Here is a 70,403-nt window from a genome sequence, read left to right as displayed (position 1 = left end):
TCTATTCCCCTGCTTCCTGGCTGTGGATGCAGTGTGATCAGCTGCCTCATGCTCCACTTTCCATGATCTCTCTGCTCATTAAGTTATGTTGAGTGTTAACCTGACAGGCTCTACACTACAATCACCAAAGAGACAAACATCTGGAGATACCTATGAGAGGTTATCTTGATCAGGTTAACTGAGATGGAAGGGAAGACCATTTTAAATATATGGGTGTGTAATGGTTTGTATATTCTTGGGTCAGGGAGTGGCACCATTTGGAGGTGTGACCTGGTTGGAGTAGGTGTTCCTCTGTGGGTGTAGGCTCAAGATCCTCACCCTAGTTGCCTAGGAGTCAGTCTTCCACTAGCAGCCTTTGGATGAAGACATAGAACTCTCAGTTCCTCCTGTGCCATGCCTGCCTGGATACTGCCATGCTCCCACCTTGATGATAATGGACTGAACCTCTGAACATGTAAGCCAGCCCCAATTAAATGTTGTTTTTTATAAGACTTGCCTTGGTCATGGTGTCTGTTCACAGCAGTAAAACCCTAAGACAGGGTGTCAGCATTCCTTGGCCTATAGTCCTGGGCTGCATAAACAAGAGAAAGCTAGCTGAATAAGTATTCAGCACTCTTTGCTAAGATTTATTTTCTTGTTTGTTTAATGTATGTGAGTTCTGTATGTACACCTGCACACCAGAAGAGGGCATCAGATCCCATTACAGATGGTTGTGAGCTACCATGTGGTTGCTGGGAATTGAACTCAGGACCTCTGGAAGAGCAGCCAGTTCTTTTAACTGCAGAAACATTTCTCCAGGCCCCATTCTCTGCTTCTTCATTGCTGATACAATGTAATCAGTTATCTTAAACTCTTGCTACCAGAACTGCTATGATGGTCTATACCCTCAAACTGTGAACCCAAATAAACCTTTTCTCCCTTAAGTTGCTTTTGTCAAGATATTTTGCACACCAATAGGAAATATAACTGAGATGTACAATTGGTACCAGGAGTGGGGTTGCTACTGTGATGAACCTGACTATGTAGTTCTCAGGTCTTTGGAACTGGTTTACAGCAAGAATGTAGAAGAGTTTGGGATTTGAAGCTAAAAAACCCTTTGAATGCTGAAAAGATAGCTTAGTGTGTCGTTCTGGCAGGGGTTTGGAACACCAGGTTGAGACAAATGCAGAGATTTATGAGGTTTCAAAGAGGAATAAAGACTTTTTTGGAGAACAAAACTAGACATGATTCTTGGTATATTCTGTCCAAAAATTTAGCTTTGTTCTTACCATGCCCTGAAATTTTGTGTCAGGCTAAATTTAAATATATCCAGGCCCATAGTAGAAAGAATCAAAAAGTTAGGCAAAAATAAATAAATAAATAAATAAATAAAAATAATAATTTAAAAATATGCATTTTGGTGGAGAAAGTTTAAATTTGCAACCAATATGAATGCTAAATAAGAGTCTGTAATTGTTAAAGATAAACCCTATGCCTCGCAGTGGGGCAAGTTGGCCTCAACAGAAGACACCACTCAGCTAAGGCTGCAACTTATAAAGATACATATTCATTTTAAAAGAGAAAGCTCAGATTAGAAGGTGGAGGGGGTTCCTTACTCCTGGAAAGCAACCCCCTAGGAAAATGTCTCCTCCAGAGACAACACACACAGTGTGCTTCGGCAGGTCAAAGTGGATCAGGCTCCATCACAAGATGGCAACAATGTTGACATCACTGTCCCCTTGTTATTGTTTTTTTTTTTTTTTCCAAGCATGAAAGACTCAAGGTTGAGAGGCTCACAAGAGCTGGTTCATAGTTTCAGAGAGCCGCAAAGGCTAGTCCATGTGTGGCGGAGTTGTAATCCCTGCATGGAAGCCATTCTGTGAGGTCAAGATGATGCCTAAGTAGCATGGATATCACGGAATACTGGAGATGCCAAAACCACGGCACATACCTTAGGAGAGAGGCATGTAGGAAGTGGAGCTATCTCAAGAGAGGGGCTTCGCATGCTGATGGTAGCCAAACTGGAATGAAAGGGCCCACATATATCCTTTGGAGCCCAGATGATTCCATCTTAGGCACTTTGTTTAGTCTTGTGAAGCTGACTGGTCATATGTATGTAACACTTGATACTGTGAGCCTCATGATGCTGTGTCATCTTCCTGCCTCGGCTGCTTCTTTTTTTTTTTTTTTTTTTTTTTTTTTTCCGAGACAGGGTTTCTCTGGGTAGCCCTGGCTGCCCTGGAACTCACTCTGTAGACCAGGCTGGCCTCCAACTCAGAAATCTGCCTGCTTCTGCCTCCCAAGTGCTGGGATTAAAGGCATGCGCCACCACTGTCCGGCACCTCGGCTGCTTCTTAAGCACTCCCCAGTATACCATAAAATGTGTTATGAAAACACTGGGGAGCCTGAGTCTTGAAACCTGATCCTTTTTTTTTTTTGTTAATATTACTAGTTTGTGAGGATTATTTTTCTGCAGAAGGCATATAAACTGCCTCTCAGTGATGCTGGCCCACTGTGCTCTTGTGGTGATATCCACATGTAAGAAGCAGTTTGGCTGATTTGAGAGGCATGGTGTGGTAGCGTATTAATCTGTTCTTGTTTATAAATAGCTGCTAATAAATAGACCACAGTATCTAGCCATTTCCATATATGTCACACAAGGCGCACAAAACAAATTCAGAAGACCTGGTGACATACGCACTCAGGAGATGGTGGCCAAGGGACCTGAGCAGCAAAGGAACAAAGCTTAGGTCCTCTTGTGATCCAGAAATAATGGTTCTTACAATTGTTGTATAACCCATAATACAGGACTAAAGAAAAAACTGAAGCCAGGCATGGTGGTGCATAACCCTAATCCTAACACTTAGAGGCAGAGGTAAGTGGATCTTTGTGAGTCTGAGGCTAGCCTGGTCTACAGAGCAAGTTCTGAGACAGCCATGGCTACATAGAGAAACCCTGTCTCAAAAAATCAAGACAGAGAGAGAGAGAGAGAGAGAGAGACGCGCACACACACACACACACACACACACACACACACACAGAGAGAGAGAGAGAGAGAGAGAGAGAGAGAGATTCCCACGCCTGTGTGCCTCAGAACCCTGCTTCCTGTCCTCAGAGTTCCTGTCATACTGTTGTCTATCTCTCTGCTCGTGATGCTTTAATAAACTCTTTACTCCCAGCAGTTCATCTCAGTGTCCCTCTTGAACCTGCATTTCTTAAACATTTCTTAAAACGAAACAAAATACTATAAAGACCTTCTCTTAGCTTTCCAATTCAGTGAGACAGGAAAGGCAGGTAACCGCCTCAAATGTGATCCAGGTGATTGGTGTGGGCCCAAGCGATAACGCTCAGATAGATAGCCCTACTGTCAGGACTGGAGAGATGGCTTAGCAGGTAGGAGTACTATCTGCTTTCCAGAGGACCTGGCTTCAATTCCCAGAATCTACATCGTGGCTCACAGCTCCAGTCTCAGAGGACAGAACATCCTTTTCTGGCCTCTGTGGGCACTGCATGCTTGTGGCTCGCAGATATACACGCAGGAAAAACACCCATACACAGAAAATTAAAATGTATAAGCTGAACATGGTGACACACACCTTTAATCCCAGCACTCTGTGAGTTTGAGGCTAACCTGGTCTATGAAGCAAGTTCCAGGACAGCAGGGCTGTTATACAGAGAAACCCTGTCTTGAAAACAAAACAAAAACAAAAGCCCCAAAAGACAAAACAACAAACAAACAAAAAAACAAAAGATAGTCCTACTATCCAGTAGGAGATGGTGAGGCCAGACACATTGGATCTGAAATCCATCTGTCAGAACTGCAACTACATACAACTTTTCCAAGACAGAAAAAGTCTGTCAGAAAAGCCTGGCTAGCCATTCTCACTTCAGCAGTTGGGAAAGCACAGCCTCTACTGGTCGTGTTATGAATTGTTTGAGGAGAGAAGTGTATTGACACAAAGAAAGGGCAAGCCACCTCTAAAATCTTGGAGTCCCTGCTAGAGGAATGAGCCTGCCTCTGTCTCTGCCTTGAATCACCCAGAAGGTTGGACAAGACAGTGCTCCTGGCCTTGATCTGGAGACCGACTGTGGTGCAGTGTGGGTTCCTTTATGACCCTGGCCTCAGATGCACTCCAGGCTGGAGCTGGTAGCAGCGTAAGGAACAAAATCTCCACGGGTTCCTCTTTGGTATTGCCTGCCTCTCAGTCCCCAGCCTAACAGCCAACTAAACTCTGGGCATATGCACCTGGACTGTTTTCTGGTACCACCACTTCCATCTTTTGGCACATGTAACCCCTAGTGCCTCTTATTAAAAAAAGAAAAACTTTGGAAGGCTGGGGTGTAGCTCAGTTGGTGGAGGGCTTTCCTAGCATGCAGGAAAGCCTGGGTTTGTTCCTCAGCATCTCATAAACTGGGCATGGTAGTGCACAATTATAACCTACCTAGCATTTAGTAGGTGGAGGCAGAAAGACCACAAGTTCAAGGTCATCCTCAACTGAGCTGGAGGCTGGGATATATGAGACCCTATCTCAGTTTTCTTCTTCTTTTGGATTCTCACTGATTGAGAACCACTGGGCAAAAAAGTGGGTGCCCACTTTGCTACATGTTGTATAGTCATAAAGGCAGGAAGTCAGACAAGGGTCCCAGTCTTGGGAGCTCCTGAGAGAGGGACTGTCGGGTCAGCCTTGTGTAATAGTGGCCAATAGTAGCCCCAGCTTCGGGCCAGCAGCATCAGGCACTGATCTATCCTATTATCCCACAGAGGCAGCTTCAAGTAGGAGCTGGATTGATGCCAGGTTTGGACAGCTGCCCAAGTTGCCCTGGAGGTTGTCCCTCTTCTACACTCACCCCATCCTCCAGGCTAGCAGCAGGGATCGGAGTCAGTGATTAGCCAAGTGGAGAGAGCTCTGTGACCTTCCAGTTATGACGACAGCCAGTCACGATAATGAGTCTCTAATTTGCCCTCTGGAAGGAAAAGCCCAGTGAACCGTGGCTAGCTACTCCCAAGTCAGAGTCCCAAGCTAATGTTCCTTCCACCCTTTGAGGACAGAACATTGCTGAAACTTTGCTTATGTTTGTGTTCATGCCTGCTTGTGAAGAGATATGTTTAGAACTCTCTTAAATCTTCAGTAATTTGTCCATGTGGTGGACTCTGGACACAGTGGGGTATCTGTAGCCTAGTCCATCAGGCTCAGACAGCTGGGCATCATAGTCAGGATTCCTGATGGCTGAGCTGTTCCTTGCCCCTTTGGGGACACCATCTATCCTATAATTGTCCTGACAAGAAAGAAATAGTCTAAAGAAACTCTGTGTCCCTCCCTTCAGCTGTCAGACTATTGAAACAATGAACCTCCTCATAATGTTAAAGACTAATGCTGGAGAAAGGCAAGGTTGAGGCTCTGGTACCAGCCAGGGTGTTTCCAAGACAGGGATTTCATAAAGGTCTGGCCACTTGCTTGAAGAGTCACTGGAACTGAGACAATGGTGGGTCAGCAATGGGGTGGGGGGGGACACATCTTGACCCTGGCTATTTAGTTATGCATACATCTTCTCCCGGGAGACTGGCTAAGGGCATCACCTGACCTTTCTTGTTCTTCTTCCCAATGTGGCCACACAGAATACATCTCCTTTCTTCTGCCTCTGCCTCTCTCTGCCTCTCTCTGCCTCTCTGTCTCTCTGCCTCTGCCTCTCTCTCTGCCTCTCTGCCTCTCTGCCTCTCTGCCTCTCTGCCCCTCTGCCCCTCTGCCCCTCTGCCTCTGCCACCTCTGCCTCTGCCTCCCCTCCTGCATTCTGTCCTTTGCACATACATAACATGTTCATCTGCACATGCATGTGTGTATGTATATGTGGAAGTCAGGGATCAGCATCAGGGTTTTTCGATGAAGCAGGAGCAAGCTCCAAGTGTTATCAGGGAGCCCAGGGGTTTCTTTGTGGTTTGGGTTCCTAGTGTCACGAATGAACGAGTTTTAAAAACGAACCAGAAAAATTGAGAGTTTAGGAGACAAACAACAGGGTTGGGAATCTGTAAGGCCTGGCAGCTGCTGGGACAGGAATAGATTAGAAAAGGTAGAGGAGGCGGAGGGAGGGCTTCAAAGAAAGAGCAATAAAGTCCAGACTGTCGGGGAAAGCACACTCAGGCTTTGGGCCAGGACCCAAGACAGAGATGTAAAAAGATAGACAATGAAGAGTCACATTTCCTGAATTAAGACTAGAGAAAGTACATTCATAAAAGGAATAGTTATTCTGCCCATCCTCCTAGCATGGCTTCAGGTCAATCAGCTTTCCTGGTGTGGGGAGGGAGGAGCAGGTGGGCTCCTGGCCAGGTGATTGACAGGCCCAACTGGATGCTGTCTTCAGAGGAAGAGAGAACAGCATGTGACATGTTGAGTAGATTCCAAGCTTTGGTTTTAGATCCTAGGATAAATATCTGTCTCTTACGAGGGTATGACTTTGAGCTGAGTCTCGCCATCTGCCTGCTGGGAGTCGGGTAGGAGTGCTTTAAAGGTGGTCACGTGGAGTTGTCTTCAGAGCAGCATGCCTCAAAGACACTGCTTTCCAGGTCCCTCTGGACAGGACAGGGCAGGTATCCACCTTGGAGCGTCCAGACTCTCCAGTGAAAATCCGACAGTGACAGCATGTGGTCCTCCTGTTGTACCTGAGCACCCCTCTGTCTCCGGACCCTCTCCACTCCTTGAGCCCAGGGTTCCACCCCACTGTGTGGTACACAACTAGGAGGGAGGAAGAACACTGTGCCCGGAAGAACCATCTCACTTTCACTCCTTCTGCACCTACCCTGCCTATTCCTTTCCCCAGGGGCCACATGTCCCTGACAGAGGCCAAGCAAGTCCCACTGAGGATAGAGGCAGCATTTTGGAGTCTGACCCTAGGTGGTCATCACAGCCCGCTGCACCTGTCTCCTGAGACAGAGCACAGTTGTTTTGCAATCCCGGAAACAGGCTTTGGGTATATGGGTTTAGATCTGACTCCAGTTCAGATCTTTAAAACTTACCCTCTAGGCAGACCTGTGTGCCCGACTCTGGGCTGTGGCTCTCCTACTCCCTTACAGAGCTCATTGCCTAGTCTTGCCTCTGCACCCCCAACTCAGATCTCAGAACCAGGAATGGGACTGTCCTTCCTCCTAGGGCACTAGGTGGCAGTGAGAAATACTTTTTCTATCCCCGGTGGGGATCTGTCTCTGAGATGGAAGCTCAGCGAAACGGGCACTTCTGCTCTGTCTTCCGGCAGGCTACTCACCTTTCTGGACTGAGTGAGCGTCTGTCTCTGTGACCTGGACCACGACTGAATGCTTGCATTTCTAACCGGTTCTTGGGTAAAGTGGCCACTGCTGCTCAGGTAGGAGCTGACGGCCCTGCAGTCTCTCCTACCCTAGATTCTCATAGGAAGAGGTACATTCTTTCATCTGCCCACAACTCCCTTTATTGACAGCCCTCATCTCTGGATCCCAAGAGGACGCTCCACCTAAGGCCTCAGAGGCTAAACAATCAAGCAGTTCTTTCACACAGGAGGCCTCAGTAGTGGGCAGACACCATGGAGAGAGAGAGCAGAAAGAGGAGAGAAGTAACAGGAGAAGGTCACAGAGGAGGAGGGTGTCATCCCAGACAGGACAGCTACCTCTAGTACCGAGTTCCTGAAATAGGGAGACGGAAGCCAGAAGGTCGAGAGGCCTCTCCACACTTCTGGGCACCTACCTACCTTTCCCAGGCTCTGCAGTGCAAACTGGCCTCAAGAGCCACGCGCCTGACTCTGCTCATCTTGTGCCATCTTGAAGAGGATGGTACCCCTGGCGCTAGAATGAATGCACGAAGCAAAACACTTCTCTTGACGCCCACAAGGGGGAAAAAAGCCATTATGATTCAGGACCTACCTGAATCTGCCCCACCTTCAACACATCCACAGCATCTCTGACCGGATGTGGCCCCTCTCTGACCGGAAGGGAGAAAGATTCTGAGTACTCGTTCCACTCTTGACGGTCTCTATGTCACCCTTAGCTGAGCAAGCTTGCTTCATGCCCACCACGGACTGTTCTGTCCTCATTAAGTCCTTACTTCTTCACTCCATGTTAAAGATAGCTGAAGGAAGAACTGTTAGACCCTATGAGGCAGGTGCGGACTGCAGGAAGATGGGCCTGTGCTGTGCTCAAGGTCCCGTGCTGAAGGTTTCTAGGGGAGGAAGATGTCTGATCTTTACTGTCACTTTCCCAAACAGGCCAGTCGCCAGGTGACAGCTGCACTCCAGCTGGGAAGACACGCTGGATTTGTTTGGGATCAATAATCCTAGGATTATTTGCTCAATCCAAATGTTAGAGGAACAGAGTGTGGAGATCTCGCTCGCGGTCGGTAGGTCCTCACCATAGGTCCTTACTCTCTCTCGACTGCAGCCTCTTGGTTCCAGGGCTGTCCCAGGAATCAAAAGCTGATACCTGATCCGTGTACTGTTGGATCCTTAGTACCTGGTCCAGCATCAGGCACATAGTAGGTGCGCAGAAAACAACGATATAATGACTAAAACAGAAAAACAACTTGCCAGAATAGGCAGTAAGCTGCTGCCCACTTGAAAATCCCAATTAATTTACTGTTGTGACTCTAGGGATAGTGTCTGGTCCCTGTCTTGCCTCTCATGATGACTGGCCCCAGAGACCCCTCTCATTTCCCTAAGGCTCTATGGACCACAGGGCTGGTTGAGACCTTTAGAGACCGCACAGGTCTCTGGGCTCCAAACTTAATTGGCTTCAATGCTGAGTGTGAATCCCATCCCTGACAATTTTGATTTCATGGCCACAGGCTATAGCCTGGACATTGAGACTTTTTTTTTTCTCTTTCAGATGGTTCTGTTGTAAAACACAAGTGTAGCATTAGGGACCTGATTCACCCTCATTTTGTAGCCCAAATCCCTGAGAGGGGTGAGGGCATGGCCAGGATTCAGCAGCAACTCAGTGATAGAGCTGAGCACCCTATCCACCCAGGAAGCCCTAATATGCATGGCAGCTTCATGACCTGTTCAGAAAATGCGGTTTAAGACCCTGGTTCTGAGTCTCATCCTATCAACATCTCCTCATTCTGCCCGGTGGTTTTGCTTTTAGTTTTAATTCAGCAGAGAATGCAGCCTCCCCGGGACTTTCTCCTTCGGTTTCAGACAGTCCTGACTTTACAGACACAGCTCTGATTTGCTGCGTTTTTTTAGGGACACTGCTCCTGTCATAATGCCTTCTACTGCCGACCCTCCTCAGCCTTGCGGGATTGTTCCTGGCCCACCTTCCTCCACTTTAGCTGACCCTCGACCCACTCATTCTCAGCCCTTGGCACTTGGTCTCTACTGCCTTAAGCTGCTCCCTAGCAAGATGTGGACATCCTTGACTGTCATTCTGCCTTCTCTCTTAGCTGGTAACTCCTGGCCAGCTCTGAGGGAGGGCCAGCCCTAGAGGGTGGTTCCCTGACAGATGGTAAACAGCACACTTGAGCCATGGCTTCTGGAATACAAATATGCTGCTTTCTTTTATTTAAAAACAAACAAAACCCCCAAACAGACAAACCCTGTAATGATAACTTTTATTTGCCTGATGTAATTGTCGTCTCAGAGGCTTACTGACTCAGTCTGCAAACCTAGGCCTGGTCCTGGAAGCTTCTAGCCTTCGTACAGTCTAATCTAGGCCTAGAATGTTTTCACCCCCTGAGACTTACTGCTGAATAAGATCACCCTTTTAGTTCTTTATGAACTCTGGCTGGTTCTACTCAGCTGTTCTGGCTCAAACTCCTGTCCAGGCTGATTCTCTCTGGCTTCTCTCTCTCTCTCTCTTGGCCTCTCCTGAAGTGCTCTGCTTGACCTCATCCTAACTCTGGCAATCTGTTCTAATCTTCTGGCTTCTTCTCATTCTCTGGCTTGCTCTGTCTTCACCCATGTCTAGCTTGTTCTTTACTTTCAACCTGTCTCTGTACAATTCTCCAGGTAAAAACTGCCTCCTCCTTCCCCTCCTCCTCCTCTCTGCACTGACCCTTGGGTAGCTTCCCTCTCTGTTCTCCTGAGAGTTGGGCATAGCCTATTCTGTCAAATCTTTCTCTGATTCATCACTTTGTCTGCCACTCAATTAGACATCACTTTCAAACACCAGTGCTTCCATCTACAAACTAACTTTACCTTCATTGTTTGGGCTTAAACGTGTGTACTAAATGTGTCTGTATTCCAGCCAGAGGGATTAAAGGTGAGTAAGCCACACCACAGCTAGAAGTTTTTTGTTTTTTGTTTTTTTTCAGTAAATAACACAATCTCAGGGCTTAGAGTGTAATCAAATATCCTGCAACAAACACACAAATAAGCTGTCACAACAACAACAACAACAACAAAACACTCCAATAAAGATCCTGGGAGAGAAGATAAGATTCACCTTCATCATTGGTTCAACAATCCCCCCCACCACACACACACACACACACACACACACACACACACACACACACTCCAGGACCCTTGAGCATGCTGAGGGCTGTTGGAGAGTCTGGACTCTCATTAGCATCAGCTGGAATGGGACCATTCTAGTCTTATATATGACATGAAAGTGGAAATGGAGTTGCTTGGGGGGGAGGAAGGGAACCACTGGGCAGGCTGTAAGGAGAGGGGATGGATGGGCAGGGTCAATAGTGCCAGTACACTTCATGAGGAATTCTTTATATAACCCATAACTATGTACAATAACTAGACACCAAAACCTTTTAAAGATCAAGTTTTATTATTTAACTTTTTTCTTTTAATCTGTGTGGGTATTTTGCTTACCTGTAAGCCCATGCTCCACTTTTGTGCCTGGTACCCACAGAGGCCAGAAGAGGGCAGCAGAGCCCTTAGAACTGGAGTTACAGACCATTGTAGGCTATGCTGTGGGTACTGGGAATGGAACGTGGGATCTCTGGATGAGCAGATAGTGCTCTTAATGACTGAGGAGTCATTTCTCTAGTCCATTAGCAGCTTTTAAAAAAATTCTTTCTCTTTTAAGCATGTGACAGTGAAATTGATGGTCAAGTGCACAGGCGGACTGCAGCTGGCGAGGAGGGCTCATGACCACAGCATCTCCAAGATCTGGCTAAGGATGAGGCGCCAGCTGCTTCCTGGTGTACCATCTAACTGAGTTCTCTGTGAACGTGTGTGACTTGGGTGCTATTGGACTAGTTTTCAAAAGAGGAAACATTCACAGTTGGCTAAGTTGACTACAAACAGGCTTTGTGTGGGGTGCTTCTGCCCTGCTGCAGGCTCGGAAAGTGTTCTGAGCTTGTTTGAGGTAAGCTGGGTGGATATTTGATAGGTTAGGGGTATTTAGTACATTTCTTTTTCTTCTATGATGCTGGGTCTTTCTACATATCCTAGATTTGCTCAAATCCCCTAAGTGCTGAAATTACAGATGTGAGTCATCACATCCGATCAAATACACTTTAAAAGTCGTATGTATGTACGTATGTATGTATGTATTGTGTTTAGGTCAGAGGACAACTTTTGGGAGTCAGCTCTCTCTCAAATTGTGTGGGTCCTCAGGATCAAAGCCAGGTTGTCATGCTTGGCAGCAAGCTCTTTTACCTACTGAGCCATCTTGCCTGCCCTAAATGAAACTTCAACTCACAGGGTTTTCCATTTCTGAGGGTTTGGTGAGACGCAATGCCGCTTTAAGTCCAGGTGACCTGTGATTGCAAGAGGGCTGCTTCCCAAGAGAGAGATGGGCACAGAGCCATTAGTACAGAGTGGGGACAGGTCAGCAGGCTCCTCACAGGTGGCCATTGTAACAGAAGGCAGTCCTTTTACAGTAGGTGACCCTCTTCCCTGGGCATCCAAGAAAGTCTGTGTCTGTTCTTTCTAGCCAAATGTCCTCAAAGCACCTTACAATGCTGGACCCTACAAAGAATGGTGTCAGGGCCCCGGGTGCTGCCTGCAGGTTTTGGGGACCCACCTCTGTCCTTGTCCTAGTCTCCTGTTTTAGTTTCTGACTCTCCTTCATGCCCCCCTTCTCCAGCAGCCCCCAACACAAGGGACAAGTCGCAGAAGTAAACAGTGGGTTTTGCTTTGAGTGTTGCCATGTAATGCTGAGCTCAGGTGTGAGGAGCAACATAACCCTTTGATGAGGACAGCCAGGAAAAAAATGTCTGTGATTAGTAAGTCCGTTCTCTCTCTCTCTCTCTCTCTCTCTCTCTCTCTCTCTCTCTCTCTAAGATAAAGCAAAAGGAGTGGGGTGTTGTGGAGACGTCCTGCTGGGAAATCGGATGAAGTACTTGCTGAACAAGAGGAGGACCAGAGCCAGATGCCCAGGAGCAATGTGAGACACCAGGTGAGCCAGCTATGGGACATATGCCTTTAACCCTGGGGAGGCAAAGGCTGCAGATTTCTAGGCGTTTGAGGCCAGACTAGTCTACGAGTAGCCCCTGTGCTGGTGAGTGGGGATCGGTGCTCAGTCTAGCTGAAACGAGGAGTTCCAGTTTCTGGGAGAGACACTCAAAAATAAAATATGGGGTGGGAGGGCAGAGAAACGGCACAGTAAATCTTCTGAGGGTGCTTGCAGCTAATTCCAGTGGTCCAAGTTCAAGTCCTAGGACACCGCCCTCCCCCGCTTTGGTGGAAAGAGAAAACCGATTTATGAAAATTATCCTCTGACCTCCACACTCCCGAGGCATGTGTGAGAACCACAAGTAAATATGTAATTTCAAAAATAAAATGGAGCCAGGCGTGGTGGCGCACGCCTTTAATCCCAGCACTCGGGAGGCAGAGGCAGGCGGACTTCTGAGTTCGAGGCCAGCCTGGTCTACAGAGTGAGTTCCAGGACAGCCAGGACTATACAGAGAAACCCTGTCTCAAAAAACGAAAATAAAATAAAATAAAATAATAAAATGGAGCAGCAATTGGTCTCCACATGTGTCTGCTGGCAAGCGCACCCTCACACACATGTGCGCAGACCGAAACAGAGAAGAAAGATCTGGGACGCAGCCCACTGGATTCGAGCCCCGGCACTGAAAGTGAACAAAAGAGCTACGTCAGGGACTGAGGCAGCAAAATCAATATTATGATTAGTTTTGCTGTCAAATTGCCACAAATCTTTATTACGGGAGGAAGTGGGTAGGAGTTTTCCCTGACAAACTGTGCTGACTGTCTTGATCACTGGGGGCAGACTCTCCATGGCCGTGGCTGTGGCCGTGACTGCGACTGTGGCTGCGGCTGCAACTTCTGGTAGCAGCCCAGATAGAAAGGGCATGGTAGAAGCAGATGCGCCTTTTTCTTATTGGCCTTCCCTTTCAATGAGCTGGTTTACCCGGTTGCATTGACACCAGAACCAATGTTTCCAGGATTTAGTAGTGAACTAAATAAAGACCAGTAGCTCTCCAGATGGAGACTGCTGAGGCTCGCAGCCCCAAGAAGCAGGAAACTTCCAGATTCTCAGCCTCTCATGTGTGATTCAGCTGCTGTTGCTATTTTAACACAGGCTCACTTAATGTGTGATGTGGTGTGTGTGTGTGTGTGTGTGTGTGTGTGTGTGTGCATCCTATTGATTGTTCCTTTAGAGAATCCTAATACAATCACAAATTAAGGTCAACCCTAAGTGAGAGGAGGGGAGGGGGAAATTAGATTAAGAGAGTCTGTGTTTGAGTCTGGTTCTGATACTTGACGGTCGCCATCACTTTATATACAAGCCATTCATTCTTTTTCAATTTTCTCAAAGGCTTTTATGAGAACTGTTATTTCAGTGTTTGATGTAACGCACATAAAAAGCAAGGAGGGGGGCCAGCAAGATGGCTTCACATATGCTGGTGGGCACTGTCCTGTCAGGAGCCATGTAGGATAGGCTAAGACTATCAGGTGGCCTTCCTGGAGGTCTGCCTCCATTCCTGGAGGCAGACATTTTATGGTCTGTGGTGGGTGAGCTCTATGAGGCAAGGGTCCCAAAGAGACTTCATCTCAGGATTGCTTCTTGCAGCTGATATGCCTTTCCTGTTGTTATTAAATGAGTATAATAATCTCTGGGCATTAGCTCACCCTACTGAACATATTTTCTGCAGATCAACATAAAGATAAACTTTCATGAATTAATGCTGTGTAGGCGAATTAATGATTTTATAGAATTCCTGATTTTGTTGACATAATCTTTTTTGTTTGTTTGTTTTTGTTTTTTGAGACAGGGTTTCTCTGTGTAGCCCTGGCTGTCCTGGCACTCACTTTGTAGACCAGGCTGGCCTCGAACTCAGAAATCCGCCTGCCTCTGCCTCCCGAGTGCTGGGATTAAAGGCATGAGCCACCATGCCCGACTCGTTGACATAATCTTAAGAAAGTTTTAATAGATGGCTTTAGTGATTTTGCTAGAAAGATAAATAAATAAAGTCAAAATCAAGACGAGATTCGCAAGTGAAGGCTGCGCAGTAAGAGACACAGTGATCTTCCACAATTACACTAAAAAGAGAAATAGGCTTGGGACACATTTGTGTTCAAGGAAAAGCACTCAGCTCCAAGGATGAAGCCACAGGTGTGCACTCTGGTAAGGCGAGACCATATGAAACTGAACTTACAGAGTGAAATACTTCTTAGACCTTAATAGCCACATCCTTCTGTAACCCCCATTTTGTGTAACATTTCAACTATGAGGTAATTCTCTAAAGAGCTTTTATCTAAGAAGATATAAAAAAAGGCCACAAAAGGGAAATAAAGATGATATGGTGGCTTGGGGGACTCTGTCCCATCCATCCATCCAACTATATATGTCCATTCATATACATTTGTACATGTATGTATATGTGTGTATTATGTTAGCATGCATGAATACCTGTGGAGTTGATTTTGACAGACGGTCAGGCTCAGCCAGGGTGTGGGTGTATGGATATATGTGTGTGTCTGTTTGTGTATGTGTCTCTGTGTGTGTGTGTGTCTGTCTGTGTGTCTGCATGTGTGTGTGTGTCTGCACATTTGCCTGTATAAAGCACCTTAATTCTTTCCCTTTCTTTTTTTTCTCTCTGGTTCAAAAAGTTAATGAGCTCCCTGGCCAGGAAGATGCTTCTGGCTACCTGTTAAGAAAGGGGAGTCCTGGCTATAAATCCTTCACCGAATCTCCCCCACCCCCAACATGCACACACATACACACCACCAAGCAAAAGGTGATAATTCATCCAAAGTCATCGGCTTCTGGCCCAATATAACTAAGAATTAAAGAGAGTAAATATTATTAACACTAAGCAACCTCTACACTGGCAAAACCAAGTTTTGCTGCCGTGCACTCACTCCCCAGCCCCTCGCCCACGATGCCTGCACAGCAGGTTCTCAGCTGTCTTCCACTGACCCACAGCCCAGTGGATCTTTCTCTCATCTGGTCAATTTTAACTTTCCTCTGTTTGTAACTCTCTTTTGTCTCTGTAAAAACTTTAAACAAAGCATGTTATATTCAGCTTCTGAGTTCAGTTTCTAATGACTTATTTATGCTGACTCTTGCCTTGCTGGGGGTGGGTGGGAGGCACACATGACTAATTTTTCTCATGGGGTTGTTTGCCTGAGCTGTTCAGGATCCCTGAGTCTGGGTTCAGGGCTGACTTCTCCAGAGAAGGGGTTATCTCTGTCTTCTCAGCTGTGTGAGGGACTCTGGCTGGATCTGGAAACCTACTTCTCAGAGCAGAGGGGCTGTGCTATTTCTCGGCCCCTAATGAGGCTATCAGCTTAGGCTTAATATTGAGTTTTCCTGAATTCTCTGGGTATTAGCTCAGTGTAAACCAGGCATAGTGGTGCGTGCCTTTAATCTCAGCACTTGGGAGGCAGAGGCAGGTGAATCTTTGTGAGTTTGAGGCCATTTTACATAATGGTCTACATAGTGAGTTCCAGAACAGCCATAGAGACATGAAGAGACCCTGTCGTGAAACAAAACAGAGACAGACAGACAAACAAACGAAGTTCAGTGTAGAAACAGGTGCATAGTTAGAAAAAAAAACAATTATGCTTTTTACCAGAGTAGAGGCTCAGCAGGACTATTTTTATATTTGCCGAGTCAGTTAGCTTTTTGTTACTGTGATGTACATATGAGACGATCAGCTTAGAAAGAGAGAAGGCTTCTTTGGCTCACTCTTTGGGAGGTGCCAATCAACTTTACTGGGAACACATGCTTTTTTGACCTCTGGGGATGACATCAGGAGACTGTGAGACCAGGCCCCAGAGTTCCTTTCAAGGACCCGTCTCCAGTAACCTGAAACCTCCCGAGAGGTCCCCCTTCAGAGTCTCCACCACTTTAGAACAGCACCAAATCGGGGACTGAGAATTGAACCCAGAGACCGTAGGGAAGACATTCAACATCCAAACCACAGCTTTGCTGTCTGGACCTAGTGGAAATTACCCAAGCTTCCCTAGTGTTACTTTAAAGCCCACAGGGACCTTGTAAGCATCACGTAAGGGCATACATGTAAAGGGCTCAGGCTGTGCTCAGCAGACACCGAGCACTCACTGGATGCTGCCTTGATCCTCTGTATGGCAAGACCAGCTCTCAGCACAGTTAGGGAGCAATGCAAGGCAGCATGCAAATCGCTGGTCCTGTGTGTGCTTCAGACCATGGCAGCTTTTCCCAGCACAGTCAAAAGACCATGATAGACACAGTTCAAAGCAGGAAGGTGACCACTATCTCTTTCTGGTGTCTGGGGTTCCTACTCAGGCAAAGCAGGGTTCAGGCTCCGGTTGACCAAGCTGAGCAGACCTGGCTGGACTTGGTCCATCTGTGGGCAGCCTTGTCACAGTAAGGGCGGCGAGCCTGGTCTTTGCTGTCCTTTGAGCACAGGTGTGAGCTGTTTTCTCGAAGAGGCGGGCAGGCCAAATCCCAGTCCACAGAAGTGCTGCCCTGAGTTCCTTTTCTGGTCTGGGTACCAGGGAAGTGGAAGGGAGAGAGATGGACTTAAGGATGAACTGCAGACAAGAGAGAAGGGCCGTTTGGGATGAGCAAACAGGTGGGTTTCCTTTTAATTAGGATTGAGATTCTCTGGGCACACATTGTCCTCTCCCTCCTGATCCTTTTCCAGGTGTGCTTGTTGCCCGAGGACTGTTAAGATGGTTCTGACGTAGACCGGGGGTTACTGTGCTCAGTGATGACTCCATAGTCTCATGCCCAGGGCTCTATCCTGGTAGGTTTAGAACCCAGGTCGCCTCCATTGATCCTCTACTGATCCTGGCTCCCACCCTGCCTGCCTCATAGAGGTTTCCATCCCAACTCCCACATAGAGCTGAGCAGCCAGAAACTAGTCCTAGGCAGGGCTCTTCCCCATGGTGTCCAGCTGGGAGATTTGCTTCCCGTGGTTGACAGACAGGCTCCTCGATGTTCCTAAGAAAGCTACATGACCTAAGAGCCAAAGGGGCTCTGGTTTTCCTCACAGAGCAGACGAACTGTGTGTCCTGGGGATACACAACTCAGCAAGAGACAAACCTAGACTTGTTGGACCTCAGGGTCAGCAGTCTGTGGCTTCTTCCACTTTGGCTTGCTCTTTCTCAAAATAAGAGGGAGAGAGAGAGGAAGTGAGAGAGGGAGGGAGGAAGCAAGGAGGAAGACACTATCATTAAGAAAAAAGTACTTTGGGCTGGTGAGATGGCTCAGTGGTTACTGGCTGGTCACCAAGCCCGAGGTCCTGAGTTTGACCCCTGGAACCTATGTGGTATAATGAGAGAATGGCCACCAGAACTTTGTCCTCTGATCTCGACACACGTACACACATATACACTCTCCACGCGTACACCTACATACTCACACACGCTCTCCAAATACGTACACCTGCACACTTACACACGACAAATGCAAAATGTAAAAGGGTTAAAAATATTTATTTCTAATATTTTTAAATTACATGTCTTTGCATATATGTCAGCACAAACATGAGAGCGCAGGTACCCAGGAGGCCCAACTTGTGCGATTCTCCTGGAGCTGAGAACGGGTGCTGAACCCAAAGTGCTGGGCTTCAGTAAAGACAGTGATCTTAACACTGAACCCAATACTCCAGCCTCACGTATAAACACACCCCCACCCCCCAACCCCCCCACGGGCTGGAGGGAGGGAGGGAGAGAGGGAGAGAGGGGGGGGGAGAGAGAGAGAGAGAGAGAGAGAGAGAGAGAGAGAGAGAGAGAGAATTTCGTGGCTGGGGATGCAAGTCCTTTGGCACATTGGGTGCCATCCAGCGCTGCACAGCTAGGGCGTGTAAAGCCCCTGGAATTCCCAGCACTGGCAAGGTGAAGGCAGATCAACCAGGAGTTCAAGTTCATCCTTCTCTGCATAGCAAGTCTGAGACTAGCCTGGGTGCTGTGACTCTGAGGGACGGGGGGGGGGGGGGGGGGGGGGGGGGGGGGGGGGGGGGGGGGGGGGGGGGGGGGGAGAGAGAGAGAGAGAGAGAGAGAGAGAGAGAGAGAGAGAGAGAGAGGAGAGAGAGAGAGAGAGAGAGAGAAGAAGAAGAAGAAGAAGAAGAAGAAGAAGAAGAAGAAGAAGAAGAAGAAGAAGAAGAAGAAGAAGACAAAGAGGAGGAGAAGCTGTGGGAAGGCCACTCCCTTGGCTTCAAGCATCCCTCTACAGTGACTACAGAACAGAAGGGGCTCGAATTGCCTCTCACAGCAGCTTGGGTTGAGGAACCTTGTTATCCACATCTACTAATAGAGGATTTAGGGCTGTACCCACTTGTTAATCTGGGGAGAAACTTGTAATGAAGAATTTAAATAAGTATTAAAGTTGGCCATTCCTAGAGCCACCCAGAGCCCTATGTAGTCACTGTGCCCAGCTCCTCGACCAACATTGCTCCACCAGGCCCACTACTTCCTTATCACACCTCTGGGCCTTAGCTGCTGCGCCTCTGCCCAAGGGAAACTGGATCTTAGTCTCTGGACAGTCGTTCCAGCTCCGCGGGGCTCCCAGGATACTGCAGCATCGGATTTCGCGTGGCAGCCCAGCTTCCCTAACTCGGATCCCCTCCCGCCCGGGAATCCTGGAACCAATCGCAGAGATGCAGAGCTCCGGGTTGTAGAGTCCCAAGCTCGGGACCCGCCCCTCTTTGTTGCGGTGTCCAATGGCCGCATTCGGAACATCGGCGGCTGCCCGGGTGACTCAGTTATATGTCACAGAATAACATTCGAGAATGGGACATGGAATGAGGCGACGACCGCCTCAACCCCAACAGCCTTCTGCAGCAATGAGGCCGGCCCGAGGTGGGTCCCCGGGCCCCGCGCGCGTCGTGGCGGCCCGCAGCTGTCACTCGCGGAGCCCGCGCGGGACCCGCGGGAAGGGGGCGGCGCTGCGCTTGCCCGGGAACCCCGGCTGGAGCCGCCCCTCGCGCGCCAGGGTTCGGGGGGCTTCCGGGAAGACGCCAGGCCTCCCTAACAAGCAGAGGCTGCTGCGGCGCCCTCGCGCCAGCCCCGGGCGCTCACGTGCCCGCTCGCTCTGGGTCCGTGGCAGTCCACCACATCTGGGGACCCAGGGATGCGTGAAGCTGGAGGGGACCCTCGAGTCTTCTTGCTACACAGCTGCCTTGCTTCTTCCTACCCCGTCCCCTCCTCACCCCGCGCTCCTTGCATGCCTCCCCATCCCCGAGTGCAGCTGGGTGTGAGGCTTCGTGGCGTCTTTCCAGCCGCCCTGCTAGGTAATCGGCGGGGCTGGAAGCTCGCGTTAGTCCTGAGGGGGTGGGTCTGGGGCAGCGAGGCGGGAACCCCCATGCCTGTCTTACTGAGCTGCAGTGTCTGCTGTTTCCAGTGCTTTCAGGCCCGGTCGGTGAGCGGGTTTCCCTTCGTGTGTCCTGTGGCCGCGAGAGTTAAAAGGCCACCCCCAAACCCCCGCGGGGCCCTGATCCCCGGCGTGTCGGCGTCCTCCGCCCCTTTGCCGCGTGCCCCTCATCATGACCGGCTCTGCCGCCGACACTCACCGCTGCCCCCACCCCAAAATCACCAAAGGCACCCGATCCCGGAGCAGCCACGCGCGGCCCGTGAGCCTCGCCACCAGCGGAGGCTCCGAGGAGGAGGACAAAGACGGAGGGGTGCTGTTCCACGTGAACAAGAGCGGGTTCCCGATCGATAGCCACACCTGGGAGCGGATGTGGCTGCACGTTGCCAAGGTCCACCCCAGAGGGGGAGAGATGGTAGGCGCCATCAGAAACGCTGCCTTCCTGGCTAAGGTCAGTGGCTTCGCTGGAAAGGGTGGGATGGGATGGGATGGGATGGGATGGGATGGGATGGGATGGGATGGGCGGGTTGGGAGGGATGGGACCGGCTCAGCCCATCCTTGGCAGGACAGGGCAGGAAGAGACCTCGTGTCCAGCTACTGAGTCCTGTTCTGCTGCCAAGAGGAGCAGGCAGGGGGTTTGCTGGCTAAGCTCTGAGGTTGGGCTGAGCCAAATCCATTATGTATTCAGCTCCTGTAATATCTTCATCAAAAGCTAATGTCACCAGGTCAACACCAACCACTCCAAAAAAGCATAGAACCCCAGGGTCCACCCTATCTGCCCTCCGTGCGTGTTTTACTCCCCCCGCCCCCCATGTCTCCCTAGCAAATGACTTATGGAGTGAATTTGTAATCAATCAGCCAGACTTCTCAGTGTGAATCATTCCTAGAGTTTTTGCTAACCATCTTCATCTTCATCATCACAATCTTCCTCTTCCTCTTCCTATCCTTTTATGACAGTGATTTTTGATTTTTACCTCTGAAGCTTACAGAGAACAGTGACCTGTCTCTTACCAGCTTATCTGGCGCCAAGGAAGCATTTGGCTGTGGCTTAAAGGGACTTTCCAGGACACTGGATGAATTAGTCTCTGGGGTAAAGGGAGACACCAAGTGACCCTCTCTTTTTTTACTCGGGAGAGCAGCCAGGGAGCAACTGAGCTCAGTGGCCAAGGATATGGTTACAGAGAGACATGTCCTCTGGTGGGAGTGTCATGTTATATAAAATGAAAACCCGGAGTGCCGCCATGGAGGTGGCTTCCCTGGACCCCAGGGACCCCGTTTGCTGAGCAGGACTCCTGAGAGGTGCAGGAATCACATATCCCAGAGACATGGCAGCAGTCAGTCCCGGTCCTGGCTGGCGACAGCTGAGCATGCAAGCCTGCAGGCCAGAAGGCTGTGTGTGTCCTTGGGGAAGTGGAGGATGTTCTCTGCTTCCTGCTTCATCGTGTTTTATTACTTTGCTAGGCAGGGAGTTTATTCTGTCCAAAGGATAGGAGCTTGCCTGCACTAGAAGCTTGTCTGTAGGAGCATCAGCAGTAATAAGCCCTGCTCTCGAACTCGGGCAGCCCTGGCTCTGACTTCAGCATCTTTCTCTGCTTACCACGAGTTACCAGAGTCCTTAAACATGAGAGAGTTGGGCAGAGGGAGCGGAGACTGGATGCCACTGTTTTGAGCAGGCTTTCTGAATCCTGCACCTCACTCACTGTGCCTTCGTTTTTTACCCCAGCTCCATGTGCGGGGAGCCCTTCTCCATGTGGCAAGCTTGGATCTTACTATTACTATTGAAGATGTCTCTCGAGTCCTGAGAGTTAGGCAGGAGTGTGATTGAGACAGTGGGACACTGCCTCTGTTCTCTGTGGCCTCCTCTCCCTTCCCTTTCTCCTCTTTGCTCCTCCCCATTCCTCCTTTTCCTCTTTCTCCTGTTTTTTCTCCACCTCTCTCTTCCTCCTCTTCTTCATCTTTCTTTTCCTGTCTGTCTGCTCTTTCTAGGACTGTGGCTGGTTTGCCACCGATACAGGATTCTAAGTGTCCACAAAATTTAGAACACAGGCTTCTGCTCCCCAAGACTAACACTTGGTGCTTCCAGGATTGGAGCTGAGTACTTCCTTTTTATAAAAGGATATTCTGCGCAGGAATGGTGGTGAATATCTGTACTCTAAGCACTCAGGAGGGAGAGGCAAAAATTATAAATTCAAGGCTACCTTGGGCCCCACAGTGAGTTCAAAGCCAGCCTAGAATGTGTACTGAGACCTTGTTTCAAAAAAAAGGAAAAAGAACATTCACTTTTCTTAGAAGTATCTTTTGTATTTTCATTGTAACCAAGAGCTTCCAGACAGTTGCTGATAAGCCGGGACTCCCTCAGCCCAGTGCAGGCACTTGCCTGCTTTTAAGTTTGTTGTTTTTGTTTTGTTTGTTCATTTTCTGAGACAGGGTCTCACACTGAAGCCTTGATTGTCCTGGAACTGGCTGTGTAGACCCTACTCACCTCTAACTCATAGATGTCTGCCTGTCTCTTCCTCCTGCCTGGTCTTCTTCATTTATTTTTTTAAAATTTGAAGATTTATTTTGTGTATGGGTGCTTTGCTGGTATCTGTGTCTGTACAGCATGAATACCACACAGGTCAGAAGTCTGTTGGATCCTCTAGAACAGGAGTTAGAGACAGTTGTGAGTCTCCATGGGCACTGGGAATTGAACCCAGTCCTCTGCAACATCAGCCAGTGCTCTTCACCACTAAGCCATCTCCCCGGCCCCGTTTCCGTTCTTTGACAGGGTCTTGGTTATATCTGAGGCTAGTCCTCATTGTATTTGAGGCTAGCCCTCAAATTTATGATCCTCTTGCCTTAGCATTCTGAATTCTGGGCTTATAGCATGTCCCACCACCCCGAGTGATGAGGGGGTCTTTAAACTGGAATAATACTGTATGATTTCATTTCCCGGTATTGCTTATATGGTTGTTGTTTGGTTTTGGTTTTTGAGAGGTTCTTGTGTAGTCTAGGTTAGTCTCAAATTCACTCCACTGAGGCTGGACCTCCTGGCTCTACCCTTTCCAGTGGTCGCTGACTCTCAGTAGCTGGCTTTCCATCTCTAACCCCATCACTAGCACCTCCTGGCCTCAATATCCCTCAAACCCTGGCTCCTGCCCAGGCACAGGCGTGTCGAGCTGCTCTGTTAGACACTGTTCCTCTCCAACTCCAGTCTCTCCTGGGGCCAAGTCATCCTCCTTTAGCCAAGCCAACACCATGCTGTGAGGAATTTGCACTGAAGGAGGGTGGTGGGACTGTGAGCGGTGAAGGAGGACTGGTGAATTTGGGAGTAGCTACTGCAGCAACAGAATGTGGGTTGAGGCAAGATAGTATCTGGAGCAAGTTCCCAGGGTCTGTGAGGCATGGATGGTGTGTCCAGGACGTTCTGATAGGGACCATAGTAAGTTCTGCTTGAAGGCTTGGGTGGGTGGAGGTGGCTATCACTTGAGGTCTTCTTTCCAAATTTGGTCTGCATTCTTCTCCACAAGTGTTACTGAGCCACTCGAGCACCTGACCAAGCCAGGCTTTTACTGGGATAATTTAAGAAAAAGATCAAAAGTCACTGGGGTTACACAGGACGGGCAGAGAGTGACAGAGAGGCAGGTGCAGAAGGAGCAACTGGCCCTTCTAGGTCTGGCTCTAGGGCCTCCTCGAGTCCAGAGGTTAACTCTGCTGAGGCAGGACACCAGGGACCTCAGCAGGAAACATCACTAGGTTTCCTGCAGCCCCTACCTCATTTTCACATGTGTCTCATTTTCACAGTGATTCCAAATTTGGAAAGAGTTCACATTAGAGGGCTAAGAGCCGCCTTTGTGATGTGTGAGCAAGAGATCTGAGACTCTCCACAGACTCTCCCCTGCACCCTGTGCTCTCAGGATGTTCCCTCCCTTCTGTGTCCTGGATTTAGAACTCTCCCTCTTGTCTGACTGAATCCTCCCAAGGTGTGACTCCAGTTCCTCTTCCCAGATCACAAGCTGGGCCCTTTGAGGCAGGAGCCTGGGGCTATCCTGGAATTGTGGCTGTTCTGTGCAGCTTCTCTCAGGTTTTCTTCAGGAGGCTCTTTTTCCTGCTGCCTGTGCAGTGAAAGAAACGCTTTGGTTTCTCCTTGTTCTTGTTGAAGGTCGCTCCTGCTGGGGCCTCTTGCTGCCTCCCTGCTTCAGGCCTGGCTTCCCTTCATTCCTTTATGGCATCTCAGTTACAGGTCTGTGCTCACCTGCAGGCCTCCATCTTACCTTCTGTCAGCTCTCCTGTTTGGCAAGGAGGAAGTGGAGAGGCAGACCGCCAGACTCTGGCTTGTAGTCTCATTATTCTTCCCTGCTCACTGCGTACCCTCTTCTTCCAAATCCTTTAAACTTCCCTTGGCTTCCTGGACAGCACGGGCATCTGCCTTTCACAGGAAGCACGGAGGATGGCGTTTTACAGAGCCTTAGTTTGTATTTAAGTTATTAGTGAACTTAAACCTTTTCCAGAGAGTCGTTGTTTGCATTTCTCCTTCAGTAAAACACTTTTTGTGAGCTTATTTGTTTATTATGGTGAAATACAGGATACACGACCTACCTTTCAAGCATTTTGAGTGTATAGCTGTCAATGTTTGGATCTTGAGTGTCCCCAAATGCCCNCCTGTTGAAGGCTTAGCCCCCCCCCCCCAAGCCTATGATGCTCTTAGTAGGTAGAGCCTAGCAGGAAGGACTTAGGTCACTGGGCAGTGTGCCCTAGCATCAGAACACTGCCTCCCATCTCCCCCACCCCCATTTCTTGGATTCTGTGAGGTGAGCAGACCTCTTCCCCCTGCTCTCTCCATGATGTGCTGCAGGTCTGACACTATACTTACACGTGACCGTGAGCGCTGAAACTGTGAGACAAAACCACTTTTGCTCTTTATAAGCCGGTTATCTCAGGTTCTTGTCAGTGATAGAAAGTTCTAGACACCCATGTAAGGTCAGACAGGTGTTGGTCACCTTTCTCCATGTGGGTTCGGGGCTTGAACTCAGGTCATCAGGCTTGGTGGCAAAGGCCTCTCTGAGCTGTCTCTCTGGCCCAGGATTGGCTGCTTGGAGGTTGGTTTACTTCAGGATTGACCCCCATGTCAGTGTGTCCCCACTATGTGCCTGCTTTTGAAAAGAGTCTAGCACTTGTCTGTGTCGGGATGGAGATTTATTTGTTCTGTCCTCTCAGAGGCTCTGAGCTGTCCCTGCTTTTTCATGGCTGCCTACTGAGCTCTCTGATCACTGCCTGTGAGTCTCCATGAACTAAGGACAGCAGCCATTCCCTCAGCAGCGTGTGCGGAGCCTGAGCTCGGCAACGCAGCGGATGTTCTTTTCTCCTGTTGGGCAGGAAGACATCTCAAGGAGCGACACCTCAGGGTTGTGTGTTGCTGATTCTGAGCCTCTCTAGTGTAGCTCCTGGGAGCATGTTAGTGATGGATAATGGCCCAGCTTACACGGGTACCCTACCTGCAGTGCTCGCCCTGCTGCCTTCTCATAACAGCAGGCCATGTTGTCCTCATAGCAGCTCCCAGAGCAGAAGAGGCAGTGTTGCTATTTATCTGGATGCAAGTGGAGGCTCTGTGGTCCTGTCATGTCCATAGCTGGTAGAAGATTCCAACTACTGTGTTTGTTTTATCATAACCCCCTCGGGGAGCCCCTCTGGCTTACATCCAGATCCAGCAGGAACACAGGCTGCCTAAGGTGCTGTTCGAAGTTGCCCCGGGCTGAGCCCCAGCCAGCTTGCCTGACATCAGGGTGAATTGCAACGGATGATATCCTACAGTGAGCCACCTTGGCTCTCCCCACCACAGCCCTGCTGCAGCCCGTGTGGGGAATTCTTACATTTGTCCTCCTGCTTGGGAGCAAGTGTGACCACAGGCAGCTGAGGTAACTGCAGCTGTTCTTCTAAATCCCGTGGGCGCCATTGGCTGCTATTCTGAGTCCCAGCTGCTTTCTGAGTCCTGCTTCACACCCTGCTCTGTGGGATCCCTGGATGGAGGGGGCTGGAAATAACTCGGAGGTCAGTTCAGCTCCCAAAGAGGACTCTGAGCCAAGTCACCGGCTACGCGTGCAGGAACTCTCTCTCACGTCCCGTCCCTCGCCTCTCCACTCTTCTCTGATGGGATTTCCCTCTCTCTCCCTTCCTTCCCTGCTCCCGTGCTTCCTGCTCTATACCTGCCTATAGCTTACCATATGGAGATGCTAAGGAAGGCTGTTCCTCGGCCTACTTTCTTTTCTCACCTCTCTGAAACCTCTGGTCGGTTCTTACAGAGGTTTGCTAGACATGTGGGTGTTACTGTGAAAAAACAAGGAAGTCTCCACAATTGCTAGTGTTTGTTGGACAGAGAATTCAGTGTGTGAGTTTGTGTGTGTGAAACTGTTTATGTGGGTGTGTGTGAGTTTCTGTCTCACTAACTGTGTGTGTGAGTGTGTGTGTGTGTGTGTGTGTGTCAGAGAGAAAGAGGGAGGGGGATGAAGTCGTAGGAACATATGTTCACATTGGAACTGTTTCCCCTCCCAGACAGGGAGTTGGAGTTGAGGTGTCAGAGAGAAAATGTAGCTTGCAGAACAGCTGGGCCCGTGTGTGCCCACTTAGCCACACTCGTGCTCATACACACACACACATAGCACTTTGGTTTGAGTGTGCTAAGTATGACTGCTTCCCTTCCAGCTGAAGGGACAGTTTCTATGAATTTAGAACGCCTCAAAGTCAAGGCTGAGTAGAGGCACCGAGAGGAATCTTATCAGCAGAGAACGTTTGCAGTAAATGCAGCCAAAGTCACACAAATGGCAGAAAGCCTGCTACCCTGTGCTCAGAGCACCACGCCCATCTGTCACTGCGTGGCGGAGCCTGTGCCTGGAGTGCCAGGGACTCTTTAGGTGGTGTCTGGCTCTGCTGCCCAGCTAGGCTGTCCATGGGTCTGCTTACCAGCCACCTCCCCTTCCACCGGCAAAGCTGGCCCTGCTTTCTCAAGGAGGAGACTGATCTTGCTTTCCACTCCTTTGCTTCTTACAAAGATGTTAATGCCTAGAAAAGCCTCCTCTCTCAAACCTGCATCCAAAGGGAACAAGTTTCTTTGTCACCAGTGACGTGGCTCACCACAAACCTGAAGAAGATGAGGAGTCAGTGGGGATAAACAAACCCAAATGTGTTCCCAGCTGGCTGGCTGGCATCCTCATGTCTTGGGAGCGGTTTGCTCAAATGCTGACTGTAGGCACTTGGGAGAGCTGGCTGGGCTGCTGAAGGATAGGATAAGAAGGCTCATGAGGCAGGGGCATAGCACTCACCAGAGAAGAGTCGAGGCAAGAGAAGGGCCTTGCTTAATCTTGAACTCAGGAAAGGAGAGAAAGCAGTGGGTGTGCGAGGAGTGTGGTATTGAAAAATGATTCCCCGGGCTGGAGAGATGGCTCAGCTGGTTAAGAGCATTGACTGCTCTTCAGAGGTCCTGAGTTCAATTCCCAGCAACCACATGGTTCCCCACAACCATCTCTAATGGGATCCGATGCCCTCTTCTGGTTCTGGTGTGACTTAGAAGCGATGCCCATGGCTGCTGTGCCATTCTGCCACTTACCTTGTATCCTGTGTCAACAGTGTTCAAGAGAGGAGCACAGATAAAAGGGTCACTATTAGCCATGCTGCAGAATGGATCATGAGATAAAAAAATCAAGAATCACTCAGTGAAGCACCTTGGGGTCCATTCGGGCCAGTCTTGGTTATCTTAGGTGCTTTGTCACAGTGATATGGTTCCTGGACTTCACAAGGAAGTTACATTCCCATAGAGAAGGCCAACTGTGTTACAGTAAATGTCAGGAGGGCCACTGAGAACCATAGCTCATAGTGGAGTATATCTGGAGGGAGCTTAGAGGGCCCTTCAATGGTGGACTATCTCAGGGGGAAGATAGTGTGGGGAAGGTACCATATCAGCAGGTGACTATACTGAACATGTGTCTGCTCCTGGGAGCAGCTGTCACTTGGCTTCAGCCCCATGCCTGTTCCAGAAGCTGTACCATAGCAGCCCCCCAATAACACGAGTCCCCTCTCTCTGTCTCTCTGTAGCCTTCAATTCCCCAGGTCCCAAACTACAGGTTGTCCATGACGATCCCAGACTGGCTCCAGGCTATCCAGAATTACATGAAGACACTACAGTATCCTTCTAGCCAGGGGCTGAGCACCCCAGACAAGGGATGGTCATGGCGATGGCAAGCTTGGCAGCATGTCTGTTGCCTTTGGTCATCCAAAGCTCTAAGGTTGGTGAGCACAGGTGCTGGAGAGCACCCTTGGGTAAGAGCTTATAGCCTGTGATAGCAGGGACCAGAACAGCCAGGGCTTGTCCCTCGGAGGTGAAGATGGTCGGCCTTCAGGCTGTGACTTCTCTTTCTCCATTCCCTGGCCCTGCCTCTCCGGCACCCTTTCTTTGCGCCCTTCCATTTTCTCCACCTCTTTGTTCTAGTCTTCCTTTTCTACATGATTAGCATCTCCTTCTCCTCTTCTGACCTTCCCTCTTTTACATCTCTCACTTGCTTTAACACATTCCTGATCTCTCACGATCCCAAGCAAGCCAGGTAGGTGACTTCGTCCCAGTTGTATGTGCACGCTTGGGAGGGCCTCTGCGGTGGGACCCTGCTTCAGCTCGAGCTAAAAGAGCTACTGAGGAGCCTGAGGGTTCGGTCAGACGAACTTTTCTGTTTGCCTTGGGGCCCTCGAGTGGTTTACAGTCAGGGTTGGTTAGTTCCGTTCTGCAGGTCCCTCAGAAGCAGCACTGTAGGGACGAAGGGGCCGAGGTAATGGCCGCACATGGCTTCTGGTGTTTTCCAGCACAGGAGTAAGATGGGGACCCTCTCCAGTGTGTTTCTCAGGGGCTTGGGCTTGGGTTGCCTGCATGGAGAGGCCCAGGCTTGTTGGCTTGCTTTCTGCTTGCTTCTCCCCAGCCTCGAGGATGAGAGTACTGAAGGAAGCATTCAGAGAATGTTCCCCCATTCTCTGCTGCAGGAAAGAACAACTCTGTCTCCTGAAGGGACCAGACAACAGCACCTCCCCAGGGCTGCCTAGCACCCTGGAGTCAGCACCTGCTCTGCTCATTAAGATCGAATACTTTATTAGCCTCTCAGTTTCTGCCCCATAAGTCTGCTTTCCTGTGTGGCATCCTCTCCGTGGAGTCCAGCTGTCTCAGTGGGAAATGGTAGCTCCCTCCAGAGAGAGGCTGGCAGGCCAAGGTCCCACCAGAGTTATTGGGTGTTGCTTCTTTTCTCCAAACTGAGACTCCACATGGATTGCTGCTGGTGATTGAGGGATGCAAACACCTTCCCAAACAGACCTGGGCCCCAAGAGTGGAGCTTCTTTCAGTTGTCACTATCACCAAACATTCCCAGTGACCTAAAGTTAGAACGGCTCTCACTTCTATCTAGTACGAAGCCCTCCCAGGGAGAATGAGCCAGCATGGGCTTCATCAGTAGGGACAAATTTGCATGTGTTTTGCATATAATTTTCTCACACTGATATAAAACCTGCCACACAAACTCAGCTCAGTCATCACGGCTCTTGAAGGGCCCCCTTCTTACCTTTTACCTGACACATTAATGAAGGCTGTCAGCCTAGATTACTGTCGATAGTGTAGGCAGTAGAAAGCACAAGGGGACCAGGGATCAGGTCCTTAGGAGCCATCATCAATGGAGGCAGAGTAGAAACTCTCCCTTCAGACCCGCGGTCTGGGTGTCTTGTCCTGGATGCCAGTGGCAGCATATAGGGGTTGCTAGGGGCCATTCCTAATGTGCATTCAGCTGTCAGGGGTTTTGATGGGTCTGACCCTGCCTTCCCCTGGAACAGAGGTCAAGAGGCAGTGAACTGGAAAGCTAGTCTTCTTGTGTGTCTGGAAAGAGAGGCCGTGGCTTTGCTAGCATGGGGCACCTGCCCAGGAGCTCTGGGCTTCATACAGGGAAGGCTGGAGAGAAACCTCCAGGAGCTCAGCTATTAGCCACAAGAAACTTGGAGCACATAGCTAGACAACCCTTCACAACTTAAGTGTGGATTAATCTTACTTTGTAGAAACTGAATTCTGCTTCAGATATACAGGGAACCCCACCGTTTGAGCAAAATCTTCGATAAAGTTAAAAAAGCACCACTTTACAAATAAGAGCCCTCTTTTGTCTTTTCTTTTACCACTAAGATTTTTTTAATATCTTATTTTTAGAAATGTTCAGCAGGCCTACGCTGCTTTAACCATGGCTCAGGACAGCTACCTAGACTCGCCTCTGGCCTAGCTACCTAGCCCCTGAAGTGGGGCAGAAGTCATGCGCTGTGGCTGTCACCTGGCTCTTCATCTGTGACCTCACCCTGGAGGGGACCTTAATCCTCTCCAGCAGTATGAGGCCCTGCCACCTCATGGTTCCCACCCTCAAAGCTGCTTGCATCACCAGGACACATAGGGAGTGAGCCCTGTGTATCTGGACACAGTGCTCTAGGCAAACAATTCATTAGTCATCCACAGCCTCCCAACACAGACTTTGTACAAATAGGATTTTGCTTGAGGCAGAAGAAAAAAACATATAAATCAAGTTTCTTTAAGCTTAGAAAAAAAAAATCAACATTGTGTCTCAGAAAGCATGACAGGAGTAGGTCATTGGTGGACCAGGCTTGCTAGCTCTGGAGAGCCAGGCTTTATGAGGGATCCAAAGATGATAAAAGAGAAGTCCCAGCTCTCAAGAGCTTCTGGCCTAGCATGTGACTTAAGACACGCAGTCAAACAAGCGTAGCACAGGGTAGCCTGCTATGAAGTGCTACGAACGTCAAAGGCGAACCTCAGGTTCAGTTTAGGAGCTGGCTTTCTAGGCTGCACAGTGGGAAGCAGGGACTGTTGGCTCCCCCCTGGCCACTGGCCAGGAAAGCGATACTTTCTTAGCCCACGGAGAGATGGGAATCTGTGGCTTTGCTGGGCAACCAGGACTCTGGAGTTTCCGTCTCTTTTCCTTTACATGTTTCGCACAGATACAACCACACAGGGACCCAGTTCTTTGAAATCAGGAAAATGCGACCTCTGAGCGGGTAAGTGGCACATGATCTGAGGACCACATGGCTTCTCTCCTATCACTGAGCTTCCAGCACCCTCTCCCAATCTGTCCCTGTGTCCTAGGGCTCCAGAATTCTAGTCTGAGGGTGGAGGTGGAGGTACTTCAGGGCCTGTGTAGAAGGGACTGAGGACTAGTCGCTTTTGGCAGCTAAATTTAGTGGTCAAGACTGACTCTCAGGCCAGGTGTGGTGACATACAGCTTCAATCCCAGCACTTGAGAGGCAGGTAGATCTCTGAGTTTGAGGCCAGCCTGGTTTACATTAAAGGCTCCAGAACAGCCAGGGGTTACATAGAGAGACCTTGACTCAGAAATGAACCAGACCGACTTTCGGGACAGCAGAGGGCCTGCAATCCTGTAAGTCCCTGTTTCCATGCTGAGCGCTGCTCACACCACCTCCTCTGAGGTAACTGGGGGGAGGGTGCAGGCTCGAGGATCTTAGTTCTGTCAGGGGCACGCGTGCTTTGGGTTCTTTCTAGGAAGAGAATTGTTCCCTTTCTCTCTAGATCCCTGCATGGTGCCTAGTGTGGAGGTGGGCATGCAGACAGACTGATGGGCTGACAGACAGCCAAACTGACCGCATAACTGCCTAAGTTCTGAGATGATCTGCTGTGCTCTGTCCTACAGGTTAATGGAGACAGCGAAGGAGATGACCCGAGAATCCTTGCCTATCAAATGCCTGGAGGCAGTCATCCTGGGCATGTATCCTCTAAGCTTTGTGTTGTCCCTTTGTGACCCTGTTCTGGAGTTAGTTGTGTCTTTGATGTCCTTGGAGAAAAATGTCAGATCCTCTCTTAATTTGACCTGGCTGGAGTTGAACACACCCAAGGTTTGGCTCTTTGAACCAGCTTCATCTAACCAGTTATCTGTGGTGCTGCCAGACAGATGTCAGGCTAGTTAGTGACTGTAGATTCAGCAGTCACAGGAGAATTCAAATTCAGAGTGACTTTGGAAAGTGCCTGTGTGACTTTTCTTGCATTAATATGACACTGTCATAAGTAAGACACTTAAACGGAGTTAAGACCAAGAAGGCGAAGATCCAGATCCATCACTGGGGGAACACTGAGAGCGAGTTGCAGAGAAGAGCAAGTGTTGCCAGTGTGTCGTGATGGAACCCAGGGACATAGGGATCTGGCAGTGTGTCGCGATGGAATCTGGGGACACAGGCGGCTGGCACTGTCATGGTGGAATCTGGGGACAGAAGGGTCTGGTAGTGTGTCGTGATGGAACCTGGGGACACGGGGGTCTGGCATTGTGTTGTGATGGAATCTGGGGACACAGGGGTCTGGCACTGTGTCGTGATGGAATCTGGGGACAGGAGTCTGTTCTCTAATGCTCAGTTATTTTCACTGCATTCTTGGCTCTTTGCCTGGAGAGAAATTGGTCCAGAAAAGCTGTGATGACCCTGACTGATGGTGATGGCAATTGAGCGCCACCTGAGAGCAGAGCAGGAGAAATGCTGGGTCTTGTGGTAGTTGGCTGGGGGGGGGACCATAGTCATGGAAGCAGGAAGCAGAACAAGGTGTTGGGCTAATATTCGGCCCCAGACAAAAGCTGTTGGCATCTTGAATGCTGTGCTAAGTGGCCTTCAGAAAGCTCTGAAGTTGAAGACGGCTGTGTTCTCATCCTGGATACTTCACATACAGTAGCTTTCTGAAGGACAGTCAGGACGTGTTGGAGGCAGCTGGGCTGGATCTGCAGAGCCCACTGTGAGTGCTTAGGGGAGGGAATGGTGACACCTGGACCATGACCTTGGCTGAGGGGCTGGGTTGGACGAGGTAGTTTCCAGAACTGCCAGGACTTGGAAGCCAGCCAGACATAGGAGTTGACAGAGAGTCAAGCACAAACGGAGAAGAGCTCGAAGAACATAACCTGACATGACGTAGAGCCACCTGGAACGAGGGACCAGGGATGCGTGGGACTGGGGTGTATGGGCCACCTTGTTCTTTGCACATTGTCACACATCTGAGCATTATGTTCCTGGAATTATCCAGAACATCGGGGCTTGTAGAGAATAGATCTAGGAACCCGCTGGGCCAGGGCTCTTGATTTTATTTTGTTCTTACCTATGTGACATTTCAGAGAACAAGAATGTGGGTCACAAGCCTAGGAGCTTCTCCCTGTTGTGTTCAACTCAGGGAAACTGGACCCTTGGCATAGACCTCCATCCAAACTTACAGGTTTGCTCTGTCAGCACTCTGGTGTCCTGCTTTTCCCCTGGGAAGAGTGATCCGGGTCACAGTCAGCATCTCCCAGAGCTTCCCACTGTCCTGGGAAACAAGGATTGGGAAGCTGGTAGGTCTGGCTGACTTCTTGTCACCTGTCCTTCTATCTGATGAAGCCAGGGATAACTTTAGATGGGGCTACACAGGCACCATCCATCTTCTTATCTCTATCTGTCTGTCTGTCTATCTATCTATCTATCTATCTATCTCCATCCCTTCCTCCTTCCATCCATCCCAGCCTGGGATTGTAAACCTGGGTTCTGGGTATCTTTACAGACTAGGCTACCTCCCCAGCCGTTGTCTTACACGTTTTCACTTCAACCTCAAGCTCAGGATCCCTTCCTGGACATCCCTTTGCACACTGCTAACTAATGGGTGTGCAGACTTTCCCGTGCTCGTCAGCCACATGATTCTTAAAATTCTTTTCTGAATTATGGCAAGTATTTGGGAGGAACAGCTGGTCAAGGTCCCAGGTGCCCTGGAAGAAACACACTTGATACTGGAAGTGAAGCTAAAAGCTACTGTTACCACAAGCAAGCCTGGGTTGGTTTGATTGGTAACATGTTTTAAAGAGTACCATGATTACTTTGTTTTGTTTTGAAACAGTCTTATTACTATGTATTCCAGGATGGCCTTGAACTTCCTCCAGACTCCCAGCCCCTGGGACTACAGGCCTGTGCCCCTGGGCTTGGGTGTCATTTTGTCTTTTTTGGTGGCACTGAGGATTGAACCTAGGGCCTCATGCTTGCAAGACAAGTGCTTCCCCACTCGGCTACAGCCCCTACCACTGTGTGGCATAGCTTCCTAGTGCATGTAAAAGCCATTTGAAGGTCCCTGCTCTTCCCTACTCTCTATGGCTGTGGTAAGACACTCTGACCAAGGCAACTTAGGGGAGAAAGAGTATTTGGGGGCTCACAGTTTCATAGGGTAAGCCCATAACCATTATGGCTGGGAGCATGACAACAGGAAGGCATGGCCCTGGAGCAGTAGCTGAGAGCTTATGTCTTGAGACACAACTCAAATGGCAGGGAGAGAGCTAACTGGGAATATATATATACATACATGTGTGTGTGTGTGTGTGTATCAGCCCTAGAGGCTTGCATTAGTGATCCCAGCGCTGGAGATGTGGAGGCAGGAAGATCCCTGGGTATCACTGTTTGAGTTCCAGGACAAGAGACCCTGATTCAAGAAGTAAGGACAGCAGAGGAACATGGAGGTGGATCTCTGATCTCCACACTCATGTACACCACACCACACCTTGAATGCACATACACACACATACATATACACACATGCACACACATGTACATATACCACACCATGCACACACATACATGCACACACATGTACACACACATACATGCACACACATGTACACACATACATGCACACATGCATATACACACATGCACACACATACATGCACACACATACATGCACACACATGTACATATACCACACCATGTACCCGCATGCATACACACATATACACTCATATATACACACCACACCATGCACACACACAAGTAAAAACACCTTAAGTGGCTCCAAGTGCCCTACAGAAGCCAGACAAGGAAAAGGTGCCTGGTTATTGTTTTGTTTTTCATTTAGCTTTGAAAATGGCAGATTTTCTCTCTATCCCATAGTCACTTGGTAATGCATCAGAGAGTTGATACTCAAAGACACCCAGCAACTTCTTTGTACAGGATTCATATGGGAAAGTTAGATACTAAGCTGCTGGAGACAGGGGAATGGACTCACTGGCCCCAGCAGCAGTTTCGTATGCTGGAAGGCATGCTCTCTGAATTCTTGGTGGTTTGTTTGTTGTTTTGTTGTTTGTTTTTGTTTTGTTTTTGAGACAAGGTTTCTCTGTGTAGCCCTGGCTGTCCAGGAACCCTATTTGTAAACCAGGCTGGCCTTGAACTCACAGTGGTCCACCCACCTCTGCCTCCCAAGGGCTGGGATTAAAGGCGCGAGCACCGTGCCCATCGCTCTGAATCTTCAAGGCCCCGCTCTTTTCCTTGACTCCACTTGCCTCAGCTATCTCACCAATGGGCAGCCTTCCATTGAGCGGTTCCCTATCAGCTTTAAAACCTACTTCTCAGGAAACTACTTTCACCATGTCGTGCTGGGGATTTACTGCAACGGTTACTACGGTTCACTGGGCATGAGCCGAAGGGCTGAGCTGATGGACAAGCCGCTGACCTTTCGGACTCTGAGCGACCTTGTCTTTGACTTCGAAGATTCCTATAAGAAATACCTGCACACGGTTAAGAAGGTCAAGATTGGGCTGTATGTCCCCCACGAGCCACACAGCTTCCAGCCCATCGAGTGGAAGCAACTTGTCCTCAATGTCTCCAAGATGCTGAGAGCTGACATCAGGAAGGAGCTGGAGAAGTACGCCAGGGACATGCGGATGAAGGTGAGCTCGGGACAAGCACATGCTGTATGGGAGCTTCCTTCTCATCCCTATTGGTTACTGTACACACAGGAGGAAACCCCTGACCTGACGGGAGGGAGGAGGGTGCTGATCACAGTTCAAGGGTGCTCTCCATCACAGCAGGTATCAGTGCTAGGAACCTGGAGCAACTGTGTCCACTGCTGGGCTCGGCTCACTTTCTGGTTTTTATTCAGTTCGGCTTTAGCCCATGGGATGGCACTGTCCACATTAGTTTGTGGTTCCCACCTCAGTTCACCCATCCGAGAAACTTCCTCACAGACATGCTCAGAGAGCTGTCTTCTCGAGAGATCCTCAGTCCCATCAAACTGAGAGTCAGGATTTAACAGTCACACTGTCTGTGGCTCTTTGACTGGACGGTTAGTCTTTGTGTGTGAGCTGGTCTGCCCTCTTTGCTGGTAGATTCTTGCACCATCAGTTCCAGCCAACTGTGGATCAAGGACAATAGGGAAAAAACCTTGCAGCTCTACTGAAAACATAAAGATTTTTTTTTCTTATTATTCCCTAAATAATATGGAGTTGAACAACTATCAAGCCTCAGGCATTCCAGGTCATCTGAGTTGTGACTCAGTCTATGGGAGGATATGTACAGATCACGTGCAAACATAAGTGACTTGGATTTGTGTGTTCCTTTGGGATCCTGGAACTGATTCCCATAAGGACCCTGAGGGGCAAATGTTGCTTCACAAACCACAGCTGAAACCATCTTAGATATTGCAAAGAAAGCAGCTGAGACAGTCACCCTGTCTTATGATCTATTTCAGAGTCACACTGCATCTGTGCAGCCTAAATTGCAAGGCCTTCGGCATCTGGTGTCACAATAGACAGCCGGGACATTCACTGTCCTTGAGCTTGGTAGATGGTCTCATTATCCACTCTTCCTTCTGTCAGCTCAGCTCTGTGGTGGCAGCACACCCATTTGTCCCTGTCCCTCCAGAGCCCGTGGAGACACTAAGAGAAAGTGACTATTCTGATTCAGGCTATCTTCACTCTTCAGAACATGGGGTGGTGATCTGAAGCCTGCTCTGTGACTCACTGTGGGAGGTGGGGCCAGCAGCAGCTGGTTTCTGGAGAACTGTAGAGGAGACACTGCCTCCCAGGGTGAGAAACATGTCAGTTCTGGAGGCTGAGGGGCTGGGGTTGGCTCCCCTCCCTCCACAGAAAGGGAGATGACTGCTGCTCCATCTCACTCTCCAGGAAGTGACCCTTATCTTTTCCCAGTGCAGAATGAGTCCAACATGCATTTTTTGGACAGGCTGCAGTTGGGGTGTTATGCTGTGGGAAGGTGAGAGATGGGTGTGGCTAATTACTCCTGTCTTCTTCAGATCTTGAAACCTGCAAGTGCCCACTCTCCAACCCAAGTGAGAAGCCGGGGAAAGTCCCTGTCTCCACGAAGGAGACAAGCAAGCCCTCCAAGGAGGCTCGGCAGGAGAGACAAATCGTAAGTGCCATTTTCTTTTTCCTAGTTTGCAGGGGTGTCCTGGCCTGTCAGGCAGTACTCTACTGAGGATGAGTTGAACCAGGGAAGACCTAAGAATGGAAGAACACTGGAAATAGAATTAGGAAGTCTGGATCTGGAACCAGCTCAGCTACTTAGGAGCTACTGTGGTGTTTTTTGTAATTCTCTTGGGTCTGAGTTCAAATTTGTCAATCTCAGAGACCCGCATTCCTCTGTGCCCAGCAGGATATGGGTGCTGCCAGCCGATAGTAGCCCAGAGATGCTTCCAGGCTCTTCTTCATCCTTGTCTAACAACCATAGGCTGGTGATGCTGCTGCAGCTCCTCCTCCTGAGGGCAAACTGACTCAAATAAGACATGACAGTTGAACTGCTGAGAGTCCCCAGAGGAACCAGGGATGACCAGATAGCAAGTCCTAAGGCCATAGTCACATAAACACTAAAATGTCACTGCTTGCTAAAATAATGACAGTGGGGATTGTCACAGCAAGTGGCCGATTGCATACTGGGGACTAGAGCAATACACAGAAGTCTTGGTTGAGTCCCTGCTCAGGTGCATGGTAGCCATGTGGTCGAGCAAAGCCTGGTCCCGGGGGAGCCAGAATTTGCCTTGTAAGAGGCTAAGAAGGGTTCCACCCAATACTGATGAACATCTCTAATTAGATCACATGGTGGGTGTGGCTTCTTCACTTTCACAAAAGCCTGTTCTGATCATTATGTTCATCCCGTAGGCTGTGAAGGGAGGGTTCTGCTGTGTTCACTTCTGGATGACGAGACCCGAACACAAAAAGTTTGTTATCTTGGCCCAGAGGCCTGTAGCTGGTTAGAAAGGGCACCAGCACAGCTCCCTAGACTCTAGGGAGGTGATGGGAAGAGGGTGCTTCTGTTTGGGGATGACAGGGTAGGACAAAGTGTTTCAAAGAAGGCTCTTGCTTGTCACTCCACATCCCGCTGTCCCATCCCCCACCCCCAGGTTTAGCACGGACAGCTAGCAGAAACTTGGTAAAATGACAGGCATCCAGGAGTGGGAAGAGGGAGTCCAGGACTTCTAAGGCAAGAAAGGTTGAGATCTCATGTTCCAGCATATGGCCATTTTCTTAGAGAGGCCAATGGCTTCTCACCTTCCATGTCTGGCCCGAAGTTTGGCCCTCAATGCCTGTCTCTGACTGTGACACCCATCTTCACCATGTCACCCTCTGACCTTGACACCCACATTCACCATGTCACCCTCTGGCTTTGACACCCATCCTCAGCATGTCACCCTCTGACCTTGACACCCATCCTCACCATGTCATCTCTGACCTTGACACCCACACTCACCATGTCACCCTCTGACATTGACACCCATCCTCACCATGTCATCTCTGACCTTGACACCCATCCTCACCACGTCACCCTCTGACCTTGACACCCACACTCACTGAGCCCAAGCTCTCTCGACTCAGGCATCCATTCCAGCTGTGCTGCTGTCTCAGAACTGTGAACAGAGAAACCCTTCCTGACAGGTCAGTGACACAGACAGCAGAAAGGGAAACCTGTCTTTTGATCTATTGTCCCCTCTGTCCATGAAGGTAACAGTCATTAATTCCTCTGAAGCTCCCATGAGCAGTAGGGGTTGAACTGCCCACAGAGGATGCTCTTCCCCAAAGAGCCGGGGCCGGTACACAGGAATGGCGCTTCTCTGGGGCAGTGATCTCGGCGTAGAATGACAGCCATTGGCAGGTCACTGGTTGGAGTCCCTGGACCCATGGAAAGTTAGTGTTGGCAGAGGATTGACAAGTTCTTAACCAGTAAAAGTGAGTGACCGAGGGGACATGGGAGAGTGGCAGTCAGGATGATCAGGAGTCTGACGACGATGGTTTGATGTAGAGGCAGGGGAAAGTATGAGTGGAAACTGCAGGCTCTGGGGTGCTTCTCAGGCTCCCAGGAGGAATGTTCTAGAAAGTGCTGACAGTAGAGACCCAAGGTTTAATGACAGCTTTAAAATGGAAGGCTCCTACCCAGAAGTGGCAGTTCAAACAGTGACTCATTGGTGAGGAAAGAAGCAAGCAATGAGTCGCTCTGGGGAGGCCAGAGAAAGCAGAGACCAACTAGGAGATGAGGAAGGGATGGCTAAGAGGGAGATTCTGGCTCCGCGAGTGCTGTTGCCCTTGTCAATGGTGAGTGTTAGACAGCCCCTGCTGCCCTATGTTGTAATACATATGTACTCTCAATCCAGGGTTTGTGGAGCCCAAGATGGTTTGTGCCTCCCGTGGCCTTCTACCTCACCTTCAATCATTCAGATGCCAGCTAAATAAAAGACGCATGACTTTTATATTTATAGTGAGCCTTAAACAACACTAGAGCTGGGCAGATATTTACCCTCTAAGCTATTATTTTACCTCCCTATCAGTAACCCCGAGTTATGGCTCGTTCCACATGGGCTGCTCTTAGCTCCAGTGGCTCGCCCACATGAACTGTTCTTATGATCCCTTCCCCCATGGCGCCTTCCTCTCTCCTTCTCCCTCCTCATGGTTCTCTTCCTCATGGTTTTCCTCTAACCCCAAGCTTGGGAACCAAATGCTCCACCTATCTTAATTCTGCCCAGCGATAGGTTGTAGGCATCTTTACTCACCAATCGGGGATAACTTGGGGGGCAGGGTTAAGTGTTACTTGGGTATACGGGGGAATTCTCTCATCCCTGGGGGCAACCATACATACATAGCAAAAGACCAAACCTCAACAGCCCTGCTCTGGGGAACCCACTGACCCCTCTACCCACCTGGTGCATGGGAGAGCCTGGGAGTGAGGAGAAAGGATGAGGACAGGTAGTGTCCCCTAAGCCAGGAAGGGTGGTCTTCAAGAAGAGGGGGAGGGGTTCACTTTGTCACCCTCCTGCTTTTATGCCCCATGGTTCTTTTCACCCCCATGATGGGAGCTCTAGGCGGGGTCAGTGGCAAAAGTGTCACCTCAAAGACAGCATGGGCAGTGAAGCTGGGGAAGGAGCTGATCCTGAGGAGGTTCGAGGGAGGGGTGGAAGATACTGGGGACTCTGGGGATCTTTGGAGCAGTGTGACAGGGCATGACAGGGTTAAGCCTGTGAAAAGGAGAGTGACAGGGTAAGCCAGGAGGACAGCACACAGGATGAGCCCTAAGCTGAGACCCAGTGAACCAGGATGGTGGCTTTGGGCAAACCATTTCTTTGGGGCCTGGTTTCCTTACTTTGAAGAGGAGCAGAAATAAGAGTAGATTTCTTGAAGTAGTTTCTAGAACACAGTGTACTCCCTCTGGGCTTTTTCCTTGCAGAATTGAAGAGAACTACACTGTCTTTGACGGCCAGGTGGAAATAACCGGGGGCAAGAGGTGAAGGTTCAAAAAGAAAGTGGTGAATTCAGGAAGCAAGGTTTTGGGGCAGCCAGGGACAGAGGGGTGGGATGCTACAGTGTGGGCTTAGGGGCAGGGAGGGACTAGAGAGGCTCCAGGTAGACAAACAAGCAGAGAGGCTGATGGTTTGTGCCTCCTGTGGCCTTGTGCCAGGGGAAGGAAGCCATGCTGTCTGGAAAAGGCAGCCAGGGTTGCAGACCGAGGGCTTCACTGACAGGTGGATCCTGGACCTCAGAGGGGCCTTGCTCCAAATCAGAATGGAGGTAACCACCCTCCCCTGGAGCGTCTGAACCAGCAGCTTTGGGACGGGAATGTGAGTTTTTATTTTTGACAAGCCCTCAGTTCCGCTGTTGGGTGGGGACCACAACTTGAGCTCCCCAAAGCTATTCAACAGCAGACCCACCCCCACTGGACTTTATGAACCAAGGCAAAGTGTTTACATTAACAACCAACATGGCAAGATGAAAGTGTTGAAAGCTAGGGCTGGGGAGAGCTGGCTCAGCGGGTAAGAGCACTGACTGCTCTTCCGAAGGTCCTGAGTTCAAATCCCAGCAACCATGACTGGTCCCCATGCTCAGGCCTCACTGAAGTCAATCTGGGAGGTGCCTCTGAGTCACCCTCAAGGGAGGCAGAAAGAGATTGACTTTCCTTGCCCCAGACCCTAATCTTTACCACTTTGTCATGCAGCCAAGACAATCGGCCACACCAGCACCTTCATCTGCATCCAAGGAAGACAGCTGTTAGACAGTTGTGAGTTTGAAGCTGTGGGTGCCAGGGCCCCACCCCTCCTCACACCAGAGTGTCCTGGGAGTGGAAAGGACCAGGAGGATCTGGGTCCCCAAGTGTTTTCCCTTCTAGCCCGTTCCCATTATTGCCCCCCCAAGGTCTATTGTAGCTCCTGCGGGGCAGTCATAGGCCAGTATATTTTAAACTTCTCAAAAAAAGGTGGGGTGGCTGTACCCAACTCCCTAGGCCCTCAGATTCAGGCCCATCTCCATAGCCCCTTTCCCTGGCTGAGCAGGTTCCCAGGAGCACCTCATTAACTCTTTCCAGTGGGGAGTGTGGAGAAGGGATCGACCTGTAAGCCAGGTAGCCTTGGAACAGTGTGGCCATCCAGAGCCCTGCACTTGTGGGGACGTGAGGAGAGTGCTGCAGAACTCATTAGGCCACGCTCTTCTCCAAATCAGAAATCCTGGCCACTTTGCTCTCTATCTGCATTTGAGATTAGGAGGAGCCTCAAAGGGTATCTATGGAGGCTTAAGTGGACTGAGGTGAGCAGGAAGGGGAGAGTCTCCCCCCGTTCCTCGTATACCCTGCCTCCTACGGGGCAGGACTAGGGAAGAAAGGACTCGTGGTGCCTTGCAGGAGAGGGAAGGATGACAGAAAAACTGGGGAGCAGGAATCACAGGAGACATGGACACTCCAAGCTGACTCCTCCTCCTGCTGACGCATGTATTTGCCATAACCACAAGCTAGACCAGCATCAGAAGCTAGACCAGCACTGCTGGCTCCCAGACATAGGTCAACAAAAGGCTCTTCTGCCCATAGCCTCCTTCAGACAGGCTTTGGTCCAGCCAGCTAGTTTTGCTTTTTAAAAGGGACAACTTTGATCATGCCCCAGTGGCTTCAGACCCTGGGCTCGATGAGCTGGTCTGCATCAGGAAAGTCTCTTGGATGCCATTGTCATGCTGTTATCTCTTTACCTAAGGCCAGCAAGCTGTTTCTAAATCTGCCGAGTGCTCAGGGAGGAAAATAATCACAGTTGGCTCGAGGCTGTCAGCTGGGTCCCATATATGGTTCTAGGGGCTTACGCTACCCTCTGCTCACATCTGGAGCCACTTCTAGCTCCACATTCCTCTCTGTCTTTGCACTTGCCTAAATAATCCCTTTAGGAACATCTGTGTCACTGGGTTGACACAACAGTCAGCTGAGTGGAATGGTTAAGAGTGACTTCACCAGCCTCAATTAAGATCAAGTTTCTAAAGGGAGACAGCCTTCCCCTCTCCCAGGGGCTCGTCTCTGCTCCCTCGGGTGTTTTGGTCTTATTATTATCACTACATTTATGTGCGTAAGAACACCATACACGTGAGGGGCAGAGGGACAACCTGTGTGTTCTTACCTTCCATGTGGGTCATGCTTGGTGACAAGTGCCTTTAATGACTGAGCCATAGTCTCCCTCCCCCTAATGTCGGGAGCACCTTCTAAAAAGAACAGTCAAGTTTTTTACCTCTCAACTCTACCCACCAGGAGTTCTTAGAGGAACATGGGCAAGGAGATTGGGGTCTGTATTTCAAAGCTGCTGTCAACTTAAACCAACTTCTTCCCAACTCTGGGAGTCAATTCCCTATAGCTCTTTTCTGATGGTTGTCCACAGAGCCTTTTGAGTGGGGTTAGCTCAAGAGCAGGTTAGAGAATCCAGGGGAGCCTGACTGGTAGTGCATCCATTTTTCCAGTTACTTGAGAGGTGGGAGCCAGGAAGATCACTTGAGTCCTCAAGTTGAAGACCAGTTTAGACTATATTGAGGCAGTCAGTAGAAAAGAGGGGCTCAGTTCACTGCTTGTTACACAAGCTTGAGGTCCCTGAGTTCAGATCCTGGAACCACGTAACAAGCCAGGTATGGCAGCACACACACACGGTAAGCCCACTATGTGGGGCAAGGGAGACAGGGTGATGTGAGGCTTTCTGGAAGCCTCGTTCTACAAGCTGAAAGTCGAGTGAGAGATTCCATCTCAAGAAAATAAAATTAACTTAGGTGAAGTAAGTAAGGAAGATAACAGGCCGGCCGCTGGCCTCCACATGCAATGGACACACTTGGACACATACCTCCACACACATCCTCACAAGAACATCTACAGGAAAATAAAAGGGAAGGCCAGCTCTTCACTGGAGTCGGCTTCTCCAAAGGCTGACTTTTTCTTCTTTCCTGCCTTGTTTCCTTTTTTTTTTTTTTTTTTTGCGTTCACTTTCCTTTTGGCTATTAACCCACAAAGGGTCCCCAGGTGGGTCCTGGAAGCCACTCAAGGTTAGTAGGCGGTGGTCCTGTTTAAAGTAGCTGATCTCTATCTAGGGCATGATTGGACCACAGCACCATCACCCTGAAGGCCTTGAGCTCACTGACACCGCTGAGCGAAGTGTGTGTACATCCACTTACATTCCCATACATCACTGTGGGCATCCCAGGAACCATGAAAAGACACACAAACATGGTGCCACCACCCACAGGAGACTAAGATACAAGTTCTTCAGTGGGGTCAAGGAGCAAGTTTTAGTGACTACTGTGAAGTTGCTTCATAGAGAATGATCATAGATCAAGATGTCAGAATCTCTTAGTGGCTACTTGAGAGGCAGGAGGATTCCAAGTTCAAGGCTGCCTGGTAACTGAGATTTCATCTCCAATATAAAACGAAAAGGGAGCTGGGGAGAGCTCAGTGGCCCAGTGCTTGCCTACCACAGGAGAGTAAAGTGTTTTAGGGTGGTCAAGCCCTTCTTTGAGAGGCAGGTTGCTGAGCTACGAGGTCTGCTGTTCTGCAGTTGAGAGAGCTGGACTACTTTCCTGTCAAGAGGAAACAATTCGCTAGAGAGAAATCTTTCAAAGGTTTAAGAACTTTCTTATACCTGAATTTTCACTTTTTAGCACTTAAGATAGTGTCATTGGATGTCATTTAAAGACATCTTTGATGCTCTTGTGAAGATGACAGAACTGAAGTAGAACTCACCAGCATCCTAAATCCCACTTACAGTCTCGCTCAGGTTGACCCACGCTGATAAGGGGTTCATCAGATATTGGAAGCTGTCAGAAGGCTTACGCAGTGTCTTCCTGGAAAGCTGCCAGTGCCTTAACTGGTGCCCTACAGTGCTTAGGCAGCTTGCTGGCACATGCTTTAGGAGTTTCTTAGCAAAGATGCTTTGCTCTGGGTAGTTTTATGCTGGGGCGTGTGGTTTCGGTGATTTCTGAAAGGCACACCTCCATTTTTATTTTTTATTTTTTTTGAGGCAGGATTTCTCTACATATCTGTGGCTGTCTTAGAACATACTCTGTAGATAAGGCTGGCCTCAAACTCAGAGCTCAATCTGCTTCTGCCTCCCGAGTGCTGGGATTAAGGCGCGTGCCATCACAGTGGGCAACACACCTTGATTTTACACATTCAAGCCTACAGTGTGAACTGAATGCCCACCAAAACCTAGTCTCGTGACCCCTGGGCTCACTGTTGCCAAAAGAATTTGGCCTAGTCCTGTATTATATGTAACTTGTTAAGACCTGAGAGGTACTGGGTTTCAAAAATTGTAGCCCTGAACTTAGTGCTATGCACCTGTAATATCTGAACATGGGAGACTCAGGCTGGAGGACGCAAAGTTCAAGGCTACCCTGGGAAACAGTGAAACCCTGTCTCAAAAAAGCAAGGGCCTGCTTAATTTTGCTGTTTTCAAGGTTTTTTTGTTTTAGTTTTACAACGTTAATGTGATTAAGTTCAGGCTTAAAGACTCATTCAATACCGGAGATGCTTTTAAATTTCTTCACTGAAAGCCTGTCCTTAAAACCTGTCAAGGTAGATGGAGACTCGGGAGCCGAGAGTGCGGGTGCGGGGAGCTGGCAAATCCTGGGAGGCTTAGCTAACCACACTGCAGCCCCTTGAAGAGCTTCATTCCTCTAGGTTGGTCCCTCTCTATCATCCTTCTGCCTTTACCCTTAGGCCTGCTCTGACCGAGAAGAAGGTGGCTGACCTCAGCACTCTGAACGAAGTGGGCTATCAGATCCGGATCTAGCCGAGCCAGGCTGGCAAGGCTTCTATGGTGCTCTTCTCTGCACTTTACCCAGCAGCTTCAGGAGGAACTGCAACTTGTGGAGTTTTGATTTTGAAGGATTTACCTGGAGATAGAATCTGAGTGGGTTTTGAGAACTCACTGGGCAGCAGGCATGCCTGGGCTGAAGTGATGGGCAAAGCCCTGGGTTGACTGACTCCCTCACTCAGGATCTCAAGAACAATGCTGACTGCAGTTTTCTACTTTTCCCCATTTGCTGACTCTTCCGCTTGCTTTAGACATTATGCCTCAGCTCTAGAAACCATTTATGGAGTTCCTCCCACTTTTTGGTACAGCAGGCAACTCAGCCAGTATTACTGTCTCCTCAGCAATAACAAGCAAAGATGGGTGGGTTTTTTTTAAGCAGTTGATATTACCTCAACATTTTGGCATCAGATATGCAATCTTAATGAGTTTTTTATATTCTATTTGTATTGTTTCCTATAGGGATCTCGATGGTTTGGAGGGGTTTTTTTGGTTTTTTTCTGGTTCACACGTGAGATGAGATTTAAGTTGTTATATGCAAATGCTTTAGAAGCACTCAGATTCTGGCAATAAGGGAACCCGCTTTGGGATGTTGGAGTCACTTTTCTTAAAGCATCTGCGGACAGGTTTCCTTCTAACAAGCACGCTGAGGAGCTCGAGTCCATGCAGCTGCTGACATTTGAGCCGTTTCTGAGGCAAGCAAAAGGCACAAGAGATCATCTGCTCCCCAAAATCACAGCAGTGCTGAGACATCCCAGACAGGAGGGCAGACGTCTGGTCAGCCTTGGTTCCTAGTGGCTCCTTGTTGTTAATGTGTTCTGCTGTCTCACATGAAGACAAACATGATGGTGGACTGTTTCCCAGGAGCTTGTCTTTAGGTACCACATCACGGCATCAGGAGGTGCTGGGGGAAACAGGACCTCACGCATCGAGCCCGTCGTGAAGGGAAAGTTCCAGCACCGTGTCATGCCGCCGTGTCACCCAGGCCCTGAAGCACAGCCAGCCTGCCTGTGGCGACTCTAGCGCAGCTTCTGCTTGCAGACCATGGAGGAGGATGCACAGCTTCAAGTCATTTATCTTAGTGCAGTCACCATGCCACCTCAGGAGAACAGAGGACCAGCTCCAGCTGGTTGCTAGCCCTGAGAGCTCAGCATGCTACCCTCTGGCTGTGACTGCGGCAGAGCTCTAAGTCAACTGTCTGCTTATGGAGTCTTTGCCAGGAAACCTAGGGCCATAAGAAGGACAAAACCTCACTCCACCCTTAAGCCAGTATTATTAATGAAAAGTTATTTTCTTGGAAAAGCTTAGTGTCCTTTAGAGGTCAGGACCAGGAAACTAAAACAGAGTGTAAGCTTCAAATTCTGAACTCAATGGCTTTCTTCAAGAATCCTGTTACAGGAGTTCAAAGTGAGTTATGGGGCCTCCACATGTCCTCACGAGCTGCTACCTGTTGTCAGCCTCAGGGCAGTGTGCATTTAAATGTTCCAAGGAGCAATCTGTTCGACGAAGCCACTGGGCAAAGTGCCTGCAACTGCCTGTGTTCAAGGACAGCTCCCAGGAACAGAGCGCCAAACAGCGGGACAACCTTGTTGTGTGGCAAGGGAAAGAATAGCAGCCGGCTGTGACACTCTGTCCTTGTAATCTCTTCCACAACTACTTTCTGATTTTTAGGTTCATAATTTTCAAGGCAAGGTTAGTCACAGAAACATTTAAAAATGTTTGTCTTTGTCACTCAATTTTACTACCTGTAGTTAAACTAACTTCCAAAAAACCAGAAGGAAGCCCCGAAACACCTACATTCTAATGCAATAGTTTATTGGAATAAAAAGGCGGCAAAAATGAACGCAGCACGTCTGACCTCTCAGACTGACCTTTCAGCCTGGCTGTGATGAAGATGAAAACTGACTTGACAGGAACAAGTTTATCCTATGCACCATGACAGGATGCCCTGAGCTGAATGACAAGTTTCAAGCTGCCTGCTGTTGGTTGTGAGAGGTGGCCTGGGTGTTTTCTGCACACGTGGGAGCTGTGAGCACACCCCTTTCCTTGAGTCAGCTATTTCATGGGTGTCCTCAGCAGACATGGGTAAGCAAAGGGAAGCCTTTGCAGCCCTCCAGCTTACTATACAAGGCTTTCCTAGGCTAGACTTTTATGTACAACCTTGTACAGTTTTTTTGACATATACTTCAGATTCTTGTTTATTCTCTTAGACTTTGATCTGGCCAATACATTTTTAAAAAATATTTCTGAAGAACCGTAATTGTTTTAGTGGGTATTTTTCTAAGTATGTGAAGACTTGGTGGTATTCTACAGAACACCACAAGTGCATGCTTCAGGTTCGACGACGACGACTCTCATCATGTGTCCACACACAGCATGGAACTGTAATAAAACCGTTCTGGAAACTGAAGGACTTCACGATGTTTGTTTTGTTGCTGTTTGTCCCACTCAACATATTGACTACTGTGTTTCCTCTTCCAGACTTTGTTAAATATTACTCTTATTTTCGTGTACATCAATCACTTGCCTCTTAGCCTCATTCTGATAATGACTGAAAGGTAATGAAAGAGCTGAGGGAGGTGACAGGCCAGCGTCTGCAGCTCAGCACACTTACCACAAAGCCCAACAAATGTGGAACTATAGTAATGTATTACAGCTTACAGGTACACAGGACTCTCTGCCTTATAACTTTTTTTTTTTAAAACAAAAGATTAAAACCTAGCAGATGCTCAATCCTGAAAGACACGATTTCAAGCGCCTATTGTCCTGATGGCAAAAAGGCGTGGTAAAAACTAGGCGTGATATCCACACACTTCCCTTTGCACTTACAACCTGGCCAGCATGAGGCTGGGGAGATGGCTCAGTTAGAGATCCTGAGTGGGAGCCCCAGGACCCATGTGAAAGGCCAAGTATCCACACGAAGTCTCACATGAGGAAGGCAGGCAGGACAATCTCTGAGTCTTGCTGGCCTGCCAGCTTACCCTACTTTGGCATGTTCTAGGCCAGTGAGAGAACCTGTCTTAAAAATGAAAGGTGAATGGCTCCAGAGGGCTCACCTCTGGCTTCCAGACACACATATGCAAGCGCACGTGCACACACACACACACACACACACACACACACACACACACACACACCAGGCACAAGGTAGTTCACACTTTAACCTGTGAAGGATCTGACGTATGCAGTCAGATCAAACTGTGTTTGGCAGGTAAACTCAAGGCCCAGAGGAGTTGCCAGCTTCTCCTTCTCCGTCCACAACAGTAGAGAAAATAGGTCATTTTTATTGGAGTTTTAAAAGCTTGTGAAAAGTGTTGTGTGGCCATAGATTAACAATAAGCTATCAGCAATTTATAAGTTAACTGTATCCAAGTGCTATACATGAAATAGGCCTAAATTCACATTATATTCATCAGGATATAAAAACTTTACAAAGGTTTTTATGAATGTTAGTTTGCCTACAATGATGTCTATACAAATTCCCTCACCACATCCTCCATATTAAAAAGAGACAATTACCACTGTAATTCGATAACGATTATGTCTCCAATCAGGACCCTTAGCACCCCAGAGAGCATCAAACTATGGGCCATCTCAGCACTGTATTAATACTCTACATGGAATCAAACTATGGACCATCTCAGCACTGTATTAATACTCTACATGGAAAGCAGGGTCGGCTTGCTTGGTGCTCACTGGGCACTTCTTAGCCTGCACACCTCTGAGGCAGTAGTCTACTACACATAAAACAACTGGAATAAATGAGTTAAAAATTTAAATTGCAAAGATCTATTGTCTAATATAAAACATTCTATTAATAAAACTCACTGTAGAGAACATTTATTACTGCACAGTAATGACTTAGTAAAAATGTCTGTAATCTGAGTCTACTATTTTAAAAAGCAGAGAAATTTCTACTTACATTTAGAATTTTACTATTGGACACTTGTACAGGGCAAGCTACTGGCTGGTCAGGCTGCTGTGAGGCTGCAGAGAACAGTGTAAGCGCCATGGCACCCTGCTGTACCACGGTACCAAACTCAACTGTACAGCCAACAGTCAGTGAGGTTCCCACGACGACTCCTGCATGCTGGAGGCAAATGGTAAACAGCTGCAGAGCTCACGCTTCCTTCCAAAGAGCACTTCTCTAATACATTTATACAAAACTGGCTCAAGGAAACGTCACTCCTGACCCAAGGGCCTTCCACCATCGATAAACAGAAAGGCAAGTACAGGAGACAGAGGTACAACCTGGAGTCTGCCGCCTTTTGCTGGTCTTTGAGACCCAGGGCCTTGTGTGTAGTCCTAGTCAGCCTGGGACTCAGTGATCCTCCTGCCTCTGTCTCCCAGATGCTGGGATTAAGGGTGTTTGTGGTTGCACCTGGCCCATCTGCTTTCCTTATGGCAACCTTTGTCTAGGCAGGAGTGGACATAAAGGACTTGGCCTTTTTTTTTTTGTCTTAAGATAGGGTTTCATGTAGCCCAAGCTGCCCTCACACTTGCTGTGTTGCTAAAGCTGGCTTTACACAGCTACCTGCCGCCATCTGCCAAATGCTAATAAGATTAAAGGTGTGCACTACCATATCTCCCTAGGAGCTTTGCTCATATGAGAGTGATCTATACTTCTCAACTATTTCCACTACAAAATGTAGGCACACCCCACACAGCTCAGGGCGGCAGTGACATGGGCCAATGTTCTCTACAGCACACACACTGTCAAGCCTCTCCAGAAGCTTGGACCTGTGGAGGAGTGACCCAGTGATTTCTAAGAACACGCACAGGCTTCTCCCAATGAAATTGGGTCTCCAGAAAAGGCAGCATGCTGAGCTTTGCAGGTCTGGGCAGGACCACCGGATGAACTAAAAAGCACTGACTTCCTATCTTCAGGGCCAAGATGAACTACATTTTAAAAATGCTGTCAACTTTAACAGGACTTAGAAGTCATTTACCATAAAGTTCTTTAGACATCAGTTGTCAGGAAAATATTTCATTTAAAAAAAAGTTGTAAATTTGTTTCTTCCAATCTGTTTCAAGCATATAACAGAAATTCAGAACCCCACATCACAAAAAATGAACAGCATGCAAATACTTAAAATTTTTACATTCTTTGAAAAGAATACAGACAGGATGAGCAGCAGTCAGAGCTCAAGCCTGAACTTGGCCAGCAAAGGCAGGTGATCTGAGGAGTTGTGCTCATTGGGAAGGCCATTCACAGTCCACAAGTCTTGTTCTGTTAGAAGTGACAGTCTAGCTAGAAGTTTCAAGCCACCAACCAAAGCAACTTCAGCTCCTAAAGAAGCACACATTTAGTCAAACTGTCATTAAACAAATTAAACAAAACACTGAAACAGAACCCGAAGCCCACCGGAAAACTAATATGAAAGGTTTTAGAGTATAGTTTTATAAAGTTGTTACTAATAATCCTTAAACAGTAGCTTCATGTTATTTATGCTAGATACCTTTTCTATTTCAACGAATACAGTTTACACAATGTAACATAAAATTGTTAATAATCTGAGACTGACAAGCAGCCCACTCTGATGCACAGAGCGAAGCCTGGCAGGGGCTGCAGGGTAAGATGGCGTGGTTTGAGCCCAGTCATTTTCCACCCAAGTGAAATGTGACATGCTTTAGGGAGACTGGAGCTGCTGATCCGTAGCGTACTCCTGCCACCTAGTGAACTCTGTAGGCAACTTCCAGACCTTACTGTCTAAACAGAGGGCAGGGAACACTGGGTAGTTGGTTTAGTGAAACAACCTGATACTACAGATTCCACATATTAGGTTTCCAGTATCTCAATGCTTCCTGTTTTAAACCCTCAGTTGGCTTATACAACCTGATTTCTTGAGCTGTAACAAGGAATGTATTGCCCATTTCTGTTTCTGAGAGCAGCCCCAGGGTCAGCACGCCCAGTGTCTGCTGTGGGCAGCATGCTCTGATCTGCTGGAAGCCATCCTAGAACTGTGGTTTTTCACCATCTTACTCAGTGGCTGCCATGGGGAGGCAGGATGTATGATGAAGAGAGGATGGCGGCCTAGGACTTATATTCCAACTGGCACTGAAGGGCCAACTGAGGCTGCAGTTCTGTGGGAGTTTGTGCTGGGGCTCATTACTGCCTTGTTCTCTGTAGGCTGTTAAGCTCTGTGCAGTCAGTCACATTCATCCAGCCAGCCAGTTCATCCATCAACCCCTACAGCTAGCCCTCTGCCTTGCTGCTGCACTCAGCCCAGGCCCTGTGTGTTCTAGCATCGTGTTTTCACACACACTTTACCTGGACCCTGAGCAGTGTTCTCCTCCTTTGCAGTGTAGAAAATATAATCAACAGTTATGGCACTTTGGGAATGGCAGGTGGTCACCTCTGGAACTCCAGTGTCAGGAACATAATGGGAATAGACAGATGACAAGCTGAAACCGTGCTGTAGGTGCGAGGACACTCTAAAGCCAAAGGAAAAGATTTCATAGAAAAATTACCTTTTACTCCATTCTCAAAGACTAGGATCCTTTGGATTTTCTCTTTCAGACAAGGTCTTACGTTACATTATAGCCCAGGTGGCCTGGAACTTACTCTATAGCTTAGGATGGCCTCGAATCTGTGGCGATTCTTGTCTCAGTTGCCTGAGTACTGGTGTAAGTGTAAGCCACTATGCCTGGGTTTTTTGAAAGTTTATATAGATCACGCTAACCTCGATATCATTACATAGCCCAGGCTGTCCCCCTTTTCATGATACTTCTGCCTCAACGACCACAATGTTATGATCACACCCAGCTAGAGGAGTTTCACTGAAATAAACCATATTCCAAGTGAGAGCTCCTTTACTGATGCAGTGACTGTAAACAAATGACTTCTAAAGCCCATGGGGTAAAAAGTACCACTATGCTAAATCAGATCTTAAGATTGTACCTGTGAGAGCCCCCATTTACATAATGAGCCACAGCGTGCACTTCTTGGTTGTGTTTCTTGTTTTTCGAGACACGGTTTCTCTGTGTAGCCCTGGCTGTCCTGGGACTCACTCTGTAGACCAGGCTGGCCTCGAACTTGGGAGATCTACCTGCCTCAGCCTCCTCAGTGCTGGGATTAAAGGGGTGTGCCCCGGCTGCCTGACTTTGGTTGTGTTTTGAAGGATGCTCTCAGTGGTCAGTGTGTGCAGGGCTACTCGGGACCATCTGGATCTTTGCTGGTCAAGAAGCCACAAGCCTGTTGTGCCTGTGCTGCCTCTTAGCACAGCTCCAGAGTGGCTCACACTCACCACTGCAGACACATGGCATGTTACTGACAAAGGGCTAAAGATTTCTTTCTACTATGTCATGAATTTTAAGACCCATTTATGCTATAAAGGAAAATTCTATACACCATTGTAGGTGCTGAGGGACAAACAAAAATTTGGTCCTTTGGACTCGGGAGATGGCTCAGCAGTTAAGAGCACTGGATGCTCTTCCAAAGGACTGAGGTTCAATTCTCAGCACCACATGGCAGCTCACAACTGGTTCCAGGGGATTCGATATCCTCTCCTAGACACATATACATGCAAACTACCAATGCACATGACATAACACTAAATTAAAAAAAAATATGGCCCTTGATTTTTGTAAGCTAAGTCAATAAGCACAGGTAACCCCTTCCTCTGTCTAAGGACTTAAATTTATAGCGTTACTCAATATACAAGGTGGTGCATGTCCATAATCTCACATGTGGGAAGCTGGAACTCACTTGTCAGCTGACACTGGGACCTCCGCTTTCTCCTGCTGTGCTTGAGTCACATCACTGTCTGAAAGAGCAAAGGGAGTCGTATCAATCCAATGTGCATAGAGTTCTGTTCTAGTTTGCCAGAGCATAGCTTTCTCTCAAATCCTTCCGACTCATGTCTGGTTTAGAAGTCGGGTTAAATGTTTGATCCTGTATCTATATCTTGATGGTCTACAGAATCAGGGGGAAGTGCAACATGCAAGTCACTCATGCACAGATAACGTGGGAACTTTTTCTTTTTTTTCAAGATTTATTTTATGTATGTGAGTACACCGTTGCTGTCTTCAGACACACACCAGAAGAGGGCATTGATCCCATTGCAGAAGGTTGTGTGGGTGCTGGGAACTGAGTTCGGGGCCTGTGAGCCATCTCTCAAGTCCCAAAAATTTAACTCTTAAAAAGGAAATTGGGAGCATATCAAAAAAAACAAAAAACAAAAAACAAAAAAACAGGACGAGCAGAAGCTACTTCCATCTGTGCACTGAGCACTCAATGCCAGAGATGCTAAAAGTGTGACATTTTAGCTTTATGACTTCAAAGGGAAGACCATACCCAGCAGACTGCCAAAATGTCCCCACACTCACCTGTCTTTTCTACTTTGGGAACCTGCTGTGCCTCATAAACACAGTTCTGAGAGATGCCTAGGTTTGGGGGCCAAATTGGAATAGATAAAATTCTTTGTCCCCGTGAAGACTGTTCCTGGCCAGATACCTGCACAGAATTTCAACAGGCATCTTAAGTGAACAGACTTTAACTGTTTATGTACTAAAATGTTTATGTTTTACATGGAGGTAATCAGAAACGACAAGCAGGCCCTTCAGTCCCGTGCCGACAGTTCAGAACGCACGCGTCATTACATGGAGATGCAGGCTTTCCACGCGTGTTTCCTTATGTGGCCATCTACATGTCTACTGCTCCCCACTAGTGCTTTCTAACTCTTCATGCTGTCTGTAATACAGTTTCTGTTGTGTCAGATGCTGGGCTCTAAAATCAAATTTAAAACTGTCACTGAAAATTCTGTTGGTGGAGGACTCTTTTGGTTAAACATCCTGAAAACCAAATGATCTAAAACAGGCAGATGAAGCATGAAGATGTCATTCAGAGCCTGAGAAACAAAACTCTAAGCTGACGAACAAAAGCATTTAGCACTGCACGAGGAGAACTCAGTACTATGTAAAGGATAACTTATATAACGAATATTAAATTACTGTACTGTCCCCGTCCAGCATTTGGAACTCCTCCTACCCCGTGTGAAGGGGGCCTTCAAGTAACCCTTGTCTTCAAACTTCTCTTTCTACCCGCTAATTCCTTTAGACAGAAAGCTTTCGTAAATGAAAAGACAAAATCAAACCAAGTGAATAAGGCCACTTGCTCATAGTTGTGGGGATCGTCATCTGTTAAGTGTGGCGAGGTATGAGATGCCTGGTGTTTTCAGTCTCGCGATGGCCATCTTCACTCTATTGATGAGCATCCCTTCATCCTGACAGGCAGAGCTGCTGAAGCTGGCTTCCTAACACAGATGAAACAGGCACTTACCTTTCCAATTGCAAGACCTTCATAATTTAATTTTCCTTCCTTTATGAAACTATAGAGTGGAGAACCAGGAACAGAATTAAAGTCACCACACATGACAATAGGACAGGAGCTGCCATCTTTGCGATGGGTCACATTGGCAATCTCAGCTAGCAGCATTGCCAGCTGGGTCAGCTTAATGTCACCGCGCCGTGGATTATACAGCAGATGTGTGTTAGCTATGCAGATGGATGGAGAGGCAGCACGTGGCATCTTGGGCTGCAGGAGTAAAACTAATCCAATGTTGTCTCTGTCCAACAGAGGAATATCACGGCGGCAGAACTCCACTGGGTTCACAGATAAGAGCGAGAACTTGGAATGTTTGAAGCAGATGGCACAGCCGTCGGGCTTCCTTCCTGTTTTCATCTTATATTCACAGTGATAACCTACGAGGGATGAATTTTCAAAGAGAGACTATGTCAAATGCATTGCTCTTGAGATTTTAAAGCAATGCTTGACAGAGCATATTCTGTAAGACAGGATGCTAGGACATGCAAAAACCAAGGTTTAGGCTAGCGTGGGGCCTAAAAGTGTTTCCACTTCAGCACTGAAGAAAATAAACTCTGAGAAGTCTCTCTCTCTCTTTTGGCAGTGGTCGAGGTGCTTCGGATCATAGATCTACATTCCCAGCCCAAGGGTCTTCTGAGTCAGGGACTCACTGTGGTTCTCAGGCCATCCCTGCACTTGTCACATGGTTCCAAGTGGCCTTGAACTGCTGATAATAATGCTCCTGCCTCCCAAGTACTGGGACCACAGTGAGGCTCGGCTCACCACACACCTCCTAATGTCAGCAGGGAGCAGTCTTACACACTTGGGATGCAAGCATTTGTTAGGTGAATTAGAAGTTTGAACCAACCTGGGTCACACAGCAAGACCTGGTCTCAAAAAACAGTATGCCTAGGTTTCTTTAGAGCCGGTTTATCCCTCCAACTCAGTCACACAGACAGCAAGGCCTCTCAGTAACTACTCTGGTCTTTGTGTCCGTCTGCTCCCCACCTCACTCTCTGTGCTCACTGCATGAATCCATGTCACCATCGGAGCCTTTCCCCTGCTGGCTGCTGACGAGAATGCTCAAGATATGGTTCCACTTTCACCTCCCCCCAAATCCTTGTCCAAACTTCACCTTGTCCACTCATTTTGCTGAAAACCTAAATCTTCCCGGTCTGCTTTCTTTGCCCGCCGTTCACTTACACACATCCCACTAGGGAGGCGGCCAACTGTGGAGACCAAAGCTGTTCTCACTTCTAGAACAGTGTAAAGATCAGGCAGGCACTCAGAAGGCACCGGATAAATGAATGAATGCCATGCGGGCACATGCTTCATGCTTGGAGATGAGATGATTCTTAAAACTGCTTCATCCAACAAGCCATAGGCCTCCTGCTGAGGAGGCAGGTGGCTCAGTCCCTCTTCTGCAGCACAGAGCCACAGTGGTATAGTGGCTGAATGGCCCCTGGAGACCTTTCTCTTTTAAGATCTGCATGGAATTTCTAGCAGAAATGCTGCAAGGCTTGACTGACACTTTGAAATAGTATCACATTTTCAAAATTAAGAATTATCCCAAAGATGCTGGAGATGGCTCAGCAGTTAAGAGCACTGGCTACTCCTGAAGATGACCTGTGTTTAGTTCTAGTACCTACATTGTGGCTCATAAATGCCTGTTAACTATAATGCCACAAATCTCCCTTTTCTGGTCTCCTCAGGCTTAAGAATCACACATGGTGCACAGACATACAAGCAGACAAAACACTCACACCTCTAGAATAATAAATAAAAAGTAACAGTCGTCCCCTGGCCTGGAGAGAAGGCGCAGTGGGTAAGAGCACTTGTTGCTCTTGCAGAGACCCAGCTTCAGCTCCTAACACCCACATGGCCACTCACAACCATCTGTAACTCCAGTTTCAGGACGGACATCTGACTCTTTCTGATCCCCAAGGGCATCAAAAATGCAGGCAAACTGTTACACATGAAAATGAATCTTAAAGGTTTTTTTTTTTTTAAAACTAAGTTATCCCCAAATGTATCATACATTCTTGTTTTGTTTAAAAACGTATGTTTAAAGAACAATTCTGCAAGAATAAATCTGGTTAAAGTAAACAAAGGTTACATTGTACCCAGTGATTCCAGACTTGGCCTGATTTCTGTCCCATAATGATCTTCTTGAACTTCCTGCAGACAAAGCACCTTGAAGAAAATAGTGGCATGAATTAAAACAGATGCAAATATGAATTCTATTTAACTCTGATACAGTAGACATCAAGGTTGTATATATACTTTTTCTTATTTTTAGAATTAATGCTATTTACTTTTATTTTTTGGTTTTTTAAGACGGGTTTTTCTGTGTAGCCTTAGGCATTCTGGAACTGCAGTCCTTGAACTCAAGAGATCCACAAGCCTCTGCCTCCTAAGTGCTAGGACTAAAGGTGTGTTCCACCTCCACCCAGCTTGCCTGCCTGCTTGTCTTTTTCTTTGTATATTTTGAAAAAAATTACTGCTCTCAAATATTCTACATCACAAGAAATATGTTTCTAAATATCTTATAATACACCTCAAAACCATGGCCCACACTCATATGGAATAGCATCTTACACTCAAAATGGTCAGGTTCTTGACATAACTTTTTGTATTTTTTACATGTGAAGCTATTTTTCATGAATTTCCATGTTCATCATTACTAAATTTTTGGGTTCTTTTTAAAACAAACCAAAAACAGAATGCCACTACATAACCCAGAACAGCTTTGAACTAAGAGTGGTCCTTCTGCCTCAGCCAAGTGTTAGATTATAGACATAACATCATACTTGGCTCAGGATTCTTTTCTTTAATTTTTTTTTTTTGCAATTTTATTTTATGTTTACAAATGCTTTGCCTGAATTTCTGTGCACCATGTTCCTGCAGTGACCATAGAAGGATGTCAGATCCCATGGAACAAGAGTTACAGATGGTTGTGGGCTGCCATATAGTTGCTGAGAATTGAACCCAAGTCCTCTAGAAGAGTAGTCAGTGCTCTGAACCACTGAGGTATCTACCTAGCCCTATGCATTCTTTCCAAAGAGGTTGGTTTCATCTCAGCATCCCCAGCTTCCCCCTGCCCCCCCAAAACCCCACTGTTTCTTTAGTTGGGCATGGTGGCACATGCCTGCAATCTCAGCACCTCATAGGTAGAGACAGAAAAACCAGGAGTTCAAGGTCATTCTAGATAAATTTGAGGCCAATGTGAGGTATCAGAGATCCTGACTCAAAACAAACAAACAAACAAACAAACAAAAAACTAATTGGTATTCTTTTAATGTTATCATCTTCTTGTGTAGACATTTTTTTTGCACAAATTACTGAAATTTCAAGCCCAATATTTTTATTTAAAATGCTTCCAGTCTGAGTCTGAATACTTTAAAACTTTCAGCTATTTGAAAGGTTGGGTGATTATTTCTATCAGTCACCAACAGCAAGAAAGCCATACCTAGCTAACAACGGCTCCTTCCCCGAGCATGAAGTAAATAAAACACTGCTCGTGACTGCACACTCATCGACCACATTTTCCTTGGATGAAAAGCTCTAATACTGCTTTACACACTTACATCTGCATCAAAATGTTTGATTTCTTTCAAAATATTGGGGAACCGAAAACTCCAGTGTAACACTGGACGTCGGCAGTGTCTGTAGAGGTGAGAGTTATCCTCCAGTAAATCCTGCGAGAGGATGTTATAAGACATCACTGAGAAGTCAAACTTATCTTCACGGTCCTCACATGTGGAGTCAACATTTCTGTCTTCTAGGTCCTTTGTATTCTCTTTATTATGGCTACATAAATACTCCCAGTTCCTTTTTATTGTTCCTGTTAAAATATATTAGACAAAATATAACAATCAATCAAATGAGACCAGATACTTTCCTGTACACAAATACTTTCTTACTTTAAAGAAAATGCCCACAGCTACGGAGTAAAATGTTTCCCTAGGAGATAGCTACTTGACACTGACTAGTTGCAAGCTGTCATCAGGCGGGCTGACAAGGTAGCAAATCCATACAGTGACTGAGGGCTACCGAATCTTTCTGAAAGCTAAAAACCTAAGACTCTGTGTGGCTGCCTTTTCTCACTGGTCCCTGGTTAAGACTTCCATCAGTCATGCTTAGCTTTCTTTAATGCAAGGAGAGAGAGAGAGACTCTGCCTGAGTTGGCGGCCGGAGATGACTTCCCACCACATTTCATTCCCTACTAAGATCGTCAGTTATCTTAGTTTCTGGTTTACACATGGATGGAGGGTGGCAGAAATGATAATATGTGGGAACAGTGATTAGTGTCTAAATGTTACAAGGGGGAAGTGCAGACAGAATGACAAAATCCACTGTTACAGATGACAGGTTACAGGATGAGCCTTGTTATGTAATGTAATGTAATGTAGGTACACCAAACAACGGTTAGCGTGACTTTACAGAATGCTCCAGACAAACAGCAGAGGCTGCTGACTGAGCCTTGCATACAACCCCCAGGAATGCACCACAGATCATACTATGTAAAGACATACAATTCTTTGAAGAAGCAGTAAAAGTGGATAGAAAAAGATGAGATTCTGTAATTAAATATACCCCTCCACTGAGAAATTATCATCTTCTGAGGGTGTATGTGTGTGTGTATATGTATGTATGTATGTGTATATATGTTGAAATGGTACACTTAAATGCAGTGAAAAGGAAATATGCTACCATTTAAAAATAGTCTTCTACATTCATACTCATAATCAAAATATACAGCTGCCAATAAAGCATATTATGGTAATTAGTTACGCCAGATTACTTTCCTCAGTATCTAAGCATCTCCCTGCTACATGCAGGGGAGAGACATTTGATCAGACAGAAAGAAGATAATTGGTATAATCTGTGAGGCTGGAGGGGGTGAAGGAGCTGATGGTGTGAAGGTGCTAAGGGAAGGACAAGATCAAAAGGTGGGAGGAAATGAAATCAAAGAAAAGAAAAGTCTTCTGACAACTGCAGAATCTGTCCTGAGCGGCCCTATGCTCAGGTGAAATACGTTAGCGCTTTCCTCTCCTGCACTGAGAACATCAGGAATCTTCCTCCAAGGCTTATGATGAGACTAACAGTACTAGCTCCACAGAGCTCCACGGACAGAACCCCATTCACCAACTGGGGTGTCCCATAACAGTCAGTCATATACTGTGGTCTTAGTATATAAGCCAGATGGAAGGGCTCCATCGGGTCATATGCAAGCTTTCACCCACTGCAGCACTATCGTGTCACTGCTACAGTGACATAAAAAGTGAAGGTCAAGAACACTCAGCACAGCTCCGCAGACGATACGTGCCCAAAGTGGCATGTAAATACGTGAGATTATTATTCCTCCTTGAATAACCAGGACCAATGGGTTACCTGGCTAGTATATATGGTGGCTTTCAAATCTGTACAGTGTGTGGAGCCCTTTTGGCATTGCTTTTCATGTCACAAGGACACCAAATCTCTTCTGAGGGGAAACACACAGGCTATCACGACCACAGTTGTTTCTACTGAACAGGCGCGAGTGTGTTCACAGGCTAGGATCCACGGAGGACAATCTCAAAACCACTGACACAGTGAACAGTTTCTGGCCATCACATGCTTTACAACATAAATTCACACTGCAAAATCTTATATACCTTCCATGTCAGGAGGAACAAGGTGATCACAGCAGACAAGAGAGATGAGTCAAAGAAAGTGAGCAATAGGCCTGAGCAGGTATTGGGGTGCCTAATTAAAGAGTCATAGTGTGTCATACAAATCCTTCAAATACCACTTTACAGTGACAGGCAAATTAGTAATGCTGTTCTCTTGACTGGAAAGTATTAGTGAAATATCGGAAGTCACATATGTGGCTTAACGAAGAGCCTTTTCCTTATTCTCAACACCTAGGAAGAATGGACAGACAGACAGTCAGGTAGCAATCAGAAATTGTCAGTATGTAGCTGTAATTCCCTATCATTTCTGGGAAAACTTCTGAGTAGCCACTATGAAGCCAGTAGTATGTTAGGCATGTATACATATCTTGCTTTATCTATCAGATACTCAAAGCAGGTGTTATTACACTAGAAATCCAAGGAACATAGGTTCAGTGATGTCTCCAAACTCATGCCACAGTGGCAGAGTGCACATAAGGACAGGGAGTACTTCCTAAACTTCACAATGCTTATGTGGCCTGTCAAAATTCTATCTGAGAGCACAGAATTACCAAAAGGCTGGCGAGAGAGGAAGGTGAGCTGGCCCAATCAACAGCAGACACATCATCAGAAACAACTGGGTCCTTCTGAGGACCCAGATTTCAGTGTCTCATGGGATTCTCATCTGCATATGTTATAGTCACACACTGTACACAGATGTCCATGGCTACGGTCTTAGATCCTATTTACATGTGTGTGTTAATTCAAACTAGCACCTTGTAACTGCAGCGATGAATAATGTTTGCCTTGGGACCCAGGCAAATCTTCCAGAGAACTTTCTGGCAGCAAAGAACAAGGAGCCTGAACACTGAGGCCTGAGGAGCTCACACTCAGTTCTTCCAGCGCTGCCTCAGCTCCCTACACACCAACTGCCACGCAGCCCCTCTAAAGCATTCTCATGAACACTGGAGTAGGTAAGGACGGCAGTCCCTAGTCTTACCTACCTCATTATACACTGGGATTACAGTAGGGTAGGAGTACAAGAGTTGTCTACAAGTAAAAACAGCATAAGAAAAGTTGACAGAATCAATATCATTTTTTAAAGTTCCACAAAGTCGGCTAAGATCTGGCTCCCTTTCTAAAAGGTATCCACTCTGACTCTCTCAAGAGTCTATCCAGGACTGCAACTCTAGGACGGGGTGTGTAGCTCAGTACCAGAACAAGCACAAGGTGCTGGCTTCAATCTCTATCATTGAGATAAGAAGAAAAATATATATTTAGGATATTTATAGATGTTAATTTGGGAAATACAGATTTAACAAGCTAAAATCTTATCCTGTAATATTTTATTTATGATTGTTTCTAATAAAAGAATCCTTTTATATTTTTAAAATTACTATTGAAATGAGAACACAAAATTAACATATTTTTTACATCAGTAACTCCACTGCCAATCTCTAGGTCATCAAAAAAATGCCATAAAAACTATCCTTAAGCTGTGTGTTACCTACTTCTGTTTTCTACAGTCTTAATCGGAGTCACTTTCTAATTTTATAGTCAGATAGTCTACTTATAGAAGTACTTACATAGACTATATAAGTCTTTTTACTTATAGTGCTTTCTACTCTGATAGAAAGACATGATTAGTTGAAAATAAAGATAGCATCCCTAGCACAGAGCAAGTACTGGCTAAGACTAAGCACCTACACCTCTAACACATGGAGAACGGCTTGAGGGTTAGAAAGGATGGCTTCAGTATGGCCCATCATCTATGTCTATTCCCTACAAGATAAACATCTCCTTTACCTTGATGTTTTCTTCGTTTAGATGAGGGCTCATCTCTGTCAGAGGTCATGACGTGACGAGAGAGATGGATCAAGGATGCGTTGCTCAGGTGGTCAGGTCTCCAATTATAGTACTGAAACTGCATTCCAGACTCAAACAGAAAAGGTGGTCTACAGTTCAATGAGAAATGCCTGCTACTGAAGTATGGGTAAGGCGCACGGGAGTAATGTCCTGGCCACCTCAAACAACTGGAAATGTGTCTGCGCCAGCAATATTTCTGTAGATCCTCCCACGGCGTGGTCCAGTCTTGACCCAAACTCTTTAGAGGATAGGGAAACATGGAGTATCTAAAAGAAAAATAAGACACTCCTTGAGGTGCCACTATTTGTTCAGCTATAGTACACAAAATCAAAATCTAATTTCTCTAGGTGAGATGTCATCTCATGCTTAACTTAACTTCTAACTCTGGGAAGGATGAAGGGAAAAGCACCCATCTTTAACCATCAGCATCAATGTTATCCCCTAAACAGTAGTGGATAGTACTCTAAATCCTCAATGAGAAAATACCAGTTAGGCTGCCAAGAAAGATACCACATATCCTGCTCCCAAAGTCAGTCCACAATCCAACCGAAAGGTTAGCCCACTAACACACTAGTATGCAGAATAGATTTCTAGCACTAAAAGTTCAACAAAAATAAAACCTAGAACAAACAAACAAACAGTTAAATAGCAGGACGCAGGTAAAAAGTCTGTATCCTTGCAACTAGAGTTTAGAGTAAATACACACTTTGGAATAGTATTTTTATAACAAAGTTAAATTCTTCCTAAACACTGGCAAAGCTAAACACAAAAACCTCTCAACAGGTTTTGGCTTTACAAAGCTACTTCCCTCACTAACCAAAGCTTTTCTGTTCTTTCCTCTTTCTAAGCATAGAGCCTCCTGGGGGAAACTAGAAAGCATAAGGATTATTTATAAAACTCTACCTAGACTCCAAGCTGACACCACTGCATCAATTCAACTCAGCACCAAGATTGTGACTTTGTGTACTTGCAGCTGCGTGCACTCTGTAGGTGCAGCCCTGAGGGCCACACCAGGAATCTACTGGTCTTGATCTTACATTTGGAGACAAGACTCTGTCTGAACTTGGGAGCTCCAACACTCGAATCTGTCAGGAGCCACAATGGGACAAGCGAATAACTAGCAGCTGATCACCCTGAAATGGCCTGCTTCAGATTATCACATAATCTGCGCCCCTATTAAGCAAAGCAGTAAGGGACTCATTTTAGGAAAGACTCCTGCTATTGATGTGTTTTCCTGTTATGACTAAGCATGCATAGCAGTCACTAAGTAGAAGCACTCTTTTGGAGCAGATCTCTGCAGACCCACGAAGACGGACTGCCTTGTAGTGATACTCTACAGATAAATAGATGACTTCTTAAGTTTTAATGATCATTACAAGAGGTTGTAAAACAATTAACCAAAGGTCATAGAAAGGGAACTAACAATTTATTATAGGTGCTGGGACAGAAGATAAAATATTGACTGGGTTTATCTATACAAAACTTGACTAGTAACTTAGTTATGGTTTTGAACCTTCAGTGAACCTGTGGAGCTGAGACAGAAGATAGATGTTTAGCCAGGTAATTACTCCTGATGGATATGCATGTAAACATTCTCTGTTGAAAACTTGTATTTCAATTTATGATTTGATTTTTTTGTGTGAACTTGGATGAACTTTGTAACACGTGGTCATGTATTCTGAGAGATGTTTAAGTGCTGAGGACAAAGAGAAGAGTGAGAACTGAATTGAGAAGAACTGAGCTGAGGAGTTTTAAGACAACACATTTTAGACAGAACTGAACTCAAGAAGAACTTAGAAGTATGGGCACAGCATTGGGAAAAAGGCATTGAGAGTAAGAGCATTGCTGTGCCTTCAGAGCAGGAGGAGAGAACAAGCTTAGAAGGAGAATGCAGAGTGGAATAACTTAGAAACTATAGGTAACATAAAACACTAAGAGAGCAATGAGTAGAATGCAGAGGGAAAGAGTAAAAAGAAGACGCTGCAGAAATCAGAAGGAGCAGGCAGGCTTCTCCTTACTGTGGAACAGAACGGGTTCCCATGGTAAGGACAAGGCAGGCTTAGTCTTATTAAAAGGAACAAAGCTTTTCCTTACAAATATGGGTTTAATTCATTTAACATTAAAAGGGTAGATGCTTTTTCTTTCTCTATGCAATAAAGATTGGTACTCACTTTTCATTTAGAATGAGTGAGTTCTTTCTGCTCCAGTGCCTGGTCTTTTGCTTCAAAATCATATTTAAGTATGGATGTGTAAGTATGTAATTGTGAGAATGCATGCAAGCTGAGCCCAACCGGGTTTGAATGGAAATTGTATAAATGAGCATACATGAATCTGTGTATGAACTTATGTGAGATTATGCATGTCTGCTTATATAAAAGTTGTTCTTTCTGTGAGTGTTACTCTCTTCTCCTGGTTCAACAGAAGTTCATTGCTCCAAACTTCCCCCTAGCCCCACAACAAGAGGCGTCTGGATCAGAGGGAAAAGGTCCTAGCAATTAATTGTTTACTCTATCTTCTGCTGTTTAGGATGAGGTGCTAAGTGCCAGAGACTGCAGTTTCTGACCTCAGAGGATCACAGAAGGCAGGTCGGTTACAGTGGACTTAGATAAGTAAACTTTTTATTATACAGCAACCCTAAATATACCAAGTCTTCCCCTCTGCCGACGCTCTTCCCCCTCCACTGCCTCAAGAACCACCAAGAAGAACTGCACGCAGGGGCTGGTCTTTGGCAGAATTGCCTAGTGCAGGTCAGCTCTGGGATGCCCTCTCCCTGCCTCCCCGGCACGAGGACACCTTCCCCACCTTTCCATGGGTGCTGGGGATTCCAACCCAGGTCCTTGGCCTTGTACAGCAAGCACTTAGCCAACTGAGCCATGGCCCCAGCTCCCCAAACTTGTATTTAACAGACATGCTACTCTAAAGTTCTCAAAAAGCACCGAGTCCTTACTGCATTATCTGGCAAAGTGTTAGGGTTCCGAGGACTCTATTTCTGGGGTTTGTGTCTCAACATCTACTATCACTAAGTTTTGCTTAAGTTGTATTAAGATTCTGTTATGTTGAATTTCTTTATTATGCTGTTTTTCATTAGAAAAGATAACCTATATTGTATACTTTAAACATAAGTACTCTCAAACTATTCTCTAAATCAACCCAACTGTAAATCTGTAAGGGCACAACATGGGCACTGTATCTTGCAATTGACCCCGAATGTCATTCAAAGGGATTTCAGCACTTGGATCTTGTCTTGGTTTGGTTTTAAATTAAAAATTTTTGAGGTGGCCCATGAGTTTGATCCCAGCACTCAGGAGGCAGATGGATCTGAGTTGAAGGCCAGCCTGGTCTACAGAATGAATCCCAGGACAGCCAGAGATACAAAGAAAAACCCTCCTCTAAAAAACAAACAAACAAAAAACCAATGCAAAAACCAAGTCCAAGACCATCAGCACAGGTTGGTGGTGTCTCTAATTCTCCTGCCTCCACCTCCCCAGTGCTACAACTGTTTACTTTCTGTCTTGAAATGTTTCTATACTGCAACCTGCACAGTGACACTTATTCTTTGGATTGGCAGTTATTTATACCACATCTTTTTCTTGTAAGATAGTGAGCTTTTGAGGGTTCGAACCTCAGTTTTCTCTGTAAGCCAAGTCTCCACCGAAGGGCCAAGCTCACAAGCTGGTACTCAGAAAATGCCATAGCACAGGAACCAGGAATGAAGTGGGCAGATCCCAACGGCTTATGTAACGACAGTGTGCTATTTCCCACGCGTGGTACAATATAGTTTCAAAGGTTATACAAACCATTGGAATCTTAATATCTAAGTCCTCAAAGTTTATAGGAGAAAAACATAATCCGTACATCCAATCTAAGATTCGGTGGATACTACTTGGGGTGACATTATTAGAGGCTGCATGTACTGTGGCGCTTTAAAATTTCAAGTGAGTTATTTTTTTTTTACTTTTGGAGGCGGAGTGTCACGCTCGCTGCCTAATCCAGGCCAGCCTCAAATTCATGGTTATCCTCCCGCCTCAGCCTCTGGGGTGTGGAAAGTGCAGGCGTGAGCCATCACGCCCGGCTCTCAATGAGTGGATTTAAAGAAAAAAATACCCAAGACGGGGCAAGAACGAGTGGCGGTGAAAGTTGGCCTCCGCGTGACCGACGCTGCCCAGCCACCCCGAGACGCGCAGCCTCCCTCCGGGCGGGACCCCGTGGAGGCCGCGCGAGGCCCGCAGGATCACGGAGGCCGCGGCCGCCGCCGCCCGCCCGCGCGTTACCTCTCCCCCGGCGCCGCCGGGCGCGTCCCCGCCGCGGACCCTCTTCCTCCGCCTTCCCCTCGCGCCCCGCCGCCCCGCCCCGGCCCGCCCCGCCCGCCCCTCCACGTCCCTCCCCCCGTCCATCCGGCCGGCCGGCCGGCCGCTCGCCACTGACCGGCCTCGCCCCGCCACACAGCGGCCGTAGCCCCTCCTCACACAGCGCCACGTCTCCATCTTGGCTCTCTTTGAGCGCCCAACGCCCGGGCCCGCGGCTGCGCCTCAGCTTCGGCCGCTCGCCGGGTCCTACCGGATCCCCATCACTCGGCTCCGGGCTGGCCGCTAGGCATGCTGGGAGGAGCGTCTCGCCGCAGGCCCGGTGGCCATCTTGCCTTCTGGGGCAGTTCCTATAAGCAGTGCGAGTCTGGGCATGCGCAGAGCGTGCGCGGACAGCCATTTCCGGGTAGGGCGGAGCTCCTGGCCGAAGGCTAGCGCTTGACAGCTTTGTTAAGACTTAGGAGGAGGAGCTGCGTGAGCCCTAAAGTGTATTTACGTGGTTGGGTAGATACAAAAGGTAGATTTCCACGTTGAGGAAATATTATTCTGTGGGTTCCCGTAGAACTTTATAATTGATTTTGTACAAATCTCAGAGAACCCACTTTTACACTAACTAGTGCGTTGATGATCCGTGTCTGTCAGATCGAGCGTAGCTTTCTTGGAAAACATAAATGGAGAAGGGACAGCGAGAATAGCGAGGCAGAGGGCACCGGGAGCCAGGGTCGCTGCTTGCTTAGTTTCTTTGGTAGAGCTGTGTAGCTGTGGGTAGTAGTTTCTTGGGAAGTTTTGTTCTTTTCCATGGGTTAATTTTGAGAGATACTTTATCCTTCGTGTATAGTTGGTTCTCTTTATCTGCAGTTGTTATATTGTATAAACGTGCCAGGAATGCTGAATTAGCGAATTGTGAGGAAAGCTAGTCTCTGATCGCACACACACACACTCGTGAGTGTCCTTAGACAAAAGTCTTGTGCAGTCCAGGCATTCGTCAAACTCATCTCACATGCCTGTCTGAGCACCTTGGTCACCAGCACGTACTGCCATACTTGGCTTCGGATCACATTTTCATCAACCAATATGAAGTCTGGTTTTATGTATGTTCCTTATTTAATTTATATTGTCACTTCATTAACGTTAAACTCTGTCCAACAGTCTTCTGATACATACCTATCTGAAGATAATTTAGTACATTAGATAATTTAATATATTTTCTCTATATTACATCATTAACTTGTCACCTCGGAATCTTAAAGCAGTACACTTGGGGGCCACTTTTAATAGAAAAATCAGTAAAACTGTGGGAAAGTGACACTAAGTAGTCGGTAGAAAGGTTAGTTTTTTACGGTCTGAAAACTCAAGAGGGCAGAGTGCCTTGTTTAACCTCAGGGACAAGCACACTAGGCAACTAAAATTTGCCTTTCTCCTTGTTGGAGAAAACCCAAAACACTGTGAGGATTGATTTGGACATTTTAGGTAGGTTTTAGGGAGTAGGCAGTTTACAAACGCAGTGTCCACAAATGGGGTCTGACTGCTTGAGGTTAATACTGTCCTATTTTCTAAGGGTGATCACAATGTTGTTGTTAGTTACATGTGGCCAGTAGTGTCCTATATGCCTTGTTCCATAATCACATTGTAAGTGACTTGTGAACAGTGTCCATGACTCCTGTTCAAATCTCTTCAACCTAGTACTCTACTGACTACACAACATACGGCAGACAAAGATCGTTGATAGGATTATTAACTGGAGCAGATTTAAGGAAGGCCTGTCAATCACCCGACTTTCTCCTCCAAGCACACCTTAGCTCCTCTGCTGCTTGTGCAAAGAAAAATGTAGCATTTTGTAATAAGCAAATGGCATTAAGGTGCTTGCTTCCTTCCTTCCCCTCCCTCCCTCCCTTTCCTTTGTTTGAGACAGGGTTTCTCTGTGTAGCCCTGGCTGTCCCGGAACTTACTCTGTAGACCAGGCTGACCTGGAACTCAGAGATGTACCTGCCTCTACCTCCAGAGTGTTGGGATTAAAGGCGTGCACCACCAACTGTCAAGATGCATTCTTTCAATGACTTTGAAGGTTACTTGATGATGAAAGACGCCTTGGGAGCTGTCTGCTGTAGAACCCTGGAGAGAGTAGTTACCTTATAGCAGCATGGTGATTATTCTAAGGGTTGGAGAACTCTTGTCTCTGTAACAAAACAAAACACCATTTTTGCATTCATGTTCCAGTTGAAAGTTCTCAGCTCACAGACATTGCTCTGTCCCCTTAAATGGAGCCTGCTGTAGTCACTCAATAAGTTAAGCAAGTCTGTTCACATACGCTGACATCTCAACATTCAGACAGCTGAGGCGGGAGTCTGTAGAGTTTCAGACCAGCCTGGGCCACACTAAGAACCTGCCTTAAAGAAGGGTTGTCTGAGAGTCTGGAGAGATTGCTCAGCTGTTAAGAGCTGTCAGGTGCCCCAGGCTAGCCTTTAAAAGGCCATGTAGCTGAGGGTAACCTTGAACTTCAGGATCTTCCTGCCTGCCTTCCCAAATGCAGAAACTGTGTGTACCACCATGACGCACCTGTGCATGTCTAAAACCTTTGGAGTCCAGGACAACCTTGTCTACAACTGGCTTTTGGTTTTGCTCTGATTCCTAAGTCCCCACTCAGAACATCTCCACAGTGTTCCAGTTTCATGGATCCTAATTCTTCTGACTTCCTAAGGCATCAGACACACAGGTGGTACAAATACACAAATGCAGGTAAAATATGCATGCACACGAAATAAAAGGAAATCATTGGTCGTTGTTTGGGCTGGTTTTGAAAAAATCTGTCCATATGCAACCCTGCCCGGCCTGAAGCTTACTATGTAGAGTAGACTCCACTCCAACTCACAAGAGATCTGCCTGCCTCTACAGGGACAAAGAATTGTGCCACCACATCCAGGTAAAATAAAACCTTAAAAGTTATTTTCAAAAGCCAGAGATATGGAGCTGGAGAGATGGTTTAGCGGTTAAGAGCACTGACTGCCCTTCCAGAGGTCTTGAGTTCAATTCCCAGCAACCAACAGTGGCTCACAAACATTTATGGTGAAATCTAGGGCCCTCTTCTGGTATGCAGGTGTACATGCAGATACTCATACATTAAATAGAAAAACTCTTTAAAAACAAAAAAGCCAGATATATTAATCAGAAATGAGCCATGAAAAAACATATTCATGTTTGGTTAGCTCAGCGAGAAATTAGGAGGTTGGGGCAGGGCTTTATGGCACAGTCTTGTCATGCCAGGACTCAGGAGACAGAAATAAGCACAAGGATTTCAAATTCCAACCAACCTGAGCCAAATGGCCAGTCCAGGGTCAACCTAAACCACAGAGGAAATTCTTGAAGAAATTCACAAGCATAAATTAACAACAAAATTGAGATGAAGGCAGAGCTGCTTTGGAGAAAGAAAGCATTCTCTGCGATGCTGAGAACTACAGCAGGGCAGAGGTGACCCACTTCTTTAATCCTGGCACTTGGGAGGCAGATTCAGGTGGATCTCTGAGTTCAAGGACAACCATGGCTACAAAGAGAACTGTCTTAGTCAGGGTTTCTATTCCTGAATGAATCATCATGACCAAGGAGCAAGTTGGGGAGGAAAGGGTTTATCCAGTTTACACTTCCACATTGCTGTTCATCACCAAAAGGAGTCAGGACAGGAACTCATACAGGGTAGGAACTTGGAGGCAGGAGCTGATGCAGAAGCCATGGAGGAGTGCTGCTTACTGACTCGCTTCCCCTGGCTTGCTCAGCTTCTTTCTTATAGAACCCAGAACTACCAGCCAAGGGATGGCACCACCCTGATCACTAATTGAGAAAATGCCTTACAGCTGGATCTCATGAAGGCATTTCCTCGAGGGAGGCTGCTTTTTCTTTGAATTTGTAAAGACTGTGGGACTTCTAAAGTTATTTAGATCATGGGGATGTTGTCTTCTGCTGCAACTAGGCTTCACCTATAGCCTCTTATAGGCGCTTACATATTAAAATTTCAATCCCTTTAAAATATCCAATCTCTTTTGACAGTCAAAGTCTCTTAACTCTGGGCTCCACTAAAATACTTCCTAATTTCAAGAAGGAAAAATATCAGGGCATAGTCATAATCAAAAGCAAAATCAAACTCTTAACTGTCCAATGTCTAGGATCCACTCATGATCTGGGCACCTCCAAGGGCTCAGGTCACTTCTCCAGCCCTGTCCTTTGTAGCACACACCTTGTCTTCCAGGCTCCAACTACCTGTACT

The 70,403-nt window shown here is 47.4% G+C and overlaps 2 protein-coding genes across 10 annotated transcripts; one reads left to right on the top strand and one right to left on the bottom strand.

The window, feature by feature from the left end:
* The first annotated feature begins 19,094 nt into the window (after positions 1-19,094).
* On the top strand, positions 19,095-47,539 carry Vash2 (vasohibin 2). 5 transcript variants are annotated; one of them, XM_021171134.2, is made up of 10 exons: positions 19,095-19,155; positions 19,697-20,114; positions 27,728-27,816; positions 30,653-30,709; positions 31,360-31,434; positions 34,998-35,379; positions 36,741-36,856; positions 40,157-40,213; positions 40,922-40,984; positions 44,927-46,040. In XM_021171134.2, exons 2-10 carry the CDS (start codon positions 19,839-19,841, stop codon positions 44,997-44,999), a joined length of 1,188 nt encoding a protein of 395 aa, XP_021026793.1. In that variant the 5' UTR covers positions 19,095-19,155; positions 19,697-19,838; the 3' UTR covers positions 45,000-46,040. The 5 variants fall into 5 exon arrangements, with proteins under 5 accessions (XP_021026793.1, XP_021026789.1, XP_021026797.1 ...); XM_021171130.2 differs by lacking the exon at positions 19,095-19,155 and adding an exon at positions 19,268-19,586; XM_021171138.2 differs by lacking the exon at positions 19,095-19,155 and adding an exon at positions 19,268-19,586 and having other exon boundaries at positions 19,681-20,114.
* A 744-nt stretch (positions 47,540-48,283) lies between these two features.
* Positions 48,284-66,538, bottom strand: Angel2 (angel homolog 2). 5 transcript variants are annotated; one of them, XM_029478755.1, is made up of 10 exons: positions 61,785-61,873; positions 60,983-61,028; positions 59,982-60,230; positions 57,912-58,168; positions 56,448-56,517; positions 54,301-54,722; positions 53,349-53,475; positions 52,729-52,786; positions 51,292-51,455; positions 48,284-50,310 (listed from the first exon to the last, which is right to left on the bottom strand). In XM_029478755.1, the coding sequence occupies exons 3-10, from the start codon at positions 59,986-59,988 to the stop codon at positions 50,159-50,161; spliced, it is 1,257 nt and encodes a 418-aa protein (XP_029334615.1). In that variant the 5' UTR covers positions 59,989-60,230; positions 60,983-61,028; positions 61,785-61,873; the 3' UTR covers positions 48,284-50,158. The 5 variants fall into 5 exon arrangements, with proteins under 5 accessions (XP_029334615.1, XP_021021566.1, XP_029334609.1 ...); XM_021165907.2 differs by lacking the exons at positions 59,982-60,230; positions 60,983-61,028 and adding an exon at positions 66,116-66,172 and having other exon boundaries at positions 61,785-62,110; XM_029478749.1 differs by lacking the exons at positions 59,982-60,230; positions 60,983-61,028 and adding an exon at positions 65,467-66,025 and having other exon boundaries at positions 61,785-62,110.
* Positions 66,539-70,403: the final 3,865 nt, after the last annotated feature.

Source organism: Mus caroli, chromosome 1 (genome assembly GCF_900094665.2).
Source record: "Mus caroli chromosome 1, CAROLI_EIJ_v1.1, whole genome shotgun sequence".
In the NCBI taxonomy this organism is placed as follows: Eukaryota; Metazoa; Chordata; class Mammalia; order Rodentia; family Muridae; genus Mus; species Mus caroli.
Note: the sequence above shows the minus strand (reverse complement) of the source record. Positions and strands in the feature narration are given on the sequence as shown.

Excerpts from the sequence above, each read along its gene's own strand:
- Angel2 (XM_029478749.1), bottom strand. The coding sequence starts at position 65,537 with ATGGCATTTTCTGAGTACCAGCTTGTGAGCTTGGCCCTTCGGTGGAGA. Across the intron at positions 58,169-61,784 it reads TAAACGAAGAAAACATCAAG|GAACAATAAAAAGGAACTGG; the intron begins GTAAAGGAGATG and ends ATATTTTAACAG. Across the intron at positions 54,723-56,447 it reads GCCAAGTCTGGAATCACTGG|GTTATCACTGTGAATATAAG; the intron begins GTACAATGTAAC and ends CATCCCTCGTAG.
- Vash2 (XM_021171134.2), top strand. The coding sequence starts at position 19,839 with ATGACCGGCTCTGCCGCCGACACTCACCGCTGCCCCCACCCCAAAATC. Across the intron at positions 31,435-34,997 it reads GAGGCAGTCATCCTGGGCAT|CTATCTCACCAATGGGCAGC; the intron begins GTATCCTCTAAG and ends CACTTGCCTCAG. Across the intron at positions 40,214-40,921 it reads GAAATAACCGGGGGCAAGAG|CCAAGACAATCGGCCACACC; the intron begins GTGAAGGTTCAA and ends TTTGTCATGCAG.